The sequence below is a fragment of the Parus major genome, chromosome 9 (genome assembly GCF_001522545.3).
Source record: "Parus major isolate Abel chromosome 9, Parus_major1.1, whole genome shotgun sequence".
Lineage (NCBI taxonomy): Eukaryota > Metazoa > Chordata > Aves > Passeriformes > Paridae > Parus > Parus major.
Genome location: NC_031778.1, coordinates 13,385,602 through 13,449,622, shown reverse-complemented (window position 1 = coordinate 13,449,622; position 64,021 = coordinate 13,385,602). Strand labels below are relative to the sequence as shown.

The 64,021-nt window shown below is 41.1% G+C and overlaps 2 protein-coding genes across 5 annotated transcripts in view; one reads left to right on the top strand and one right to left on the bottom strand.

Annotated features, from left to right (window-relative positions):
- Positions 1-11,704: 11,704 nt before the first annotated feature.
- On the bottom strand, positions 11,705-53,276 carry ATP13A4 (ATPase 13A4). The gene is made up of 30 exons (XM_015638342.2): positions 52,795-53,276; positions 45,215-45,388; positions 42,621-42,755; positions 40,341-40,411; positions 40,168-40,248; positions 39,242-39,311; positions 38,296-38,430; positions 37,819-37,891; positions 37,062-37,193; positions 35,688-35,858; positions 35,098-35,255; positions 33,468-33,656; positions 33,094-33,155; positions 32,276-32,426; positions 31,594-31,680; positions 30,789-30,942; positions 30,084-30,195; positions 28,374-28,498; positions 27,368-27,531; positions 26,243-26,365; positions 25,534-25,613; positions 24,758-24,800; positions 24,053-24,162; positions 23,166-23,262; positions 22,369-22,441; positions 20,933-21,107; positions 20,306-20,514; positions 19,268-19,356; positions 17,126-17,206; positions 11,705-16,629 (listed from the first exon to the last, which is right to left on the bottom strand). Exons 1-30 carry the CDS (start codon positions 52,855-52,857, stop codon positions 16,408-16,410), a joined length of 3,609 nt encoding a protein of 1,202 aa, XP_015493828.1. The 5' UTR covers positions 52,858-53,276; the 3' UTR covers positions 11,705-16,407.
- Positions 53,277-56,578: 3,302 nt separating this feature from the next.
- OPA1 (OPA1 mitochondrial dynamin like GTPase) overlaps positions 56,579-64,021 on the top strand; it is a 49,289-nt gene continuing 41,846 nt past the window's right edge. For 2 of the 4 annotated variants that reach the window (XM_015637789.2, XM_015637787.2), the window contains exons 1-6: positions 56,579-56,706; positions 59,644-59,962; positions 60,266-60,362; positions 61,610-61,717; positions 62,939-62,992; positions 63,856-63,923. In XM_015637789.2, the coding sequence (XP_015493275.1) occupies positions 56,678-56,706; positions 59,644-59,962; positions 60,266-60,362; positions 61,610-61,717; positions 62,939-62,992; positions 63,856-63,923 (675 nt within the window). In that variant the 5' untranslated portion in view covers positions 56,579-56,677. The remainder of the gene's footprint in view (positions 56,707-59,643; positions 59,963-60,265; positions 60,363-61,609; positions 61,718-62,938; positions 62,993-63,855; positions 63,924-64,021) is intronic. The other 2 variants (XM_015637790.2, XM_015637788.2) reach the window with 1 other exon arrangement.

Below are 64,021 nucleotides of genomic sequence, written 5' to 3'. Positions count from 1 at the left end.
CATGTGGGGGTGGAGGTTGAGGGCTGGGTGGTGTAAATATAAGTGCTCCTCATGTTTCCAGCCTGTATTTTGCTTTCCTTTTGCAGGTCAAAGAAGCCAAAGAAGCCGCTAAGGACGGTGCTGCAGCAGCAGCAGTAACTCTTCTTACGGGTGCTGCTGCTGCTGTTGCGGTGGCATTGTTGAAGAGATAATTCTGCTGATGGGCTGTCAGGGAAAGCTCAGAGCAACGCACAGGGAGCTCTTGACAACAGCGTTCACTGATCAGCTTTTGCTACACGTGCCATCAAGGCTGACCAGGAACAGTGTACCCTTGGTGCTAAGGTGAAATAATCCAAAATAAAATTTTTGTAATCCCAACTCATATTGCCTTAAAATTGTCTTTTACCTATTGGAGGATAGCTTTGTGTGCAAGTTCAACCGTTTGGTCTTGCTTCTCCCTGCCATCCCATTAGAAGTAGTCAGTCATGAATGTCTTCATTCAAGGTGACCCCTGGCAGGAATAACCTGTTTGCCATATCTGGTTTTATTTCATTGCCTGTGATGATTTTTGTGGTAGTTCACAAGCACTCGCAAGCAAATTTTCCATTCCTTCCCCCCACCCCACTACTTCCCCTTCAGTTCTTTTCTTCAAGACTGATGAAGGCTTTCTACCCACATCCTGGTTTTATCAGCTACATTCTATGGGCTCTTTCTATGAATCATTGATTTTAACCTTAGCTTTATGGAAAGGGAACATAAAAGTATTTCTGAGGGCCTGAGGAGGTGGAAAAGTCCTGGTTGCCAGGTCTGCTAAACCGTAGGCAAGGCATGTGCGCTTTCTTGGAGTCCCTGCCTTTGGTGTCTAAATTGAGCAGCTCCTGTGAGGGTGTGAGGTAGAAAGAAGGGAGTTGAGCATCCTAAAACTTGCTGGCAAGATGGATCAACAGCTGCCAAGGGCTTCCTGGCAAATTGTTAGCTGTTGGGGAGGGGAGGGGGCAGAGCCTAATGGGTGGTCAAACCAAGGGAATTGCCCTTTGATTTTTCCTACGGGTGGTTGCTAAACAGAGCTAAAACACATAGAAGCATGTGCAGATTTCACAGCTGATAAATCCTCTGTCTCACCTCAGCCAGGCTGCTTGTACCTTCGTTCTGGTCTTACCTGTCTTCTGCATGGGATAAATGCTCTGTGAAATGGTCTTGGTACCAGAATGGCACCAACAAACTGAACCAGGCCCTAAATGATGAGGTGTTCACAGCAAAGGCAGCAGCTGGACCTTCTCTGCTCAAAACACAAAACTAACAATCCTACTTACAGCTACAATACTGTGGGTTTAGTGCTGCAGATGATTTCTGTGTTTAGGATCTACATTTAGTCTCTCTCAGAAGAGCAGAAAACAGTTCAAATTTCATAGACAAATATTTTTGCCTTAAGGTATTGCAGAGCTACTTAACTACCCTTCATCTGCAGCAGTTTGTTTCTTTTGTTTTACTATGCAGCTACAATTTTAATACCCAGATTAAGCTGCTGTTGCTTTTACATTACTAATTTGCTCAACAGTTCTGGGAATCAGTCAATTTCTACACAAACAGGTTATTATCTTCACATATATTTGGTTAAAAGACATTGCTACTGGCTGCTCCATGTCTGTCTGCAGCATATGAATTGAGAGTTTCTTTAATGGCAGATAAATCTATTCTGTGGTTACCGTTATATTTCGCCATTTCACGTGATTCCACTTCAGTACCTGATCCAGAAATATTAGCTACCATGTACAAAGCTCTTCTAATATCACAAAGAAACTCCCAGCACTGAAATTTGAGGGTCAGACCAAATTCAGACTCCTATTATTCTATATTTTTTACAGTTCCTGAGGAATTAAGGTGTTTTATCAACACTTTTGAGAGCTGTGCTCTCCCAGTCACAGCCCCATACACCAAGCTCAGAGCAGGCAGCAGTACCCCATGATCAAACTCACCTGATCAGCTCCAGCAGACACTGGATGTTGGGGACCTGGGAGGTGAAAGATGAGGTCACAGACACCTCCTGTTCTAACAGCGACATCACTGCATGGATCACTTTCAAAGCCTGAAATCCATGGCAGTCACAAGATGGAAAAATATCCTTCCCACCTTGTAATTAATAAATAATTAACTGTTGCTTTTTCAGAAAGGTGTCGTGTCTTGTTTATGCTTAGAATGCAATATCCATAATTAGTGAGAATCATTTCTGGGGGAGAAAGCTATCCTTTGGGGGACCCAGAGAAGCATCTTTGGGGTCAAACCCCCAAAGTATTCCAGGTTGTTTTCAGCTCTGCTAGGCTGCCGGACAGCAGCAGCAACCTTGGAGGATTTGCTGGAATTTGGGCTATTTGTAAATGTGGAGGTCTGCCTTGGGGTTTTTCTCTCAGTCTCATTTGGTGCTGCCTTCTGTGCTGTGCTGGAGAGAGGCAGTGGCTCTGTCTGGGTGAGGGGTGCTGGTACTCCAGATGCAGAGGGATGCCTGTAAGGGACCTGGAAGAAAAGCAGCTGCAAAGGATGCAAAAGGGGATCGCTTGTGAAGAAAGGGAAGGTGGAAATGATCAGCCTGGAGCAGCACTAGATGGGACAATCACACTTCAACAAAATACATTACTGATTTGGTTCCAGCAGAAAAAAAAAGGGACCCTTACTTGAGTTCTGAAACCCTTCAACAAGGCTGGACTTGTGGCCAGGAGACATCCTGCCAAAGATAGGCACATTCACCATTATCTGCAAGAAAAAGCAATGGGCTGTCATAGAAGTATTTGTGCTTCCATTGCTCCACTGAGGCAAGATTAGACCTCCCTGGTGGATCCCTGACACTTGTAAAATGCCCTAATCCCAATTCTAAAACCTTGATTTGGTTTTGCTTCCCTTAGGGTTTAGGTGTGCTGTAACTTGATATTTATCCTGGTGTTTTCTGCCTCTCCTGTTCTGTCAGAGGTCCTGCAAAGCCAGAGATCACCACTGCAGCAGTCTTTAGAGTAGCCAGGAATTGTAAGGGCTTCCCAAGTGCAGAGCAGATGGCTGATGACAGCAGCAATAACACTGCTCACCCTGAGGTTTCTTATACATGAAAATCTGGCTAGAGAGTATAAAATCTGAGAATCTGTCCTAGCACCAGCTATTTTATGGACTGAGTGGTAGGAACTGAAGTTCTCTTCTGCTAGCAGGTGGTTATTTCACATTCCTGGTGGCCCTGCTGAGCAATGCCATTTCTGGCTGTGGAAGTGGCACATGGTTGTGGGGTTGATGTTTTTAATTACACTGGAATTGAGAAGGTGACCATGGAGTAACTCCACTGCACAGCTGCTCACAGCACCACAGCCACCCCTGTCATCTGAGGTGTTACAAGATGCTGAAAGCACGCTGTTCAGGTTAAACCTGAGGCATGGTGGGAGGTTGTTTGGAGTTGTCAAAATGTGAAGTAATGTTATAACTGCTGACAGAAAAACACTTTCTCCCCACAGAACACCACTGACATGAAGTAAAATAGGGGGACAAGTGCATTGCTTTCTCTGAACCTACTTTTGGCAGCAAGCTGTAGAAGTGCTTGACAATAATCTGAGAGGACTTTCCATTCACTGCAAAATGGTTTCAGGCTTCTTCTTCCAAGGTGATCTTACCTTAGTATGAACTTATACCTACTAGAAATAAGACCACCTTTAGCTTCAGGCTGAAACTAAACATGACATAATAACATGCCATTTCACTTTCACCTTGTCAGCCTCCCTCCAGGAAGCCAGGGACTCAGCCTTCTGCAACACCCCTTTGTAAAACTTTGATGTGTCAATACTTGATTCTTTACACATTTTCACACATACCAGCCTGCTGTTAAGCCACAGGCTGCTGGTTCAGACACTGAAATTTGGCCCAGCAAATTGTCACACAAACAAGTATAACTGCTTTAATTCTGTACACTTCAAGCATGACTGAGATGGCCACTGCATCTGCAAAGCCCTGCCAGTTAGTTGTGTAGTAATTGTGTGAGGAAAGAACAACTCTATTAACGATTTCTCCCCAATGGATGCATAGTCCTTTCCACTCTTCCATATACCCTGGGGTAGATATGAACTAGGTTTCCTCTGTTCCCTAGAGCTGCTTCTGAATCCTCAGCAAGGAGACAGTTATTAGGCATTAAAAGCATTAAATTCCCCTTGGCTCAAGAGCAGCCATCCCTGGCTGTGCTTACATAGGGAGCAGCTGGGTTTGCCTTGCATTTTTCTGCTAATCACCAGGCAGTGGAAGCTGGAATAGAACCCTCAAGTTTGTCTACCACAATGAGCCTGACTTTGCTGCCTGTCAATAGTAAATCACATGACAGAAGAAATTGCTTTTATGCTTACGTGTTAATGTAAGAATTCTTCCAAATACTAAATTTTCAATTTTCTGATAATTCCTGTGATTCTAAAAGCAGAGTTCCTTTTAACTCTGCAGCATTTTTCTGCATATACTCACTACTACAGACTGCAATCACAGCTTTACAGTGCAGTACCTAATGATTCATTAAGCTGCAATTAATAGGAAAACAACCTAGAAAGTATAAGAGGAGCTATTGAGAAACCTAGGAAAGTAGAACATAATTCTGGAGACATATCTTTTGCTGCTGTTGGCTTGTTTGGAGGTTTGTGTCATTAGATCATATGTGGTTCTAAACTAAATCTTTCTTATTACCAGTCTGTTAAAACTGTTTTCACAGAATCACAGAACTGTTAGAGTTGGAAGGGACTCTAGAGATCATCCAGACCAACCCCCCTGCCAGGCAGGGTTACCTGGAGCAGGTGACACAGGAACCATCCAAGTGGGTTGGGAACATCTCCAGAGAGGGAGAACTCCATGACCTCTCTGGGCAGCTCTGGGTGCTCTGCTGTCTTCAATAGAAGGTTCTCCCTTGTATTGAGGTGGAACTGTCTGTTGTTTAGTCCATGGCCACTGCTTCTCCTATCACTGGGCACCACTGAAAAGAGTGTGGCACCTTCCTCTTGACACCCACCTTTGAGATATTTATAATATTAATTAATGAAATTTCCTCACTTTTCGCCCAGACTAAACAGGCCCAGCTCCCAAAGTTTCTCCTCATAAGAGATGCTCCAGACCCCAAATCATCTTTGTGGCCTTTTCTGGACCCTCTGAGGTATCTCCTTGTCTTTCTCGCACTTCACCTCTTTGCAGGTCTGTGACACTTGAAGTAACAAACCAGGAGTCACACATCATTGGTTCTGTGTTTGTTTGGGATTGTTTTCAGGTATTCAGTGAATCACAGAAGTGACCTGAGTTTCAAATTTGCAGATAAATTTGAGTACAGGCTTATAATATTCTTGACAGACAAAATAGAAAAGCCTGTGCTTATTTTCAGCAAGAGGACAGAAGCCTTGGCTCAAGTATTAATATCAATTATCCTTAATAACAGTAATTTGCATGTCTACAGTGAGCTTTGCACTGATAAGATTTAAAGCCTTAACAAGCTGGGTCAGTAACTCAATGCTGAATTTACACAGCAATAAATTAGGAGGAAATTCATGAACTTGTACAGCACAACACACTTGATGTGACACACAATTACTGTGATCCTACATCTGCTCTGAATATTTTGACATATCAATATTACTTATGCACTAAATCTTCAGCAGATGCAAGTCAGCTAAGAGATGTACTACAGCTGAACTTGAGGTTGTGCAACCCTCTAGTTGTTGGGCTCTGTGAATTTAACTTACAAGCAATGGAAACTTGTTTGTAGCATTAACTAATGGAATTTATTGAGCCCAAAGCTTGTTTGCAGGAGGAGTCAAAGACATGCAGTTGCAGTGGGGCCAGTGGAAATCCTTTTAGAATTTCAGCCTCAGCATAAGCCCTGATTAAAGTTTTGGTTAAGGTTAAAAACACAATAAAGTTTCTCTTTTTCTATGAGTATAGAAACTCCACATGAGTGTCTTGTCTGCAAAAGCTGGACAGTATTTCTGGTGGTAATTTCATGTACATGTTGTACTGTTCCTCCTCGATCTTCTGTGAAACAATGACTACTCTCCACAGCCCAGAAGAAAATGGGAATTGACAATTTCACATTCTCTGTGTTCTGGCTGTGTAATCAGACCACTGATCTCAAGTTTATGAACCATTGTCTCAAGAACGGTCATCTCAGCACAGTTCCCAGGAATCTTGGTGTTTTTCTTTCTATTTCACTTATTTTCCAGTCTTTGTTCTAGCCTTTCTCTTAATCAACACACATTAACACAATATTCCTGAATCTACAGCCCTGTAAAACTGGAAACTGAAATTTGATGAGTTACATTGTCATGGGAACAGAGCAACCTTTGAAACAAGACAGGTTTCATTGTTGCCATAGCACTGTCTTCCTGGTATTGTTACAAGAAATCCAGCTCCTTCTGCTTGGAAGAAGCTGGTTGGGTCTATGTTTTCAGCTGTCAGAACACAGAGCTTCCCAAGGGCCTTTGAAGATGAAGCCCATAGCGTGGTCTGATCATCTGATTTCAGCAAGCAGCGACCAGGCTCTCCCTCCCCTGCCTTACACTCCAGCGCTTCCAAGTAAAATTAAGAGAGTGAAAGCAGGCAGCCCTGAGTCACTCAAAACCTTTTCATGTCCAGGGGATTTCCCTGAATCTCCTTATCCAAAACCAGTGGATGACAGGTCTCCATGCCTTCACATACAGCTCCCCAGGCAGAGGATGGAAACTTAGGGATTTTCTGAAACTTGAATATTGAAAGCATATTGTTAGTGGGAGTGCTTTTAAGAGGGCCAAAAATTACACAATGATTAATTCTCATAAGTTCAGCTTGATGTGGAGTAACTGAGATGGGAAAACACTCTGATGGGCTGGGACAGAAGTCCTATTTAGGAATTGCTGTTTGAGCAGAAACAGCCCTATTGGAGAGGAAACAACTCACAGCAGGGATCTCCCAAAAAATCCTGGCAATGTGCCCTTGGAGAAGGATTGTGAGGCTGCAGAGAGGGAATGCATCTGCTCAGGCTGCTGCTGCTCACTCAGGGCTGGATAAGCACTGTTAGCCTGCTCCCAGTGACCCTGGGAGCAATTTGAAAGCCATAAGGAGCCCAAATTTCACTTCCAGCTGTAGATTTTACATCTGCATAGCCACAGGCACTTGTTCTTCCCACCCTGGTGTTAAAAATGGGTAAATTGGTTAGCCCCTATTGACACTGTGTCTCATCATAACTCAAAGATTCATGCCCCATTTCTTTCTTTCTGGTTCTTTCTTTTCTCTCTCAGCCCAGCTTTGAGGTTTATTCCCTCCTGGGCATGACTGAAGACATGCAAGGCTGGGCTGGGTGAAGACACTGTAATTTCATCACAGAAGTTATTTAATTTATCAGAGTCCTCTCTTTTCATACACACACATTCCCCCTGAGAAGCTGCTGGCTGATAAGGTGTGTCTGCCAGACCACAACACAGCCATCACCATTTATTCTGGCCTGTTAAGGAGAACTTTAAATAGATACATTTATATTTGGTCACCACTAGCATCCACTATTGCTAGCACAGGCACAGTGAAATGAATCTGGAATTAAGCAGCTCTATTAAAAAGCACAATGAATCCAGGACCTGTTGTGCCTCTGGGCCATCAAAGCCTCTTCTGTTTCCAGCACATTATACCTTGTTCTCAGCCTGATCATAATTGGCTTATTAATTAATTAATACTTCAGAGACACCGTGAAGTTGCTGAACATCACATAAAACCAACAAATATTTATATCTTATTAAACATAAAATAGGATATTTTGAAAGAAGAATTAAATTCCTTTACTGGCTCACAGTTTTGAGCTTAGCTGACAGCTAGATTTATAATACATTTAAAAATGTGAACATTTAGGAAAGAGTAATTATGCAAATAGACTAATGAGATCCATGCACACAACAGTAGCTCCTCCTCGTGTTCTTGGCAAGCGGTCAGCAGCACATTCTGAGTCAGATGCACATTGGACACATCTGCAAAAAGAGCTTTACATTGTGATACCTTACAGGGGATGTTTTTGCACATGAATTTATTCTGACACATGGATCCAGTTTTGTTCTGCTGCTTACGTGAGACACTGCCTGCAAGGGTATCTTGGTGAAAATCACTCTGGTGCTGCCTGAGCTGCCTGCCTTTTGGTGGGCTGTGAGCCTGTTCAACATGCACCTCCTCAGTGGGGCCTCCCTGGAGCACTGGAGGAGGGCCAAGAAGAGATTATACTACATGCCTGCAGTCTGGTCCCACTGGAGGAGTATTTTATTGGTTGACACTTATTAATTTAATCTCATTAATTTACATCAGATAGTAATTTCCTCTCTGCTTTCTTAAGAAGTATTGGGAATGTGATTATTCTCCTCTTGCAATGAATTTCTTCTTTCATTCATTATGGCATAATTATCTTTGTGGTGTTGAAGTATCTGGTACTAATAACTACTAGTGATCCTGGGAGTTGATATGGGGTGTATGATTTCTCCTGGCCACTGGAAAAGATTAACATTTTGAGTTCAGCACCACATGCACTGAAGTGCTGACGTCTGTTATTCTATTTTGCAATATGAATAAAATTTAATTTGAGTACAATTTTGAATATAATCCACTTTCATGTTTATACTGTTATTCCTTTAGGATTTCAATGGTCTTTAGGCTTGGAATTGAGATGTAGCCTGCCAGGGTTTAGGGAAGTCCCTAAAGAAACGTGACCTTTGCAGCTCTGATCTGTGGTCTCATAGATTTTGCAGAAGGTAGGTGATATTTGACAAGCACCAAAATCAGCAAGACTTAATTTCAACAGAAGGAGCATTATCCTAACATTTACAAGATGAAAGGTTTATTGACTAGACTAAGAATATTTATTAACTGTGCTGAGAATGATATAATTGAACAGCCCTGTGCATATTCTCCTAATACCCTCAGGGTAATTAAAAGCACTCAGGATGCTGTTAAATTCTGTTTGCCTTGAATTAGCAGCCTCCTTTGTGGCTACATCTGCCACAGTAGTGCCCAGGTGTATTCCTCAGAGGGAAGGAGCTGAGCAGGAAGCAGGGACACCCATTGCACTCTGCCTCCCCAAACATATCTGGTATCTCTCTTGAGAAAAAGTTGACAAGGAAGGAAGAAAAATGACAAAGTAGTTAACTGTAGAGATCCAGAACCACTCCAGGCCAGGACATGGCAGAGAGAAGAGCAGCTCTTTTCCTTCTCTTGCCTTCTCCCACCCATGGTATGATAGGTTTTTCTGAATATGATGTATGAGGAGGTTGGGTCACATTTTGTCCCTGAACCAAGTTTATGCCTTGCAGTGCCTTGATGTTTAGGGTTAATACTGGCCTCTCTGCTCTGAACTGCTGCAACATCAGAATCCAAAAACTAAAAAAATACATATTCAGTGTATTTGAGTGTTTTCACTTTCTACTCCTAACAGTACATTAATGCTACTTGTTTTTAATGTGGATAAGAAATGCGTATTAGACAATGGCAGCGTCCAAAAGCTTAAGACAGCTGTGAATTATTCAAGCCACCGTTTTTCTCCTCCTGCTGCAAACTACACGAATAAATAGTAAAAAATTTGCTGTCAGAACAGATAGAGACACTTCCCTTTCAGAGAACCTTAGCATTTCTATCTCCAGTGTTGCACCTGAGAACATTCCTTCACTCACAATGTGGCTTCTGTCAATCAGGACAGCACCACAGGGGAGACAGAACTTTTTAACACCTAAATGAAATGTGTCTCCAGGGACAAAGTAACAAGATTCCTGTAGAACAATACAAAAACAAACTTTACTTGTGCACAAGTTTTGGGCAGTTAAGCCTCAAGACACACAGAGTATCAGTAATCTTCTCCACTGTATTATTTTAAAACAGTGCTTCTTAGAAATAATACTGGCTGTAAAACAACAGCTCAAAGATCAGCCCTTTAAGCCTCTCTCTCCAAGTGAGCATCTTCAGCTTCATTTGCCTAGTGTCCTAGTGAAACACCCTGACCAGGAAAACCTACCCAAGGCCTTCACATCTCCCACCACCCTCAATATTGCTCATCTCAATGCCTTTGGGAGGCAAAAATAGCCATAACCCCTATTGTATGAGTAAGGAATTGAGGCTGAGAAAGAAAACACATATCTGGATGGAAGCCATGTGTCTAGACTCACTAAAAAACACTTGCAAACTGCTTGACAAGATTGTGTAAGCAGCCCATAGCAGAGACATAGCATAGGAAGCAGGTCTTGGAAGGCCAGAATTGTTATCTAGTTGCTTGTTTGTGAAATTAAATTTCCAAGCTGTTCTTGACTCTTAACACAAATTATTGGGTTTACTTGTATAATGACAGATGCTGCAGATACAGATGCATCATTACTGCATCATACAGGCTGTGTCCACACTTCTTGCTGCCCTGCCCACCTCACCTCCCTCTGCCCCATTTCTCCTTTGCTGTGCAATTCCAGATACATTTCAACATGTTAGTTCATTATACAGGCTGGTGAGGAAAAAAAGATGGAGGTGACTCACTCCTCTCTTGGTGCAGATGGTAACCTGAACTTTGTTATATTCCTCAATGATGTGATGCAGCTTGGGAGGCTGCTGTGGATGGGAAATCAACTGCACTGTTGAACCACCAGTACTCAACATCAAACAGGAAGTTACAATTTGGTGGCCATGCTCATAGCACAGAAACTGAACTTGGAGTTATCCAGGGAGGTTTCACATCACTCACTAAAAGTCAGGATGTGAGTTAATTAACATAGGACAAGCTGTGGTGGGAACATAAATTTTCTGTCTCATTCCAATTCATGTCCCTATATTTCCCCTGGCCTTCAAGGACCAATTCCTGCTTCATGCCAGAGTCAGCCCCCTTATCTGTAGCATTGCTATTTGCAGTGTCCCTTAGTAGAAGGTTTATTTGTGCTCAACAATTGCAGGATATCAACAGAACCACCAAGCTGTAAAGACTATTACAAAACTGCCATTGCAGGAAGAAATACAGAAATTCTAATTTAGTTGTGTGTCTGAGCTTTGCCAGTTATTGCAATCTAATTCATACAATTGGATCTCCTGAGATAATGATGAAGTTAATTGTCATTGCAAGGCCATTAGAGAGAATGCCTTATTTTGATTTAAGAGTTGCAATTGCAAAATGATGGACAGCAATACTTTAAGTACAAAGGTACGCTGGCATCTCTGAACACTTGTTCAGCGTGGGAGAGCTACTTATCCTACAGATATTGCAGATACAAAAACATGATGTGCAGACAACACACCTGTGCTGGCAAAAGCCCCAGCTCTTCACATGGACTTTGCCAAGATCAGTGAGGGGCAGAAATGAAAGTGCTCCTGGGCAGCACTCCACAGATAGCACTTCACCTTCTCAAGTTACTTCTCAGAAGGCTGAATCTTGCCCTTGCCCAGTAATTCAGCTCAGGAACAATGATTTTAGTGGTGAATTTGGAGGCAACATAAGCTGTGCCTTGCTCTGAGCAGCACGTGATCGTGACAAACAGGTCAGAGCACCTCAGAGCTGCCATCCCATCTTCAGAAATTGCAATGCTCAGTGTTGACCTCTAACCCTTATGTCTTCCTGAAGATAAATAAAACATTAATCAGGAGTCAGGAATCCCCAGTTAATGTTTGCTTTTAAATTTTAACAATACAGGGGAGCAGGATTTCTAATATCCAGACCTGAGAGATTAAACTGTTTTCTTCCAGACTCATATCACTCCTTCCCATACTTCCATTCACATAATTTCTTTTTTCCCTATTATATAGTTTCTTCATGTGTTTTTACCTTCACTGAGTACTTTTAAAGTGGACTCAGAAATCATGGAAATGTTTTCCAAATTCTCCAAAAGCACTCAGACCAAGTGACTTCAGCCACTTCTCATATGGCTTCCCCTCAAGGCCCTTCACCATCTTCTCTGCCCTCCTCTGGATGCTGTCTAATAGTTCAGTGTCTTTCTTAGTGCTGTGATGCCCAAAATTCCCCCAGCACTCGAGGTGAGGCTGCCCCAGCTCAGAGCAGAGCAGGACAATCCCCTCCCTTGCCCAGCTGGTGATGCTGGGCCTGAGGTACCCCAGGACACAGTTGTTCTTGCTGGCTGCCAGGGAAAAGCTTATCAGCTTTCACATGTCTGTAACTAGAAACTGTTGATAGCCAACTCCTCTTTGGCAGTAGAAACTACAAGTGAGACTTTGTCATAACTGTAAGTCATGTGATTTCCCAGCACAGCCATCTAACAGAGGTGACATTTCTGATTGCTATGTAACTGCTACTCAGACAGTACCCAAATATGCAGGAGGGAAAAGACTGAATTAGCACAAAAGTCTTCAATATTTTGGGATTTAAGAAAGTCACTGTGAATATATTTATTTGGAAAAAAGAAAACCTGTCTGTGAGGTCAGCAGTAATCAGCCTCAGACTACTGCTAAGACGATGGTTTGATTTCCTTCCATACTTTTAGCTATGTTACATTCTGTCAGCCTTATAACAACAGTCATCACTCACTTTTATGTGTTATGTCAAAATAGGCCACTAGCCCCACAAACATGTGAAAGCATAATTTTTGTTATTCTGGCAGCTAGCTAACAGCAAAAAGTTTAAATGAAGTTTTTCAGAGATTACTCATCACTCAGATGCAGTGACTTCAGACTATTCTGTAGAGCTAGTGGAACTAAAATAGCCAGTGAAAATGTTTTCCACATAAAGATTGGAACTGAAATGAATTATTCGTCTGACAAATTTGGTCCCTCATTGAAAATTTAATGCATTCTTTGACATTCACTAGAACAAAGAGACAGACACTAAATCAGGGTGCCAGCCCTTGGACACTGAAGCTGCATCTGGCCTGAACTACCAGAAGCTTATGAGGACCAGTCTGCCTCCAGGCACTACCATTAGTATTTCAAACATGAAGTTTCAGTCTTGAATGGAAATACAAAGTTCAAATTAAATAAACTTTTCAGTGTGCCATGCTGGAGTTCTCTTCAAAACCCCTTTCCAGAGGGCACTGCAAGGTTGGTAACATCAAATCTAACCAATTTCAAAAGTCCTGGAACTTTTCATTAATTTTGTAGGGTTTCAAACATACTTCACTAAAAGTTCAGGTATCCATAGGTGTGTCCCATTTTAAGGACACTCGTGTGTAGCATCCATAGCCCAGTAAAGTGAACACAAACAGCATAACAATATCCTGTATGCAGAAACACATGCCTGGTATTTCTATATGCAAACTCAGCAAGTAATTATCTATAACTATTTCCCCTCTTATCCACAATATCTGTTTTGTCCTCTGTAGAGGAAGATCAGTCCTGCAGTGTGTCCTTATTTAGGCAGAAAAAAACAAAAACAAAAACATCCTGTGGCTATGTCAGGAGAAAAGGAAGTTATAAGGTGAAAGAAGCAATTAAAAATAGCAATTCTGCAAATATTTTCCTCTATTCTAAAACATGCTTTTGCTTTACTCTGCTGTTGAGGCCACAGGCAAGTCCAGCAGCAGCATTTCTCTGGTGATTTGTAGTCTCTGGACTACTAAACCAAGTCTGTTAAAGAGGAATGAGTGTGCCTTAGCTATGCTAAAAAATATTCCACTAAAGATCATCAGCAAGAGCCTCCATGAAAGAGCAGCTATGATTTGGCTGCAGTCCCAGCAGCTGCAAAAAGCACGAGCTCTCCAAGTCTGTGTATTTGCTCAGTCAGGAAGCAAAAATGTCCCCGTCCACAGGAAAAGTTCTGTCAGGAATAAGAGCCAACAGCAGAGGAGGAGGAGATCAGTCTTTGACAGTACTGCTCTCCAAGAAGGGACACAGTCAACACAAGGAAAATATTTAGCTGTTACAAGTATGCAGCACCTCCTTAGCTTCCTATTAGTCCCTGCACCCTTCTGCTAGGAATGTGTGCTAACAGCCAAAAAAGAGGTTCACTACCATGGTTCACTTCCACCATGGATTGTGTCTATGAAGTATCAGTCACCCCATCCCAAAGCACCCAGGTGAAATCTTCATTTCTGTCCCCCCAAGTGCTGTGCTCAGAGTGGCAGAGGTTAATCATTACCTACCATCTGAATTCTGTTCTCCTGCAGGTAAGGCTGTATTTCAGCAGCAGGCAAGCAGGTCTTTATCTCCCCAACCTAATTATCACAGGTTTACCAAGACTTGATACTTTCATATTGTCAGTGGTTTCTATGAGTCACATGCCCGGTCTGCAATACTACTGCTGCTGTCACTGAAGCACATGCAGCAACATTTCATTTTGTGGGGGAGTTCATTGTAAGACAGTGAATTTTGTCATCAAGAAAAATGTTACTGTATCTAAAAAGGCAGGATGTCAGGAGTAACTCCATTAACCTGCTCTTTGGTGCCTCAAGCTGTAAAGAATGCAGAGAGCATCTAGCCTTCCCCTTCCAGTGGATTTTGCTGTGAACTGAGAACTCATGAAAACTTTGGAGTCACTTCTAGGAATTAATACAAAATATTTCTAGTTTGTTTCAGGCTGTGTGGCTTTGTGACAGACATTTACCATTAGGTAAACTACTGTAGATAGGAAAACATTTACTCCATTTGCTTATATCAAACTTGTCAAAAACAGATGATAAAATTGCTTTGAGTCAAATAAATGTTTTGTTCAAGTTTTGAAATATTGTTTGATTGAGTTTGTTGGGGTTTTGTCTTTTTTTTCTTTTTTCTTAGCTATTATTTCTTTATTTTCTTGGTTATTTTTAGATTCAGGCTACATTATTTTCAGACTCTACTTTGGTGCAGATATGTTGACTCAAAACAATTAAGAATTTCTTCTGATTTGCTCTTTGTTTCCCAAGCTGCTTTTTAAGTCTAAAAACCAAAGAAGTCTTTCCCATGATTTCCAGCTTGCCTGATTCCTGGCTTTCTGTGACAGCACAAGAGTGCTTTAGCACACAATGGTGGGAAAATACAGTTTCCAGTAATAAAGTGCTTCTCAGCCCCACCCAGTAAAAACATGGAAAACAACCTGTGAAGTCAATTCAGAAGGCACAGCTCCCCTGCACACCTTATCCACAGAAGGAAGTGTTCCTCTTGGTCCAAAGCCCTTGTGATTGACTATCTTGTTGTTTTATGCAGCTGGGGACCAAGATTGCAAAATGCAGTGAGGAAAAAGGCAGATTAACATCAGTGGGCTAAGACAGTATGTGCAGGTAGAAGCTGCATTTTCTTTTTTTTTTTTGTGTAGGTAACACTTGCAGGAATGTAAGTGTTGTTGCATTTATGTATGGCAAACATAGCACAGTAAATTGGGTAAAATTCTCCATCAAAGATTAACAGATGAGGGGTATGAGCTGATGAATGAATTGCACCTGCAATTATGGAGAAACCAGAGACTAAACCTCAGATGGTTCAACTTAAGAACGTTCCACAGAATTTAAAAAAGTTATTTTGAGATCTGGCTGGCTTCACATCTTTTATTTCAGGCCTTAGGTCTTTGTGGTTAATAACCCCTTCAATGTTTGCTTCTTTTGGCACTGGTAAAGCTGATGCCAGGAGGCAGCCCAGCTATGCTGCACCTGCCCTAATAAAGCAAGCTCACCCCATAAGGGACACAAGTGTGTCCTTGAACATCCACAGGACGAGATCATAATTTGTAATTAATATGTTCTATTCTAATTTTTTTTATGGATATCCTGAACAATACCTCCCACCAAAAGGAAAAAAAAAGGTTAAATAGTGAAATCATTCTGCTTTGCAGGTAAAAAAAATTTAGCCATAAAATACAAGTATCACTTGCTAAAACCTAAGAGGGCAAACAGGTTTCCTGGTAGCAGTGAGCTACCAAGAGAGCTCTTTTTGTTCCCATCATGGGAAGAGCACAGAGTGGTGCTGGGAGTGGACACTTCTAGAAAGCTTTGGCTGTTTGCAGCTCTCAGCTCTGGAAGCCAGTTATTGCCAGAAGGGTTAAAACCTCCAAAAAAAAAAAAAAAAAAAAAAAGCAAGACACTGAATAGCAGTATCTGAAACTCCATGAAGAATCCCAGGAATGCCTGTGCTCAGCAGCCTCTATCAGGAGTAAGTTCTACTTGTTTTCTCCAAGTGGAACTGCTCAGAGGAATGCTGCTATTGCAATTAGCTACTTTTCATCCGGAGCATCCCCCACCCTTAGGGACTACACAATGCAGTTCAACAGAGGGAAGCAGCAATGGGGTGTTTCAACCACAAATATTTACCAACATTCAGCAAGGTGTTCGATTTACAGCTGGCAGCCATTTGTGTATGGGCAAGGGAACAGAGAAAACATCATTGTGTCTTTATGTTCTGCAGATTTCATGCTTCCAGTTAATTTAGATGTAAGCAAGAGAGCTGGTTATTCCTAGAATGGGAGAGCAGTAATGAGTCAGACCTTCTTTTTAAGTCAGATTACTTTTAAGGTGAAATGCAACTGTCTTGGGCGTGTGCCCACTGCAGTTTCCTTCAGAGTGAGTCCTCACTGCTGTCAAACGTTGGATTGCTATGGCCTCCCATATTTCCTTCTACTGTTACTGCCACAGAATCTGAGAAGAAGGTTTCATTCAGAGGTGGCCAGGCTGAGTCCTGCTCCAACACGTGCTGCAGTCTCTTGTAGTGGCTCTTTGAGCGGTACCGGAATGTCTTTTTCAGAAGCAGCCACAGGGCTCTGTTCTCAATAACAGCTTCCTGTACAGGTAAAAGCAAAATGAAGGTTTAAGAGGATGTGGACAGCAGTTTACTCTTCATCCAGAGTACACACATACGGCAAATAGTGAAAACCCAGATCTCACACTTGCCCTGCTCATCCACGTCCCTTAAACAGCCTTTTATTGATAACATTTCATACCAGCTCCTCCAGAGTTCTCCACCAGAAAACTGTGACCAGCTCCTCCTGAGAACCTTCAGGATCTGAGCAGAAAACAACACACACCACCCATATTTTTCTAGCCTGGGGCAGGGCTTGATAGATCCCACTCACCAGAGGAAAGAAAAGGTGGCCAGGCCTTGCATTCCCTTATCATTGAGGGCTTTAACAAAAGGGAGCAAGGGTGAAGTAGCAGCAATTACTCCTGCTTTACTAGATATTCCAAAACTGGGCTGTGGAGGAGGGAGAAAGAGCAAGACTTGACCATTTTGCCTCTCCAATTAGTGCTGACCAGCACATCCAAGGAAACACACTCACCTCAACAAGGAAGGACACAGCAAGTGTGACTGCAAGCATTATCACCATGGAGACTCGCCACATGGTAGGGGTGCAAACAAGCTGGGAAAAAAGCAGGAGAAGGTATTCAGCAATGTGTCCAAAGTAAACGCTGGTGGGTACTTGTGCAAAAAACACAGAATCATTTAGGTTGGGAAAATCCCTAAAGGTCATTGAGCCCAACCATAAACCTGGCACTGCTAAGTCCACCATGTCCCTAAGTGCCACAACACTTGTTTCAAGTACTTCCAGGGATGATGGCTCAACCACTTCTCTGAGCAGTCTGTTCCAGTCTGTAACACTTCCAGTTTAATTTTTTTCTTAATCTCCAGTCTAAACTGTGCTTGGCAGAACCTGAGGCCATTCCCTTCTCTATCACTTGTTACATGGGAGAAAAAAAGTGTCACCCACCTTGCTACAACCTTCTGTCAAGTAACTGTAGACAGAGCTGAGGTCTCCCCCGAACTTCCTTTTCCCAAGATTAAACAAACACAGCTCCCTCAGCCACTCCTTACATGACTTGTGCTTCAGACCTTCACCAGCTTCATGTTATAAAAAGCCAGACTCCAAACTGGCTTACCCTGCTGATGAGCTAATACTGCTATTTGTCTTGAGGAATTACTGATAAAGAGATTTTAAAATCTACAATGCCGTAGAGAAAACAAAGGAAAACATTCTTTAGAACTGAAAGAGGAATTCTAACTGCCTTTTTACTTTCTAATATTAAGAAATAGTTTGAAGTGAGTATTTCAGCTCCAAACTCAGTTCCAGCTTCCTAGAGATGGGACTGACTTTCTGTCTGTAGCTAAACTGATCAACAGTTTCTCCAGGGCTAGGCTATTGCACAGGTTTTGATTGCTACTTCCTCCTTTTCTCTTCTCAGCAGTTTCAGTGAATTCCCTGCAGACTGCTTGGCCTGGGAGTTTTTAGTTCTCCCCAAAAGCATTTTATCCCCTTGCAGCTGCAGTGCTGAAAAATGTCCTGCGCCACCGCAGTCCACAAGAGGACGATGACTTGCTTTAAAGTGCCATCTCGTGGCAGGCTTTCTAACTGGGTCTGTACGCTGAGCCGGGCTCTGCAAATAGTTACAGGCAACAGTGAGGCAACTTTAGGTGGGCTGTTTGACATTTAAAATCGAGACCCGGACCCTTTGACTCTCTTTCCATATTTCATTAATTCCATTTCTAAACCGACTTGCTATCTGACATGCAAACATACTGGACTGGGAACTGCATTGTGTTCAGCACTTGTGGCTCAAAGCCACTGTTCTGATTGCAAATGCACAAAAAAACCCAAACAAAAAATAGCTGTGTGGTGCTTTTATTGTTTTGTTCTGTGACTCCTACTCTGTGAAAGTGTCACAGCAGAGAAGGTTAACATCTCCCAGTCTTAACATACTAATTGTCAGGTCCACTGACAACCCTGTCCTTCAGCTGATGTAGATATTATCCTTCCCTCACATTTCCCTTGGGACAGATTTACACAAGACAACTCCCAGCTTGCATTCTGCCAGACTACATAAGTCAAGCCTTACTGGTATTTATTAATCAAAGATCAAGATAGAGCCTCTCTTGCCATGGCAAGTCTTTCTCTTCTAGAACAGCTGTTCTAAACACAAATCCTGCTTTGGGAAACTTCAGGCTCTCTGAAATTTAAACAGGGAGCCTGAAAATATTTGGGACTGGAACTGAGAGCCGCTCTGAGTGCTAACTGGCAGATTTTGGCATGAGGGCCTTTGTTCAGAGTAGCTCAGCTTGAGAAACTGAACATGGTGCTTTATTGTAAACTCAGAGAACTCAGCCCTGTTCTGCTCCTGGCTTCACAAGCCATCAACATACCACACATAAGCTTAGCGATGTTATCTTCTGTTGCTTGGACAATATGTTGAAACAATCAAAATTACATGTGCAGCTGTCCTGCTGAATGCACAGATACTTGTTTGGAGCCACCGTATTTCCAGAAGTTCCTACAATCCCATCATCTAAAATCCACCTCTTTAAATATGATTTGTCTTTAGAGATTCCATGTCTCCCTGCAAAAGTCTGTGCCTTTTGTAAAAACAATCCCAGTGTGCTTATAATGGACTGGTAGCAGGAAGGAAATGCTCTTTGGAACAATACTCACATCCATCTTGGAGTAGAGATCATCAATGTCAGCAAACATCAAGAAGAGGCAAATGCCCAGCTGCCCTGTGAGCACCAATATGAAGACATCTGAAGGGGCAAGAGCAAAGAAAAAAACCCACAGGTTTATGAGTAATTTCAGCTGCTTGCCTTTCCTGTAGAAGATTGTAATAATTTCCTGTGTTACACAAAAATCAAAGAATATGTGGGATAGAAAGGAATTTTCAGCAAAAGAGAAATGAACAGAGGAAAATCCCAGGTTTACTCAGTCAAGTAGCTATACACAAGTGTGGGACAAGCATTGTAGCCACAGATTTAAAACAACAAATGGGTATTCTGAATATTTGGTTTGACCTTTCACATCTGAGAAGCTTTACAGCCTTCCAGTGAGTCTCTCTCTGATCACAGTATAGCCTGTGATTCAGAAAAACATCCAGGATGTAGTCTTGATCTTGTTAATATGGTTAGGAGCGCTGCCTTCAACTTCAGTGATGTCAAGATTTTGCTCTTGATGGGGATCTAGAGTCTAAGTAATGGAGAACCTATTACCTTCTCTATCTGTAGGCAAAGGTTCCAATGATGAGTAAATTAAATTTCTCTTCAGTTGGCATGCACTGAACTTCATCCTCCACGCACTCATTTGTGTTCTGGGAGACTGATGACCAATTTTTCTGCTCTCTACAAGGAATGCCCCCTCCTCACTATTACTATACCTAAATATCAAAGCCATTAAATCTGCAGCATTATGTTAACTCTTCAGTAAAGGAAAAAAAAAAAGAAAAGAAAAAAAAAAAAAGAGCTTTCTCTAAGAGCATGCTGCAGGATTTTTCCCAATGAGAAAAAGGTCTTCCATGACTCACTTCATCTTCTGGAACCATCACAAACATATGTGCTCATCCTCCCTTCACATGACGGTCTTTCTCTTGATTTTTTGGCTGACGTAATTTTGGTCAAGTTTAATTTTTCCCTATTAAATTTGACTATTAAACTTGACTATTAAAATTGACTTATATGTCCCTTCTTCTCTCCCCATACTTACAGTTGGTGTAGATAGGTTGCCTGAAAGGCTTTCCCTTGGAAAACACTAGTGCTACAATGAGGCAATTGATGGTACTTAGCAGCCACACTGTGGTGTTTTCATAGCTCTTGAAGCCATTGTCTCTTTGCTCATGGGCTCCATCTTCCACCCCGTGGAGCCCCAGGCTGGAGGATGAATTCCTCTCATGGTTGTTCACTGACAGGCAGGCACTGAAAAAGAGTGTCACACTGGTCAGGGAATGATCCTGGCTATTTCCCCCATCTTCCACTATTAACTCTCAGGAATCCTCCCTCACAGCCATGATATAGGTTATTGGCGATGCCCTCAATCTCACCACTGGTTGAGCTTGCTGAACTTGTCAGAGCTTGAGCTCACACCTGGTTTCTCTTGCAATCAAACTCTCTCTGTGCTCAGCAGAAGCATTCTCACCATATGAACAGTGCATGAAGGGTTGCTGGAGAGCTTAGGGAGCCCAGACAACACTGGTTAAAGTTTGCACCCTGTGGGCAGCACAGGGTCTGCTGCAGCTGCTCATCAGGCCTGCAGTTACACTGATCAATAGTTTCACACAGACCTGCACCACTAGGTCAACCCTGTGGTATCCAGAGTCCCAGAAAGGGGTCCTACCTGTGTATATTGGTCTTGGAATACCAAGGCTGCTCCTGGACCATCACAAACCCGAAGATCTGCATGCCGAGGCTGAAGAGGATGTTAAGTACAACAGAGAGCAGCAATGGGGGTGAGATGAGCTGGCTTGGAGGCCTGTAGGGGACCAGCTTTGGATAGGCACCCGTGAAACTCACTGAAACATGCACAGATGTGTTTACTAGTGTGTCCAAAATACAAGCAATGATGCTGTGTAGTACTGACTGTATCAATGACACCTTTTGCAGTCTGTAATATTCTTAATAAACCATACAAAGATTTTATAAAGTGCAAAACAGAGTTTGTTTTCTTACAAAATTGTATTGACAAAGAAGAGGTTAACTAATGTCATCTCACTACCATGAGGCATTTTTGAAAAGTAAGATGTTGGCTTTTTATTTTATTTGGCTGCTGTCAGGGCCAAGGATATAACATACTCTCTTCTGTTCTCTTTCTGTCACTTGTCAGCTGTGGCTTGGGATTTTTTCTGCCCAAGTTCTGTTCATCCTCCTGCACTAAACACACAGTGGCTAGTTATCTGAGCTGGAGGACAGCATTACCTGACACAACAGGTTTCCTTCTGTTCTTGGGTTTAATAAAGTTATCCAGATTTTGAGTAAAAGAGCTATGTACAAAGCTTTGATGCAATTCCAGATAAACTACTTACAGCAATGTAGCTTTTGGCACACAGTGTTTTTGTGGCTGACCTTTTTAGGCTTGATTTCATCAAAGTCTTTTCCTGTTGTCTGTGTTCCAGCAAGGATGGAACATACCAGGATGTGGTTTTGATATATGCTTTTCATGGCCCTGACCTTGCCATTCCTGCTTCTAAAACTCTCCCTGCACTTATTCTGTCTCAATAACATTGTCTTTCTCTTTCTGCCTCAGCACCAGTTTCCCTTGTTATTCTTGGCTACAACTCCCTGCTCTGTAGTGTCTGACATCTCTCATTTTTTCTACTCCATTTTCACCTCTCTCTCCTTTCGGGGCTCTGGCCTACACAGCTTCAAATGTGAGCTGGACTCAAAAAAGTTAATTCCTACTTTTTCATTTGGGCATGGAATATATATCTTAATCTGCCTTCCAAGGTCAACCGGAAAATAAATGCCTGGATAGACTTTCCACTGCACTAGGTGTGGGCTTACTCACTTGGTCCTAAAGATAGCACCCCAGTTAGCAACAACCTACATGTTCAGCAAAAGCACTACTAAGCACTTCCCATCTTCAGGGCTTTTCTCAAACAAGACCCCTCTTCTACTAATTTAAACATCTTCTATTCTACATAGAGGATGTTTAGTCTGCAGAAAGCTTGGCCTTCATTCTCTCTCTTTCTGTATGTAGAATTATGCATTTCCAAGGAGGAGAAAAATATTTGAGATCATTCTCTCATTAATACATAGGATGACTAAGGGGCTTACTTGTCACACCAATTATGGTGGTAATAGCGAGATCTTGGAACAAAAATTGGTAATTCCCAAAGGAGTTTAGTTGCTGAAAAGAGGAAAACAAAGAAAAAAAATCACAAATCAGACATTTGCCTTGGGCACGTTTGTATCATCTCCAGAAAGCCGTGTTATATCCATGCAGCTACTGCTCTGTTTGTTCTGAAATGCTGCTCTGCAGATAAAGAAACCACACATTCCACCACCCTGCCAATAGGTTCCTCACCATTGGGCCTGTGGTGAATATTCTCATTTTGCACACTATTTGGACTAACTACACTTTCAGTTCACTCCAGGCAATAAAAGAGAAGAATATTTCAAGAGACTGTTTCCTCACTGCTGCATTACTTCTGAACACAAAGCCCTCTCTCCATCTGGGAAAAAGCTATGCAAAAGTGGTTTAAGGCACTCCAGGGGATTTGCTTACTGTCAAGTTAATTCATGCTTTAAATGCTGAATAAATTGTAACAGCATATGCTTACACCAGATTCTTCCTTTTCACAGACATATGCCCTCATCCAAAACACCATTCAGTATCTCAGCTTTCTTTCTGCCCAGCTTGGATCTTGAGCCCTCTGGCTGAAGTTCATGGGAAGAATCTTGTCAGTTTTCTGCTAAGGGTACAGGAGGACCATTTGATCACACCACAGAAGTTTGCAGCTGGGGTAAAGGTAAAGCTCCATCTCCTAGTTTCATGTGGCTTTTATGCCCTATTTCTCCTACAAGGAAATAGTAGCTTATCCAGTTCCAGCCAATGAGTTCCCAATACATACCCAGTAAAGCAGGAGAACACCAAGGTACTGAATTGTGCTGTACAGTGCCATGTACTTGAACATGCAGAAGGAAGTGACAAGTGCAGCACGGCCTTCCCTGTGTGAAGGCATAAATAAAGTACAGTAATTAGGTGATGGGTCTACTCCTGGGGCCAGTTCTTTCAAAAGGCTGTTGAAAAACAAGGCATGTGTCACAGAGAGGCCTCTACCAGTATCTTGCTGGGAGGTGAAATAAATGTAAATGTAAATGAAAGTAAAATCTTTACTTGCAGATATCTTGTTCAATGAAATGGGCTTGATTCCAGTAGCCTGTGTTCTGTAGACTACAGTTTACCTCAGCAACTTTTTCAGCTGATATTAATAGTGTAGTTAACAACTCCGTATAAGGAAAAACTTACAAAGCCAAGCAGCTGCTCAGTGAGTTCAGAACTAAAAAATCCTCTTCTCCTACAGTGAACATACAATATCCAATCAGGATAATGCTCTCTCCCTGGTGGCTCAAGTGCCCCAGAGTAAGCAAAATCAGGATCCTGGCATAACAGATGCCATGTTTTTCTAGCATAGGGTATCAGAGGTAGGATCTAAAATTCATGTACAGGTTGGCTGGTGGACATTTGATTCAGCTTTATGGAGCTGTTCATTTTGTTATTTCTTTTGCATTTAAAATATTTTTGTTGCCATAAAGCTCAACTGTAAATCTCCTCCTCTTGTGATAATGAATCTTAAAGGAATTCCTCCCAGATAGAGACTAGGCAAATGGCAATTTCAAGGTCAAAGACATTTATTTTTCTCTAGATACTGTGACTTGATGGAAGCACCTAGCCTAATGCTTGAGAGGAATGGCAACTTTCTTCTTTATGAAATAAGAAACAAAACCCCATGCTTACCTGATTAGCTCTGGAACACAGGCTATGCTGGGCATTTGTGATGTGAAAGGTGAAGCCACAGATGCCTCCTGCTCCGACAGTGATATCCCTGCATGTGCCACTTTCAAAGCCTGAAAGTCACATTCCTCCTCAGTGCTCACCAGGACATACAGCAACTTACATGTCAGCCAAGCAGTGTCCCCTTATTACAGGATGTGTTCTGTGACAGCAGTCCCCCTTAGCTCCCAGGGTGTGCTCCACCCTCAGGGTTCTTCCAGCGAGATGCCAAGTTCAGGGAAAGAATGGGGATGCAAGCATGGGAAAGTTCATTTTCCACAGACCACACAGCCATCCACTACCAGCTGCAGAAGACAGGTTTGGCTCTGCCACCTTTTTTAGGAGGAGAGGAGGGAGCACTTGTTTGCTCCCACACTTTATGCAGGCTAGGTTTTCTGCTTGCTTCCCCAAGGAGAATCTTCTGATGGTTTTTGCAAGGAAAATGAATCAGTCTTTGAGATCACAAACTGCAAAAATCTCTGCCTGGGAATAGCTCTTGCATGGTAAAATGCACAGTGGGATCAAGTCTAGATCAGTACTGGTGGTAGTACAGCTGCTCTGTGAATAAGTGGTACACTCCATCTCCAGCATGTGCTCAGTTTGGAATATTCTACTGGCATTGCATTTATTCCTCATTTTTAAAATATACTGTTAAAAAATTTCACTTACCCCACAGTCATTGGCTCCATCTCCACACATGCCCACAAAATAACTAAAAAATAAAGTGATAAGGCAAGTGAAGAATCTGAGCCTGCTCCAGGCAAGTAATTTATGCAAGTCATACAAGATTTTTGTTAAAAACCTTCCTGGAAAGTTAAAGCCTGTCTGGCCAGACAGCAGTTTAGGTGCACACACCAGGTTGATAATCTGAAATGGCCCAAAGTTCACCTTGCTCTAGGACAAGGCCTGGGGCTAGCTAGGTAAAGTAAGGGTGAGAGTCTTCAAAAGACTTGGGAAACAGTTAACAACAGGCAACAAGATGCCTGTGACTCATATATATATATATATATATATGTATCACTGTGACTGTGAACAATCCAGACTGCCCTGCCACATTTTCTAACCCATCACATTGAGCCAGCAGTAGCACAGTAAAAAGACAGCAAGCTCAGAGAAGCTGCAGTGCTGGGAGAGCTTCTTAAGACTCTTGGGGAGAAAAGTGTCAATCCTTCAGGCCCAGAGAGAAGTAAAAATGAAGGATGGTATGAACAAACAAAAGCCAGACCATGGAAGTATTTGATCTTTGACAAGTTGCCAAAGCAGCATGGAGTTCAGTGTCTCTATTTTAATAGACTTCTGGAATTTAATTGCCAGCTTGCAGATGTGTGGAAGTTTCAGTTTTGTGCAGTTCCATGAAACTCTATGCTAGACAAAAGTTAGCTCTTACTAGACTCTTTTCAAACCTGGGAATTCAACAAACACTTTCAAATTCATTAGGAACTTACTCCAGCTTTTGAAACTCTTCTACAAGGCTGGATTTCTGACTAGGAGACATTCTAGCAAAAACTGTTCCATTCAGCAAGAGCTATAAGGAGAAAAATAGGAAATTATTTTTAAAACACTTGTAGTAAGTGATTTCACTAATAATCTCAATTAAAATTGCCAAATATCACACTTATAAACAACTGATTCTAGAGTGAAGCAGGAAAGGCTGATAACCAAAGATAAAGGGAGCCTAATGAATATTTTGAGAAAGTAGCAATGACAATAAGGACAAGAAGCCTGGTATGCCATTTGAGTTTCCTAATGAACACAGATTTCCAGGCAGGGAGTTATAAGAAGAGAATTCATGAGACTATCCTGTCCATGGAACAGACAAGCTATGCTGAATTTCCCCATGTGTAATATTGTGTTTTCTCTTGATCTCCAGAACAAGTCAGAGTCAGTGCTGTGCAAGGGGTAGGAATATCGACACAAATGTTTTAAATCACACCTTAAGGCATGCCTGCTCCTCTCATGTGCAGAGAAAAATACAGGGATTTTCAGATCCTTCACCGTACAATAATATCAGAGATTCATCCAGCCTATAAGTATTTCAGGGTTATAATTGTTCCCAGAAGATATCCTGATACAGGTCTCTTCAGCCAATTGTACCAGGACAATTCATATCTCCTGAATGGCAAGGCTACTCCAGTCAAATAATCCAGATCTTACCTTTGGAAGTAAGTGCCTGAAATGCTGTACTACAATTTGGTAAGACTTTCCACTCATGGCAAAATGATACTGGCTTGATCCCAATGCCAGCCTGACTCCTGGCTCAGTCTGACTGTCATCTTCCTATAAAATAAGAATAAATAAAAAGAATGAGTACTGTGCCCAGGCCCTCAAAAGTTACTCTGCATTTACACAGACACTACTACAGATAAAGTAAAGGACATACCATGAAGAAGTTGCTTTTGAAGGCTCTGGGAGACTTGGATTCAAGGCCCATTGCCTTCGCTTGGATTTGTAAAAGGATTGAGGTGTGTAATACAAATAATTTCAGTGTTAACTGGGTGTTCATTGCATAAGTTCTATCTAATGGATTGTTGCATTTGCAACAGTGCCAGTCTGGTGGGCTGAGCTGGAAATGAAAGGGACTAGGGACAGCAGATGGACACCACATCTAAGCAGTCTTTGTGCAGTGAAACACAGGGCAGAAGTTGCTCAGGCTGAGGAGCCACTCAAGAGCCTCTGCAGATATTCCCTACCATCTGCCTGACTCTGTACTTCCCAGAGAACGGTCAGCACCTTCAGACTAACTCTTCAGGGAGAAAGTAACTGGTCTTCATCCCAGCTTCTCTGTGAAGATGCTTTATAAAAAAAAATTTAGCCCAGCTTGCCTATGATTCAGTGTGTTTATGCAGTTTCTCAACAGTGGATCCGTGTTTTAATTCTGCAGGTGTGGGAAAGTGCCAACACTACCTGCTTGAAGTGGGCTGGTTTGTTCAATGCAGCTCCACAGATTTTTAAGTCTACATCTATACCATCAAATTTATCTTGCAGGGAAAGGAAGCATTTAAACTGGCATCAGCTAAGCTTGAGGGCTAGAGACAAATCTTTCTGGGATCTCTGCAAATCAGCTAGGCAGTTAGCAAAAAAGTGTTCACAGCATAATATGCTAAGAATTAAGCTCTAGGGGAGTGCATTTTTATGTCCCTCTTCCTAAACACTCTTCTACCACATATTCTCAGGGTAAATTGCATTTCTCTGTTATACTAGCATAACCTCACTCCTTTTTAAAGCATTTCATCTTAGTTTGTTTTCCTGCTGCACAAAACCTGCTTCTGATATGCTCACCATGCTTCTGTAATCTTCAATTTTGTTTTCTTCTAGGGATTTCCAGGTTATAGATGCTGAAAAAGATCCAGGCACTTTGTTTGCTTCCACAAGGATCACTCTATGTGTTGGAGGAATCATGCCAGCATTTTTGGCAACTGTTACAGCTGTCTGAATATTGTCCCCTACAAAAATCAAAGGAAGTGTTACCTAAAAGTTTCTGCAGTGAGGAATTGTTTATTCATTAGCCTGAATTCTGAGTTTTCAAATATAACCAGAAGAATCAGTAAGATTTCAGTGCCTGTGCATAAGAAAGTTTTTTATAAAGATTAAAACTTTGCATATAAGGTTTCTCTCAATCATTAAACATACTTCCATTTGGAAAAGAAACATTTTGATCTGGACATGAAGTATTTTCATATTCAGCTTGAAGAAACCCCTATGGGAAATCCATAGATTATTTGTTTTAGACAAAAAACAATAAGGGATTCAGTGCTAAGTTGCTGCTGGTATCCCTGATTCTCATTGATTTGCTTTGGTGTATGTAGGCTGAAAGGGGTGAGGCCCAAGTCTTTGGACAATGGTAAAACTTGGGGTTATTTTATCCAAACCCTGATTTGGATTTGGATAGAATAGCCCTTCAAGGAAAAAAAATCCAAACCCCCCCCCCCCAAAAAAAAAAAAACATAGACAGGCACTGGTAATCATGAGTTATAGATATCAAAAGGTTTGGAGATTTGTCCTGAGCATGCATGCTCCATTTCTGCTCACTTCAGGAGGCCCTACAAAAACGGGATCTTGCATGACATGCCTTTATTAGAATCAGACACCTAGAATCAGAAGCCTGGGGAAGTTGCCAGGGACGACATGGTCCACCTTATGTCATTATTAAAACACAGATGCTCTTTGCATTAAACATCTATGCCTTCCTACCAGTGGTGTAGGTACAGCAGACTTTTCATATAAACATTGGTTGACTCCCTATCTGGGCCAGTGACCACAAAAATAATCCACCTTTTTTAGATACCTGTGACCATAACACTCCTGATGCAGGCAGCACTGAGCTCTTCCAGAACAGGTTTTGTCTCCCTCTTTAATCGATTTTCCATTATCAGCAGACCCAGGAATGTCAGATCAGATTCTACCTCCTCCCTAACAGTAAAAAAGATACAGTTAATTACTTATTTTACCTTTATCACATTGGATTTGATGACAGCCAGTTATAACTATCAACTGTCCCATCTAACTTAAAAAAAATTTAAATAATTTGTCAATTTTATGCAGTCCCAGGATTTCTGCTTTTTGTGGTGCTATTTCAAAATCAGCAGTGCTAATTCAGTACCAGAACCTCGAATTTCCTGCAGGACTCCCAAACTGTGGTGGTCTGATTTGGAAAGTTCCTGCACACTAGACTTTCTCATTTGAGGACTGTATAAAAAAGAAACACACCTTATTTAATGTGTCTGCTCCTCTTAACAGCTGGACCTAAGCAAACAGCCTGTGGCAGCTCCAGTTCTGTTTTCCCCTATATTTTTCTTGCCACCTGCGCTATTGTTTTTGTACAGTTAAACACATGCAGTTGAGAAGAGAAATTATTAGACACCCCATCCCTGAGGCAAGAGCTAGAGGTGTCTCAGGAACAAAGGTCAACTCTGAAGAATCTGAAAAGAAGAAAAGCTCTCAAGCACTTTTTTTAGACACCGAGGAGATGCCAAACACTTGCATTGCAGTCAGAGTAGCTGAGTCAGGTGGTGCCTGAATGGTCACTGCTTTCACAGCAGATCTTGTGTTTGACCAGCAGCTTTCTCCTTTCTCCTGGCAGCATAAACATCACACATGCTGTAACTGCATGCACAACTGAAAAATCTGTGCCATTTCACACACATTTACTCATTGGGTTGGATAGGTCTGTTATGATACCTGCCACAGGAGTTATGTAACCACTTGCACTCTGCCTCAGTGCCATCAGCCCTATCAGCAAAGAAAAAAGCCCTGTGAAAAAGCAAGTGAGCCTCACCTGGATTAGGACCTGCAGCTAGTAAAGAGAGAACAGCAGATGCTGAGTAACTGCAGATATTTCAGAAGTGGTGTTTCTGGAGTATCACAAGCAAAAGGGAAAGGGATTTGGGGAAAAATACTATAGGGATTCGTGTGTAAGTGTTCTTTTGTGAGGCTTGTAAAAAAATAATTCCATGACCATAATAGAGCAGTTTGCTGCCTTCTGTAGAAACTGAACAGGGCTAAAGGTAGAAAACTAAATGATTGGACCAACACAACAGCAGCAGGTAGTTTGCTGACTTTGACTGGGCTGGAGAACAGTAATGGGGGCCATCTACTGCCTTTGCTTAATGGAAGAGTGTGGATAATAAAAAAAAATTGAAAAAACTTCTCTTCAACTGAAAGCATGGGTAAATCTGCAAGGAGACTAGTGTAAATGATGGAATGAATGGGGAGCATGTGCTAGTCTTCAGAGTGTAATAGGATTATGCTTCTTATGTTGATCCAGAGTTGAGAAAGTTAAGAAATGTGCAAGGATTCTGTATATGGTCTATAGGACTGCCCTCTATCTATTCCCAGACATAAATGCAGATTTAAATCCGATTCCATCTGGCCTGAATCTAACAAAACTCTGTACTCAGACCGTGCTCCTGGCAGGGGTGATGCGGTGATTGTGATTTGTGAGGCACCCCTGGCCCATGGCTGAACATGGCCAGCAGCAGTGCTTTTTATGGCTTACCTTGTTAGAGCAGCAGGAGGCTTCCCTGCCTGCAGAGATTTACAGGCCAGTCCAATGACCCGAAAGCCCTGTGCTGTGTAGAGCAGGAGCTTGCTTTCAAAGTTTGATGGGACTGTGCAAAAGACAAAAAGACAGTTTATCAAAGCATTTAACTGCTTTCTAATAAAAGGAAGCCTTGGAGCAGGGGAGGTTTATGTCCCAGAGGGCCTGTAGACCTAGAGTCAACCGATAGGTCAAGCACATCAAAGAAAGGAACTGAACTTAATTTTGTTCAATATGAAAATCTTTGCCTCTCCTTTATCATTTTGAACTTAGGTCCTAAACTGCAAAGACTTACCTTCTCCCAGGGTGTGATGAAGGATCTGTGCTTCTCTAGCTGTCCTCCCAAGGTTTGGAGGAAAAAAACCCAGCCTTTTTGAGATGGGACAAACCTGTAGACAACTTTTGCAAATATCTATTTTGCTAGAGACTGTACATCTTGTCTAGGAGTTGATAGTTACTTTTATCTCTTACCTCTCTCAAAATCCTTCTTTGCTGAGAAGAGCTGTGTGAGAGCTTAGCCTTAGACTTGGAATACAACAGAGACACTTTTCAGGCTTTTTTAAGTCTTAGACAGAAATCTCATTTGTGCCTTCCATTTCATTGCACCATCCAAAGTCACTTATACATATCTATTTCTAGGATGCATTTATAAATATTTGTTACCTGTTTCTGCTCTACACAGCATGGCTACGATTTCAGGGGCCCCTTTTACGAAGGCTTGTGGATCCCCACCAATTTCCTGGGCAATGACAGACATTCTTTGCAAGGCTGAGGAAAATGGGAACTGATGTAAAATGATAATTCCTTCCACAGGGGCCTAGGAGAAAAGTAAGTGGATTACACACTCCAGCAAGGATTTTAGACTCAGACTGAAGGATTTTAGGTCTGTCCTTTGGGCCATAGTAAGAAGCTAACCATGTATAATGGCTAATTTATCACACTTGGACAGAAATGACTGTCTCATAAAGATGAGATTAAATTTGTGCAGAAATATTTAGCTTAAGCAGTAGGAAAAGTTCATTGACAATTTTAGCAGACTACTAAATGTAATTTACTGAAAGTAATTTACTAGTCCTTTAGTAAGACTTAGGTTTTACACTGGTCTTGAAAAGGGAAAATGGTTGTCAGAAAGTGTCTCACCAGTGTATGTTACCAGTATGGGTCTGACATCAGCCACCAGACTCTACTGCATTCCCTACTCAGCTGAGTTAGGACTGAGTATCAAGCCACAAGGACAGGCAAATCCCTGAGCTGGGCAGTCTCTAATCCAGCATCCTCCTGTTTCTGGTGTGAGCAGCAAGCTCTCCAAGGCATCTATAATAGACAGAGCAAGGCAATCTCTCTGCAGACAGTACAAAGTGGGGAAGAGCTCACTTGGACAAGACACCCAAGCTTTCCTACACTGAAAGGTAACCCTTACACTGACAGTCTAACTTGATCATGAATGTAAGTCTTGCAAATAACTTACAGAGGTTGCTTTAAGTCCAGGTCTAACAACTGTGGCACGTGTGGACCCTTGACCTTCAATCTGGTGTCTGCTGGAATCATCTATTACCTGTATTGAAAGACAAAAATATTTCAGACTGCAACACCAGTATAGCTGAAAGGAACCTCAAGGATCCATTTTGAGCTTTTCCTTGCCTCTAAACAAAGATTCTAATTCATTCCTGGGAGGGGTCTGTCTGATGTCAAACTAAACATTTCCAATAATGGAAAATCCACTGCCTCTCTTTGCAGTCGAGTAGAAGGCCTCACCAGGTTCATTATGACAATGTTGTACCCTTGCACAGCAAACAGACTATATCCTCTCACTGACAAGAAATCCTTCATTCATTACAACACAAATAAAGAAAAATCTTTATAGATATAACATAGACTCAATGAGAAAATAATACACAAGAATTTGTATTCATGTAGAAAGCTCTGCTCTTGAAGTATTCCACAAATAATCTGGATTTTTTTTTATCATCACAACATGATTGTGAGGAACAAAAATACTGAGTTTTCAAAAGAAACTCAATTATTCCTGTTTCACAGGAGTTATTTAACAGAATTCCTGAGTTTTTCATGACTTTGATAGGTATCTGGCTAAACCTGAGATGACAAAGTGATCTTCCCACTGTTTGCATAACAACAAATCACAGCTTTACCCAGTTAGTGGCCTCGAACATTTTCACATCCAATGGGTCTCCTTGGATCTTGCCCTCCCAAACAATCAATGAATGACAAACTGCCAGTGCTTTGAACACTGGGCCCCAAGGCAGGCTGTGGTCTGCAGGGAAACTGTGAATATCCTGAAAGCTAAAGCAAAAGAGAACATAAAAGTTACTCTCAGAGAGCACCAAACAACATAATTCTAACAGAAAAAAAAATCCTAAATTAGAGGCAGTTAAAGACCCATCCTGGGACCAGACCACATGTATGTTCTGGGGACTTGTCCTCCCCCATGAACTTCTTTTCATGCACCTATTAAGGCATGCTCAAACCGGGTGTGTTATACCTAGTTAGGGAGTTCAGTGGGATGGAGATAGGAACAGATTATTATAAAATATCTTCCTTGAGGTGTATGCAAAAATTCTTTGAGTTCTGAAGCTGATGTAAGTTTGAGCAACTCTATGTATGAATATTTCTGGAAATGTAAATGGGCAAAATCAAGGCCACTGAAAGAACAGAGTTTCAGTTTTGTGGGTATGAATGACTTCCTCTCATAAAGGCTGGGGTTACACTGCAGCCTTGAGACCAAACTCAGCCTGTCTGCTGAACACTGTCTGCCCAGACATGCTGTGCCAAATGCTGGCAACAGTGGCTGCATCTTTTCATGCAGAGCAGGACCCCTGGAATAAGGCAAACAATTAATTTTCCATAGGATATAGAAATCTGTGTTTCAGATTTGGTCCTTTGTCTAGTAGAAAAATCTAATCACTACCCCACCAAATTTAGATGCCATTGGTGTGTCAGGGAGCCTTACCAGCTTCTTTCAGAGGGCAGGAAGCCCCAAAGATCCAGGCCATCTTCTGTTAAGGTGCCAGTCTAAGTGAAAACGTACATTTAAATTAACTTCCCACATGAGAGCTCCAAGAGGAATAAAAATCAAGACTTATTTTAAGAAGTTCCTGTCCAGAAAATACCAGCATGGTGCAGAGCGAAAAGGCTACCAGACAATTCCTAGATTCCAAGAAAAACAAGAATTTGCCACAGCTTCTGTTCAGACAACAAGAACTTAAGTACACAGCACTGGTCATTGTGTTTCTAAAATAAAATGGAAATGCTCAATCAAACCCCAGCCTCCCACCCCCCAGGCTCCCTTTACCAATGAGGGCATAGCCACCATGCAGCCATTACTTTGTCAAAGCAGACAAGGTTCAGTTGTCCACACATGTTGATCCTCTGTGGGCTGATGCAAAAGATGCCCTTTTTCTTCAACCTCTGTTGAGTATAAATGATTCCTGTTGTCAAGGCAGCTGGCAGAGCTGGTGGGACAGCAATAGTGATAACATCCAAAGCCTTCTTCACCACTTCTCCTGTCTCCTCCTGACATAATAACAAGGACAGTTTTCAGGAAGAGAGTGGCAAGGAGTGCTGCTTGCACTGGGTGTAGACCTCTCCATCCCTCCTCCCCTCCACTGCAGGTGCTTCAGGCTGTACTGTTTTCTGCCTGTGGTCCATCACCATGTATTCATCTCCATATGAAATGAATAGGCTTGATTTAACCAGAGGCTTTAAAGCCTCATCACTGCTAAAGAGCAGCCTCCAGGCCTTCATCCATTCTCCACGCAAACAAACCTGCCAGGTAGAGTTCAGAGCCTCCTCCAAAACACATGTGTTCAAACATGCCAGCTAGATCATTGCACCCTCAGTCAAACCCATTTTCCCATGACACAGCACACAGGAATCTGCTATTTATATGGGCATTCATCCAAATACCCAGAGGCATAGGTCTGGACTTCATGCTAAGGTGACAAGTGAGACATATGGGATGGTTATAAAAACGAGGGCAGAATGTATGAGCTAATGATTTCTTCTGACCTTATGTTCTAGGAGTTGTGAAAGAAAAATTTTTTCACCTGCAGGAAGAGATATGGAAGTAACAGTTACATTTGTAAAAGCAATGTATAATTTGGGAGCTTAGAGGTCAGTGCAAAACTGACTGCCAGGATGCTGAGCGTGGGCACCATTATTCTGGACAGTTGATATGAAAGCTAAAGAATTGAATGCTTTTCCAATTGGGGTCCCAGGACTGAGACACTGCAAACTAAAGCAAATTTGAAAACCATCATAGAGATTTACTGTTATTACCTCTGAGCTTGGGACTTTGACCACAAATCATGCTGCACTTGATGTGCTGAATTTCCATCAGGTTCTAGTTCTCCCTTCATTGATATTGTCTCAGAACACAGAACACACCAGTTTGATAGTATTTTGTATCTATTTTATGTTAGAATGAAGTGCTAACCACCCAACTTTAAATAAACCCTCACAGAAGAGGAAGCATTTAGTACATCCTGTGATTTGATCTTAAAAGATTGACAAGACAATTTCAGCGATTGAGATAGCATCACATGTATTTTGCATATTACAATGGGGAAATTAAATTTAAAAAAAGAGGAAAAGCTTCAAAGCAGACACATGAATATGTTCTTAAACACACTTTCTTTGACATCCTAAGGGGAAATAATCTTCTGAGCCAACTGATTGTAGATTATTCCCCAGGAGAAAAATGATTCAAAAGCTGAATTACAGAATCAACCTTACAACTCATGACTTGGACTTTACATTGGCAGATAATTATTATGGGATGAAATTATTTTTTTGTAAGTTTCTAAAAAAGTTCTAAATAAATAAGGCTTTAAAATTTGTAGAGCTGCTGTTTACAGTGTATAATTCTTCTCACATTGACCTTCGTGCATGAGAATGAGTGAACCATTTTAAAAGGGTTTCAGGTAAACCATTTCTCTCGCATTTAGTAACTCACCCCATTAAGTGCAAATACACACACTGTGTAGATCATTCCAATGGCTGCAAATGCTATGAGGCACATCAGGAACCGGAGGGCATCTCTGTACAGCTTGAAGTTCATGGGTTTAGGGTAAAGGATGGACCTCACCAGATCCCCCTTGGCTGTGCTGAAACCTGGAAAGACAAATTAAAATCATTCCAAGGGGAAAATATTTCAAATTCTCTGAAAAGAATGGGGGGCTTCAAAATAATTCATAATTTCTGCAACTTATGAAAGAAGGCACAGGTGTTTAATTTTAGTGTATGTGACCTAATCTGCAGAACATAGAAAAGAGTTATTTTTGTATTAAGGGGAAGGATTTTTTCAATGCCTTAGAAGGAGAGCAAAATTCTTCTTCATAATAATATGCTGGCAGTTGTTGTAGAAGTTACACCAAGCAAAAAGAAACAACACATAATAACTTACCCCAGCCCAGGATAATGATTTTCCATCTGTCTGCTGTAAATATGGATTAGTGCTTTTAACTTAATGTGATCTGATACATTGTCAGACTGTTCCAGTGAGAAAAATCATGGAAGGAAAAGTGAATTCAAATGTTGACTGACCAGTCCGCAGCACCACAGCTTTCACTACTCCTCTGTCATCTGCCTTGGTCTGGATGACCTCTGTTCCACAGAAGAGGACATGTTTTTTGTAATCTTCTGCACAGTACTCTCTCCAGGCCTTGAAATTATCAGCTTGGGGTAGGTGGATCTTTGTTACAGGAATACTTTCTCCTAGGGAAGATTAGCTCAGATGAAGAAAACTGCAGTACACTTAATAATGGCCTGCTGACTTTCAAATAAGTACCTAGACATCTAGGCAGTAAGTTAAAGGGTATTTACTAGAGAAACCAATTTACAGAAATTTTACTTTTATATTTTGACATCTTTGTAATGAATAGAGCTTAAAGCCTAGCAAACAAACAGACTGCCAGAGAAGAGTTTTCCTTTGCATCAGTACAGCAGCTTCATGTAAGTCTGAGAACTGAAAGCAGTCCAAGGACTCCAAACCCTGTTGATGTAGAGACTTGAAAAGGGGCCTGAACTGGTGTTGCATGACTGCTGCTGAATGGTCACAAGTTGTTTACCTAATTTGAACCTCATGTGCAGGTCACTTCACTACACATTCCCCCAAGCAGATGGGAACATGATATTCCCTGCTTTCCCTCTAGTAAAAACGAGGGCTTTTAGGTCAATGCTTGACAGGTGACAAATACCCTATTTATGTCAAAGCAGACACTAAGGTGAAGAAGAAATATTTTATGACAGCTGAAGTTTTCTAAATGAAAGGTGTTTCTGGATTTTCTCATTTATATGAAATTTCAGAACTGTCAGTTTCAGTTTGATTCAGATCAAGACCAAATTTAAAGAATAGAAATAGAAAAATAAATAGAACTGTGACCTCCTCCTGCACCAAAAATCCTGCTTTCCAGTGACTTCTCCCATCTGGTGTGTCCTCCACTGCTATCACAGGAACAGGAGGCTAAGTGTCTGGAGGGCTAGGCAGACACTCCACAGGTTGGAGATGTTGCAGGAATGAGACATCCAGCAAGTGACAGAAACCCCTGCAGCCAGAGTGGACTGTGGGCCCTTTGTAGGAACAACTTTGCTTCATATCCATTTTCTTCTCCTGTCCTGCTCACTCCTCTCCCCTATCCACTCTTTCCCTTCTAATCAGATCATCTCTTCCTAAATGCTGCACCCCAGGAAGGTAGAAAAGGATAAATTGTTCTTCCTAAAGTCCATAATGTCTGTTTAGACAACTAACAACAATTCAATCTCTTTTATATTGAACCAAAAGAATCCCCTTCTTGGCCAGCTATGGACTGTCTCACAGAAAGGGATGCACATGATAACACTGCCTGTCCTGTGTCACTGGCTGAAGCCATGGGGCAATGATGGTGTTCAGGTGACAAACCTGGGAGGGATGGGCTGTACCTGTCAGCATGCTTTCATTTACAGTGCATTGCCCGCTGACCAGGATGGCATCACAAGGCAAAAGGGTTTTGCCCTCTTTCAAAATCAGCATATCTCCAGGAACAAGATGGTGTGATTCCAGCTCTTGGAACCCTGAAAGAGACAAGAATGCAAACTTTGTGCTTCATATATTTCTCTGTATCAAGAGGACAAAATACAAGGAACCACTTGCTGAATATAATTCTTTATAATGGCTGGTAAACAAAGGCCCACAGTAGGACCTAAGTATACAACCTGCAATATTTAAGAAAAGCCTAGGTATCAGTTCCAACTGAAGAATTCCTCCTTATTTACCAATGGTTACTGTTCCAATGCACTGAGCTAACTGAAGAGCCTTGGATCTACATTCTTTTCCTTGACTTCATCTCTTTGGCTTGTGCTCTAGATACCTTGATAATGAACAGACTTTGCATGGAGCAATTAGGTGGTCTCTGCCATTTAATGGGTACGCTGTTGACTATGTCAGCACTGCTTTAAGAAAAATTACTTAGTTTTCCTGATAATTTTCTGCTAAGGCTGCACTCAATTATTAATAAGTTTGATGTGCCACAACATATTTTTAAGTTAAATTAACTCTATGTGCAAAAGTGAGTTAACTGAGCTGAGAAAGAGAAGCGGAAAGCCACTTTAGAATAAATCTCTTACTGTACATGCTTGGGCTTGATATAAATTGCTATAGAAACAAAACACATTGAAAAAAAAAGCATAGAGGAGTCACCTTCCTTATTTCTGCAGACAGTGACCATGATGTTGTTATGAGACTCAACCAGTCTGTGCAGTTTAATGGATTGCTATAAATTAAAGAAGAACACACAAAAGTGTCACATCTTACTTACATTATGCAATTTGTCCACTAACAATTATTACTTTTTGTTGTTTGTGGTTATGAGAGCCTTCAGAAACTGGGTTCCGGCTCTACCAGGAACTATACAACCACTCAGAGAAAGAAATTCCCCACCCTAATTACTGAGAGCGTAACAAAATGTTACAAAGTGAAGCACTGGAATGGGGAAGGGAGGATGTGGGCAAGGTACCACACAGAGATTACCATGACTAGGAGGCCAGGCCATTGCACCTGCTACTGCACAATGTCACAAGACTAAACCTCTGAGTAAGTCTTGTAGCATTGTAACATGCTGGCCTTTCCCAGACATTAGAAACAAATCTGCCTTGTGGCAAATCTGAGGTGTCTCACCTTTCTAAGATCATATACAGTCAAAAATATTGAGAGGAGAGACATGAATATGATGGCAGTGGCATACTCCATGTAATCTTCAGCAAACCACAGACACACACTGAACAGCTGGAACACGTAAAATGGATTTAGGACCTGTTTGGAGAGACAGCAATAGTAAAGAGGTGGCCACATTTAAGTGGCCCCAATATACCTAGACAGTATAACCTGTTAGAAAAGGTCTGGAATAAGAGACATTAAGTATTGTGACTTCTGAGCCCTGTTGTAATTTTCTTAGCAATCACTTTAGTCTAATCAGATCAGACCATCTTCATCTGACCAAGGGGCCAAATAATATGGACCAGTAGGATATTATTTGGGATGTGAATGACTCAGCCAAATCCTTGGTTTTTTTGCTTCTTACAAGAAATGTAACAAAGGTGAGAGAAGAACAGATTGTGCTGTGAGCATGGAGCTCACATACCACAAGCACACCACCACAAACACCCTGTTTAGGCTACATACAGGCTGTTCCTGTCTGAAAGAGGTATTGGTGCTTCATGTGATGCTGTGCCCAAAATCATGAGCTAAATGGATCTCTCTGCAGCTCTAGGCATGTACCAGGTACTGCTGTTCACTTAACCTCTGCTGATTAACAGACAGCCCTTGTCTGGAAGGTTTGATTCCTAGAGTAGCTTGGAAACCTTCAATGGCCCTCAGAAGGCAAACAGAATGAGCTCCCAGGACTCAGATACATACAGAGGAATACCAAGCAGACACACAGGCATGGGGATGGAGAATATGGAACAAGGGAAAATTAATGAATTTATGATGATTTCATGGAACAGCTTTCAACAGGATTTGAAAAAGAAATGTGCTTGAAGAGTAAGTAGTGGGAAGTTAAATCAATTGTAGAATCAATTATATGCACATATGGCCTCCCAAGCAGCTTAGAATAATGCTTAACCTCTTTGATGAGTAGTTTCCAAATAGGGATCACTGGAACATCGATAGTGTTTGGCCCACATATAACTCTCCTGTACGGGATAAAAAACATCACTCACATATGAAATATGTGACAATGTCACTTGGTCAAGAAAATGAAGATTTCAGTAGTCCTGAGAGCTTCTTTTGATCCCAGTTTAAAGGCTGGGAGGATATTTCTTAAAAAAAAAAAAAAAAAAAAAATTAAATGTCCCTACAGTGCTTATGTCAGAAAAGATGGCTGTACCAGTGGCATTTACTTATGCAGACAAGAGGTGCAACAGAACCTATTAGGCAAATGTTTCCATCATACAAAAATTACTTTGAGACACCATAAACAAAGGAATTCTGCATCTAAATAAAACTTAATTATCCAACCCCAAATAATTCTGCAAAAAAGCTAAGAGTGATTGGAATGCAAGATTTGACATCTGAGGATGCTGGATTTTCAATATTCAATCAACTGAAGATTATTTCTGTATTTAGCAGTTTCATAAATACATGTTCTGTAACTTGCTAATGATACAGTAGTTTATGAGAATAAGTTCAAAGACCAGTATTAGTCAATTTGGAGCCCCACTGAAGAAGCAAACATACCTTATTTGCACTCTTTTACAGAGACTTTCTCTTACTCCAAATAAGAATTGCTAAAAGTTAGTTACAGGACATAGTTATTTCCTGATTGAGAAGAATAACAGAGATGAATACTGAGACACTTCAAAAACTTTGACAAGGACTAAAATTCATTCTCTAGCCCTTTTCATTCAATATTTCCATGCATGGCTGTTTCATCTAAAATTATGTGCATATTAATAAATACACAAAAAACTCCTGGGAAGTGCAACAACAGAAGGAATTTACATATCTTTGAAATCCATATGTTGAGTGCTCATGTTTTAAAATGCGTACCTGACATTCTGTTCATTGCAGGTGAGACCAGAACCAAATTTATCATGTATAGCTGAGCAAGTGTAGTGGTCTTCTAGGACTCTAAAATAGAAAGGGAGTGTTCTCCTTAGGACATTATTGACAAAGATGCTTGACTTCCTCAGAGACTTCTGCAACCAGTGCAGTGAACTCACCCAACTCTCTGGAACTGTTTTGCATAGATATTCCAGACATAGCAGATTTTTTGTACTTGGATAGCTCTCACCTGGTAAACAAAACAGGGACAATAATTCATGCAACACAGCAAACAAAAATACTCAGACTTGCTCAAAGAGCTCACCTAGGCATCCTCACTGGGATCAAGTACAGATAAAGGAAATTTTATGGGGGCAAAGAGGGAGAGAAGACAGGATTGCATACACTGACTCCCTAGTTGAATTATAGATTGGGATCCTCAGCTCAGTGCAGGTTCCAGTTTACAGATCTTTAGGTCAAGCAAATACAAAACAGTGTTCTTTGTGAAGAAAGGAATAAGCTTCACTCTGATCTCACAGAATGAACCTAAGAGATCACTGGTGCCATGGTGGGTACACAGGCAGTTGTCTTCAGCCAACAGCTCCCTTGTCTTCCGTCTGGCTTCATGGAAAGCAGGGGGCTTTGGGCCATTTCCAGTCATGGTGCTGAGTCCTTCAGCTAAACAGATGTGCCAACAGACAAGAAAGGCCATCCCAGGATACTGAGTCACTGCTAATGCTAAGTCCTCGCAGAGCAGTTATCCATTAGGAACACATGTTGTCATTTATAACTTGCAAGAGGAGTCTGTCCTGTCCTGAGCAACAATAATGAAGCCTATTAGAGATAATGGCACTTCCTATCTAGCTGGCAGAGGGCAGGGCTATACACCTGTACACACGAGTGATAAAGAAATCAGCTTCAGGGAACTCTCCCTACCCAGTGCAATAAGCATTGTTATAGGCCAATGAAATCTAGACTCACCTCATCCACTGACTCAAAATGGAGCTATAACCACAGTCATTAACTTAACAAGAGGTCTGAAGTCAGGATTTCATGCAATAGGAGCTGTAACATCTGCAATGCTAAAAACTGGAGTGGTAAGAGAGGGACTCAGCTCCCTGTTGGAAGAGGTCCTTAGACAGCTCTTGGGCACCGCACACAACTCTGTGGATTTAGGTAGCTTAAATGGCAAAAACACTTTATAACTGACTTATAAGTAGGGGTTTCTGAATTGCTAAGGAAGGATTAAACTGTTCTCTCTTTGCTGATTTGAAATCTGGTATTTTCTATCTAGATGTTTTGATTGATATGAAAGTGGTGTTCAAAGGGCCTATTATTTGAGTTTATATTTGGCTTTTTTATGTTACTACTTTGATCCTCAAAAGAATGTTACAGAGCTGTCTCCACTTTCTTCATATTGTGCCAGCTGATTAAACTAGTTGGCACTATACTTTCCTGGTCACATTCATGTATGTCCACAGCAGAAATAGCAACAGCTTTGCTCAGCTAAAGTTAGGTTTATATTGAAAATATTTACTAAAAATGTTGTAAATATAAAAATAAATTTTAGTAAGTTAGAAATTATTTCCTGAAAGGGAAAATAGCTCTTTTCTGGATTCCTTGGTGCAGTGCTCTAGTATCTATAATTAAGAGCCAGATATTAGCAAATGTATCATTTTGCATTCCTATTGCTCACACAAACTTAACATGTAATGCTAAACAAGGCACCTAACTGAACTGTCTGGTACATGTTTTAGATCTGGGATAATTACATTCACTCAGCTCAGGAGGGACATTGAGATCTGCTTGGATCAATCCATCACCTACCTTCTCCCCAGTGTCTCATCAGGATCTCAAATCTATGGAACTGGCAGAGACCAGGATACATTTTTGCAACCGTTAACAATGACTCCTGTAAACCTGACTCCAGCAAACGCACTTGAAAGAACAAAATGGTGCATACAGAGGCAAGGAAGCAAAATGCGTTGATGAAACATTTCTGGAAAGACTGATGTCGCCCAGGCACTTTTCTGTTCTATTCTGCATCAGCTGCATTCATCCCTGTTTTGATGTTACTGGGGCAGCAGTGTTCAGTTCTGCACAGTCTCCTTTTAGACACACAGTCACCCCTAAATTCCCTGATTCCTATGTCAGGAATGATTTTTTTATTTGGAACTCTGATTCTTCACTGCCAACCCCAGTCTCCTGAAGCCCTCCTACTTAGAGGTTTTCTATCAGAAATAGTGAGAATTCTCATTTCATAACCCCTCTCAGAAAAAGAGAGGATTTTTATAGAGGCAAGAACCATTGAGTACAGTTCTCTTCTTTTTCCACAGCTCACTGTGTTCCTCAAGCTGTAAGATTCTTAGCTGGATGTGTTCACAGGTCACTTTCACTCCATGAAGCGTGACTGAGATTTGCCATCATCTCCCAGATGCTACAGGGAATACTTCACTTACTTGCAAACTTGGCTTCATTATGGCTTTACTGAAGATTGAGTCTTCCTCAGTGGCTGGATAATCTGATTTACTTTTGATAAATGCAGACACAGAGATCCATGTCACAGTCTTACGAGAATAAGTCCGAAAATCATCCTAAGTGAGTATAGAAGAGAAGAGTCACAACTTGCCCCAAACACCAACCAAACTCATTTTCACCTTGGAGTCAATGATTACAGTAGCCTTTCTAGAGCACTGCTCTGGCTTTTTTTAAGGATTAACCAACAGAAGCCTGTCAACACTTGTGACTGAGAGAAAAACCATTAGAATAAGAACAGAACCACTGTCCTGTCAAAATGCAAGTACTGCAAATACTTCAGTGACCACAGGTCCAGTGTTTGGCTAATAAGGATGTAATGTGATCACCCAGGTCAAGATCTAGGACAGGCAAACAGCACAGGACAATCTGAGATGCAGTGACCATGCTGTAAAGGGAAGATCAAAGGGAACACAGCCCTGTGCTGCAAAATGGATGTTTAGTGCCAGTAAAGGTTTACAGTCACTCCTGAGTAAACACTTCATTGGAAGAAGTGTGTCAGCACTTATGGCACCTTACACAAGCTTTTGCCACAAAATGAGTTCATGACCTTCCCACTTTTTATGAAGTAAGTTGAACATTAGAACTGCCTGATAACAAGTGTTGGTAGTACAGTCTGAGAGATTAGAGCATACCATAGTGAGTAGCCTCATGCTAAATTTCAGTCCCAAACACTGAACTACATGCATTAAGGCCAGCTATGAGACTGACTTACATTCTGTGTGTGAGCAGTTTTGCAGTTACAAAACTTTAATTAGAAAAGGGAACAGTAAAAAAAAAAATCTGTACCAAATATGAGTCCTTTGGAATAATTTAAGTGTGAAAAAAAGAACTTCAATAATATTTATATATCTTATTTGCCCGCTTTTCTTCTAAAATCAATCTTTTGTGTGGAATAGCATTTATTTTCTGATATTTATCTTTAATTTAGATTTCAGAATGAGTAGACATTGGCATGCAGATTGAGATGGGAACCAGTGAATAACACAGGTTCTCATCATTTGAACTAAAGTGAATTAAAATTCAATAACAAAAGTAAGCAAATAAGCTCTTATATTGCAAATGCAGAGATAATGATAACTTAAGAATTAAGGTTTTATGTGAAGTAAAAGATAATTACAAGGATCAAGCTGATGAAATTACTTGTATCCTCATCAGCAGTAGCCATCATCACATTTGAGGACCGATATAATCAGAATGTAGCAAAACAAAACAAAACTGTCATTTTAACACAAAGAATCATGAAGGAAATCTCAAATTTTCAAACACCCAGAGCATATTTGAGAAATCTTCTTGATAACAAGAACATACAATATGATTCAATTCCTGCTTAATTACACAAAGGATCATTTAAAAACTCATTTATTTGAAAAGTGTTCGGCATGGCACATCTTTTTAAAATTACACACAAGAATAGGTAATTAAAAATGCAAACTGAATTGAAGATTTAAAAGGGATATTAAGCCTAATATGATGTTTTTAATGAAAGAAAAAACATACCCCCAGACTATTAGGCTGCAGATTGTTTCATTAGGAAGTATTCAACAGGCAGATCTGTGGTTTTCAAAATGTGGGATTTTAACTGCATGCTGCTGTTCTCACTTAAGAAGGCAGTTCAAACACAAAGGCAGTAAGTGATCCATTTTGCAGTTGCAAACATTGAAAATGCCATTGTTCAGGAATCTTTGAAGCAGAACAAATCAAATTTTTGGAAGTCAACCAACCCTGCCAGGTCCTGGAGTACTCAGGCTCAGATGGGATTCAGACCCAAGTCTCAGTTTGCTTCTTTAGTGTTGTGGTGGCTTCCATGAAATAAAACCAGGGTTTGCATATATTGCAGTGCTTCAGTATAGTCCTCAACAGACAGAGACCAGTATCAGGAAACTACTTGCAAAATGTACCAGCTCTGAAAGCATTAACTGCATGATTGCAAGCTTGGGGAAGTGCGGATGGAAAATGGAAACAGAGCCAAGAAAATAAGCAGCGTAGGCTTGGCCTCTTCTGTGTACTGATCCCTCATGACACACTTGGACACTGCTGGGGACCCTGCTAGACAAATCTTTAATTTGGTCCAGTGGATAAATTTTGGCAGAGAGGGACATCTTCACCAGAATAGCCAAGCGAGGGAAACAGGATCTGCTGGATATTGCCAAACAAACAGGTGATTTAGAACCTGAAGCACACAGCTACAATGTAGAAAGCACAGGGATTGTAGAAGGGAGGAGGAAGGACTGAGAACAAATGACAGTCTTGAAACCACAGATATTGCAGGTTTTATCATCCCAATGTCTTTCATGAACCTTGTCTGATCAGCTGTTACCCTCCATTCCCACCATCATCATGCACATAATTTGTGGAATACTTTGAAGTTCTTTAGATCAACAGTGGTACACTTAAGATATTATTGCAGGAAACCAGCAATGTAAGAGATTTCAGCTAACTGGACACCTTACAGTTAACTCACCTTTCAAATAGCTACCTACTAGGGACTAATTAAAAGATTAAAGTAGGCACCTACTGTTGTTCTAAGCAGAACAATATCAGCTTCCTCCAAGCTGCATCGGATGCAGTTTACCCACACATCCCACTCTGGCTTCCAGTAAAACAGCAGCCTCAGAGCACCACAGGACAAGATGTATCCAGCAATGCACAAAGCCTTTCGGCAGCTTTGAGTTTTGTAGCCAAATATGTCCTGTACAGCAAAGAGAAGAGGAAAATCATTATATTTCTCCTAAAGAAATGCCTGCAATACTATACCTTCCTGTCATTCACTGCTCTCCTGTAGGTAGTGTTAGGTATGGTACTGTGAAAAACAAGCCATAGAACTTGCATTTGGCTGCTTTACATGTCTTACACATGATTACCAAAAATTTGCATCTTCAACTTTTCATCCATGTTCACAAAATCCAGATCCAATTGCTATTTTTCTATAGCTGTGAAACCCCACGAGACACTGTTTTGTGTGTGCATGAGCAGGAATGATAACATTCTACGGTTCAAACCTTTACTCCAAGTAAGGAATTCAGATTTGACTGTCAACTTTTTTAAGGGTCAGATAGCTGCAAAATTTAAGTACATCTGCACCAGGGGCTGGTAAGTGATCAGTGTAGAGCTGCTGCATTAGAAGGGCTGCTCCCCTGCTCTAGCAGTGATCTGCACTAATGCACCTATACTTCAGACACTCAGCCAGTGCCTCTGCTTGGTGCTGAATGACACTGTGTGCCTGTATGAGCTGGAGCTGCTGTGAACAAATTGTCACAGACACAGCTTTTGTAGCTGCTGCCACCCTCCATGACAGCTCCAATATGGGAATTTTTAAGCTTGCCCATGTGCCATTGGTCTAACATAATAATAATAATAATAATAATAATAATAATAATAATAATAATAATAGTTAGTAAGAACATCTAATGAACACTTGCAGAATGCTTTACATGTTCAGAGGACCAAAGAAGCTACTCATTTTAGTTGTATGAGTAGGAGTTATTATTCCATTTTAAAAGCTGGGGAAATTGTTACAGTGAGGCAGGGTGACTTGCTCAAAACATCAAAGAGATGTCTGTCAGCATTACATTTCAAGAGCTGCAGGTCTTGGTATCATGGCCAAATTTCCTTACAGTACTGCTAGCAAGGACTTAGAAAACATGAAATGAGATGTATAGTGAATTTATAGAGGAGATGCAGCCAAAGCTAAGATGGGAGATTCCATGGCTGCAATAACATCAGGTGACCAGGAGGATTTGCTAACATAAGGGTTAAGGTTCTTCAATTCCTTTCTTCCGAGTACATTTCCAGCAACTGTGCAATCTGCTTCTGAGGATCAGATGTCTGCAGCCACAGATATTGCAAGATAAGGTGAGAAGAAAAGGCAATGTAATTGTAAGGATGACTAATGCATAATTCCTGGTTGTGTGCTGGTGTCTGCTTGTTATGTGAAATGCAGGCCCTGCCCAGTGGTTCCACATGCTGCCTCGGCACACCTGCTCTGTGGCATTCCCCATAAGACAGACTCTGTCATCCTAAGCAATCTCCAAGAGGTTTCTAAGGGGAAGAAGTTGGCAACCATGAGGAAAAAGTATGGTAAACAATGAAGGGAAGTGGCCTGCACTGCACAGGACCTGGTTATACCACATGTGAGATGCATACACAGCATTTTCAAAAGCTTCTATAATCTCTGAGCAGACCAAGAGAATAAGGCAACTCTACAGCAGATAGAAGGAAGCCCATGGAGGGCAGCAGACAGGCAAGCTTGCTAGGAGGTAGTTGGTGTGGCAGTCATGTGCAATTAATATTCACATGCTCCTATAAACAGGTAAAGGATCTCCATTCAACTCTCTCTTGCTGTAACCTTAACAAAAAGGTTAAAGAAAGTGTCAGCACCAGCATACAGAATAATGCATAGGACAATGTGAATTTACTCTTCACAGCAATTGCTTACTAGCAGGATCCAGATGTTTGGATCCAGACTTCACAGCTTGTCAACAAGGCAAAGGATCTCCCAAGAAGAGAGAGATGCCAAAGGGAAGAACTGCTAAAAGAACACGCCTTTGGACTTCCTTCAATATATGGCTGGACCTGGAATAACTGGAATAGTATTTTGGGATGGGCATGAATATCAGGGTGGGGAAGACCAGGATTGCTGCCATGTGCATCTTGCTTCTGCCCATGAATCACTCCTTCAATTTCCAGTTTTTGTGTCTTACACCCAATGCCTGAGAAGTCAGTAAGGCTGTACTAATAGAATTAAGAAGAGAGAGGGTGAATGCTCTGATTGGCAGTCATTTGGGATCATCTTCTGTTGGCAGTGTTCTCCACTGAAATGGTCAATGGTTTCCCAAGCCTGATACATAACATAACCACAAAACTAGAGTAAACTCTGTATTTCTCTGTATTTTTGCCTAGGAAACCATGCACCAATATTTGAAAATATTGAAAATATCTGAGTCCCCCTATGCCAGCGTATGTTTTAAGGCCTTTTTTTTTCAGAATAATTTCAATTCAAAAAGTGATTTGAAGCATGTATCAGTATTCCTCATCCTGAAATACAGGAGATACAAACAAGGAAAACAGATCATCTTGGAAGAAAAGATCATGCTCCTTAAGATATCCATTATGCGGTGTGCTGGATCTTGAGCTTCTCACAAGGGACTTTCTTGAGACAGACAGGGAGACAGATTGACAGAGGGATACCATTTAAACTGTTCTGACCCTTCAAGAGCATGATTTGCCATATGAACAGAGATGTTGGTTCAGGTTTGTTGGTTCATGTCTTGATGAGTGCAACATTTCTTAACGCAGCTGTTCAGGAGTTCTACAAGGAGTAAACTGGGAAAGAATAAACATCAGATGTTTACTGATGTATCTAGATGTCCATGAAGGAATCTATTGCCAAAGCAAATAATTTCCCACGGTTTGGAAATGTCTGGAGTGGATCACCTGGGCCACGTCACTGAGAAGTAAAGCTAGGCAGGGAAATAGACTGAGTTCCAAATTTGACTTGTGCCAAAGCCCCTGAGCCAGAACCTTTCAAGCTTAACTTCAGTACTGAATGTTCCTTAGGTTGAGGAGTTTTTTCTGGCCCTGTGCTTTCAGCTGGAAGGATTATAGCAATGAATGTTGCATTCATAAAAAAAAAGGAATTAATACATGAATAACTCCTTGTTGAAGCAGAAACTTGTCACTCATCAGATAAGTCAAAACACAATTCTTTAGAAGAATTCTCAAAACCATTATCTTCCACAAAGCAGATGAATATTAGACCAGTAACAGAGGTATTCAAAATGTGCATGAAGAAGGGAGGAACAGGCACACACATGGTGCAGGTTTGTTCAGCCACATTAACAACATATAGTAATTAGGGTTTAGAAATTCTTGAAGATATTTAGGATTCTCTTGGCCTCTGCTACAAAGGTCTCCAAGCAAATGCATGTTCACTAGGGCAAACAATACTTTCAAGGCTGGCAGAAGTCCTGGTGGGAGAACTGCAGTGAGTGCACGTCTGTCACATTAGTTTTATGCTGTTAAGGAAATAACTTTTGCTGTGTTTCATTTTGTTGTGCTGTTGCAGACATGCTTCTTTTGAAGAAGGTCTGATGAATACAGATTTGCACCTTGACAACTTTTCTAATGCATGAACAGGTTTTTAGAATTCCATCAGTGCATTGGCATATAAAATAGTTCACAGTCAAATAATATGGGTTCTTGAGTGCACCAGACTAGGAAATGGTGGAAAATAAAGTGAAGATTAGCTGTCTTTAAGACTCCAAAGGGCTTATTATTATCTCATAGGAGGTAACACCATCTACAAAATAGGCTGGTGTACAGTGTTCATCTCATCTCTATAGAGTAATTTTTAATTAATTGTAGAGTATAGTAAAATTTTATTCCCTCATCTGTTAACATTCCTTTTCTCTCGAGACTCGCAACAGAGAAGTGACTGTAACAAAATGGTTTGACTTGTGAGTGAAGGGTCTAAGAAGGAGCCAGGATTATTGGACAGAAAAAGCTGCCAGACCTGCTCAGTTGGCAAGTAAGGTTCTTAGCTGCTTTTACAATCACACAAAGCCAGCATTCAAGAGCTTATCACTCTAGTGTCCAGCAAGTCTTTGTTACTTATGTTTAAAAGAAATATTGCTTCTAACTGCCAGGTCATCTGCACAGCAGAATTTAAATGCAAAAGTCAAACAAATTCAGGCACCTTTTTCTTTGGTGAAAACAAAGCTTATAGCTACAATCAGGGAGCCTAAGCAGTGGCTGTGAATGGTCATATTTCTGGCAACCCCAACACCAGGTACCCTATTATGTACAACCTGTTGCTATAACAACAGGTAATAGGATTAGACTTGAAAAACTGGCTAAGTTTCACAAGCAATTTAATAACTGAATCTCATTCTTACCAACCAGAGCCTGTTTCATAGAGGTTTGTTCCTGTTCACTCTGAAACCAGTAGTGACATTCACTATTGTTCATTTAGCAACAAGATTGTACCTTTCAGATTTTATTTCAATTTTAAAAGTTGCATTATTCAAATTCAAAGTATATAAAATTCCTGTATCAGATTCCCTTCAGAACTGTGGCATCTCACAGGAGGTAGACAGCTGCCAAGATGCAGCAATAAACTGGGGTTCACCAGCTGACTGACTGCAGTTCTCCCATTCCTTCAGCCAAAGCAATAGGAGAATACATGCTCAAGACAGGCTGCTGGCAAATCCTTCCCAAGGCAGTATCCTGTCAAAGTCTATCACAATCTTTTGCACTGCAAGACTTAAGCTTCACACTTTAGGTTTTGTGCTAAGGGAATGATTATTCCCAAGCTGTGCAGAGAAGAACATCAAATTGGCAGAGAGCATAAAGCTGTGTTTTAACTTCCTCTTCATACTCCACATTAAATGTACTTCTCAAAATCTTCAAACAGAAGAAGGGAAGTATACTATTAGCCCTCTCTGAGGCAAGCTCCGGAGCTCTGGAGTGTCCAGAGTTCTCTCACACTACTAAGATCTTTCTGGTACTACAAATGGTTATGGAGAGAGAGTTTATCTCATGCTCTGAATATACTTTGCTAAGTTTTAGCTGCATAGTGGAAGAGTGAACTTTCATTCAAGCAAATGTTCTGCAGCAATTGTAAAGTAAACCCAAAGCCATACACAAGGATATACAGGTTATTTTTTGTAAATCACAGTTATTATTCTTAAATCCAGTACTATCTAGCACCTCAGCTGTACCAAAAAATTGAAATACAGAAGAAAACTTCAAAGCATTTCTTCTTATTATTAGAGTTTCTGAACTTTCCACAACAAATTGGACATCTGGTTCAACACAGGGAAGCATTGCATATCCAGAGTTCAAATTAATTCCTTGCATGCTTTCAGATTACTTGAACTATTCCACTCCGGAAGAACTGGCACTTGCACAGTGTCGGCTGTTACGTTATTAGACCAAAAGATCTGATCTTGTTTGAGAAGAATTGCTTGTTAATAATTTGGTTCAGGTAGATGAAACTGGCTGTTGAAAACAACATCAAAAAATATTTTACATTGCTTTGAATCTAAAAAAAGTCTTTCTCTTTACTTCATGTATTCTTCTTCACTTCTCTACTTAAAGACAGCGTTTTCTCTTTCTTCACAACTACTCTCATTGACATACTACTTTCTTTTTTCCTTTCACACAAATACACACATTAGTTGTTCTCTTTTTCTACACACATGTTGCTTTTTTTCTCATCCTCCTACAGTACCTCATACATCCTCAGGGATATCTTCCACTATCTCATACTTTTTTTTCTCTCTTACATCTATGTAACAAATACACATGCATTCCTGCCTATTTTAGCATAATTTGGCTACAGTTTTAATTGCATTTTCTACTCAAGTGCTTAACAAGCCTTTTTTCTTCAATTTCCATTTGGGAACCCCAGGTGAATGAGCACTGACCATACTCATGGAGAACATGGCAACCGCCAGACACTCTGGATTCATAGTGAAGACTGACTCAGCACTGAGCTCACAGAGCAGCTGTGCATGGAAAATTCACAGTGCAAATCCCTGAGCACCAGATTCAGGACACATGGGCTCAGTATGATACTGGTGAGATGCTGATATGATACTGGATACTGGCTCCATACAAGCACGGCTTGTGTGTCCCAGCAGTGCAGAGCTGGAAGTGAACATTCAGGGTACAACAGTGACTGTACACAGCACCAGACAATCCACTTAAACCTAATTAGCTCCAGCTCAATTCTGGCATTGCTAGAGACAGCACTAATAGTGGTGAGAGCACAACAGGGTGTTTATAGTCCTAGAAGGACAAGGCAGGGTGGAGCAGAGGCACAAACCCAGCAGCTGTTTGGAGCTGGGGAGCAGTGGCACATCAGCACCAGGGCTAGAGCCAGGAGTGGGGTGCTGCCAGCCGGTTTAGTAACTGGGTGGCAGAGCCAGTCGGGTTCTGCATTGCACGGAGATAATTAGTCCCCACCCTCGGAGCAAGTGCCTTGTGCTTCCTGCACTGCTCAGTTGATGCAGCTGGGTGACTCTCTACTGCATTCCCCAGGTTTGCATTAGACAAAATGTGGCATCTCCCTTTTCCTGAATGGCTGAGACAGCTGTCTGAAAATCTACATTTTTCTTTGCAAAATAACAGGTATCCATGTTTGCAAAGACACAGTCTCTTTCACTAGAACAGCAATCTCAGTGAGATTTCGAAGACTTCTCCAGGATTTCTGAAAGTGAACAGCTATGTCAACTTGTAACTGTGTTTCAGTAGCTTTGCTGTTGAAATCCTGCAGGCATTCACATCAGTGCTCCAGTGGCTCTGCAGCACAGGAATTTTGAGAAGCACTGCATTTACCAGATATGCCTAAGAACTGTTGTTGTACAGCTGTATCGTGGATCTGACATCTCCAACAGAATCTATTAGAGGGACAGAATCCATGTGAATAGCTGACTCAGAACACACAGTAATGAATGCCAAAGCAGCTCAGAAGCACCGAATTCACTTCAATCGTGCACTGGTGTTACTACTAAAGAGCAATGCCATGCAGGAGACCAGAGATTTTGTGTAAACATAGAATGTTACAAAATGCATGCAGATACATTTCTCCCTGGAAAACTCTGGAAAGAAATACAGCAGTTCTGTATTTAGGAATCCCAGCTTCTGAGATAGTGTTGGTAATTCAACAGACTGCATTTGCCAGTAATTTGTGAAAACGTAACAGGTGTTTTTATGTTTTGGAAAAAGCCAGGGTTTGTAGTTCTCTAACTAGAGCTTATCCTGGAGATCCAGCTGTCAAGTGGTTGGGGATGCTGGTTTGGCCCATCCTTCAAACTCATATTAAAGCACCTCCATCTAGATCTGTAACACCACATGAATAATCTGTTGAGCCATCATCCCTTATTGGAGGGGATAACCGGTTAAAACCCATGAACACAACCAACCTTCTTTTTTTTCTGCTAAAAAAGATTACATTCCTTTCTAACTGTATGTTTCTGCCAAGGAAACACCCCAACTACCAATAACTCAATTACAGTCTGTAGCATTTTATTGCAGAACACATGCCACCTTCTGCTTCAAGCTGAGAAAGACCTAGACAGAGATACAACTCACCATCTCATTCTCTTCTCCCTGGTTAAGTTGTGCATAATGGTTCTTGGCAGGATTTTCCCCCATGAAATGACCCTCTGGAGACTTTCTACAGCACCCTCAGGACAGGTCTTCAGCATAGTGTGCTTCAACTTCTACATTGAGGAAGTGCTCTAAGTACACACCTTCCTTATAATTCTGATGATGTTTGAAGTAGGGAGCTCCTCCCTCTCTGGGGTTAGCAGGTAACACTTTATCCCTCCTCCCTTCATTCTGTTGTTGGAGTTTTGCAATTGTGAGGGTTCATGCAGAATTCACTCAAAAACCATGCAAGAAAGAAAAAGTTCAATGTTACAAGTGTTTGCCACAATATGATTCCAGAGCGTAACTCTGCTAGGTGCAAGCAAGCGCTGTTGGCACAAAACTTTAAGGGGAGGGCAAGAGTGGAGTATTTTTCTTCAGGAGATTATGGAATCACTGGAGACCAGGAGTGTGTCCAAATAAGAAACAAAATAGGCATTGCTACTGTTAACACTCTTAGCAACCAGTCTGAAATAATTGTCCAGCAGTGATCCCCACATATGCCATGGAAAATAAATCAAGCTCTGGCACTGTAAAAAGAGGCCCCAGTTCATGCAGGGGGATTTATGCACTAACTGTATGTCAGGATTCCACCAGGTAGGATCTGTAACCAGGACCTTTATTCATTAATAAGAATATCCTCATAGACTGTCTTCTGACCTCACCATATAGCTTTGGGAGACATCAATTAGGTTATTTACTCACTCCTGGGGAAAACTGGAGTTCCCCACTGATGTCAGTAAGATGGATAAGATGTCTGTGACCTTTAAATCAGAGCCAAAAGGAAGCTGGCAGGGAAACAACACTGAATGTTTTACCACCTCTTTTTTTTTTTTTTTTTGGCTGCATTTGCTGATTAGTCTCGTGATTTATTCTTATTTCACTACTATTTCCTTGTACTTTGCTACTTTTTAAGAAGTTACACAAGAAATATTTTAGGAGTGAGGTCAGGAAAGGCAAACCTGTTCTTCCAGCAAGTATGTCAAGAAAAGCAAAACATTACTTCTAGGGTGGTTGAAACAGATCAAGAGGTATTAAGTTAGTTCCTATTCTTCAGCATTTTGTTGCCATGAGGCATGGACTTGTACAAGTCCATATCTCAAGCAACAGGAAAGACCACTGCCTATCCTGCATTGGGCAGGCTCAGAGAAACTGAAAGGGAGAAATTCAGGAAACAGAGAAGAGAAAATGAAGGAATTAGGTCAGTTAATACAAGCAGATGTCCACCTATGCACAGCACAGAGACAGATTCATTTGAAAATGCTGGTGATAAGCACTGGAGCAGAGTTGTTCCACCCTGACACCACATTTCCAAAAGGAGCCCAGACCAGAGGCTGGACTGACAAAGATACATCTGTACTAAGCTGTGTAGAGGGTGATTTATTGCACAAGATCAAGTGGGAACAAGGCTCTCTCCAGATACAACTTCAGTGCCACCCTCTCCTTCCTCCCATTGCAACTTGCTCTGAACTTCTCAACATACCATTTTATTCCTCTGAGACCGAGCAAAGGGAACTCCAATTATATGACAGTCACAGTATAAACTAAAACTTCAAAAGAAAGAACATATTAGATTCCATTTCTGATAAACCTGACTACATGGGCAATATGAGCATTGCTATCTAGAAGCTGCAACAGACAGGAAACAACTGCAAAGGTACCTTTTCTAAGGCAGGCTGATGATTTTGGGAAATAATTCATTATTTTGGGAGGTGCCAGGGATGAAAAACAGGACTGTCACACAGGATTCTTCTGCCTGGTCAGCTTTTGCCACTTTCCCAAATATCACCCTTGCTCTTTCAGTGTCTGTAGCAGACTAGGGTGCAGCAGGGGTCCTTGGTTTCTCTGGCACAGAGATGAGAGATGCAGAGATCCCACAAAAGCAGGGTCTCCAGGGAAGAATAAAGGCTCATACAATCTCTTCACTATTTGTAGTTTTATTCCAGCTCCAAGGTGTTCTGCCCTCCTGGAGAACACCCCTATAGAAGTATTTATACTGTCACTGAAAATTAACTAAAACCAGGTTAAAGGTGCAAAAAGTTCCTAATTTCCATAGTCTGACATCCTGTCATAATAATTCATCACAGTATTAATCCAGAACCAAAAACGATGGTAAACATTTGATCATTTTCTTAATCATATTCACCATTGCCTGGAGAAAAAGCAGCCTGAAATGGAACCTTGTTATATGATGCTCTCTACTGTTTGGAGTAAGAATTACATAGTATTTATTGATAAAATATTACTTGTTAGCATCATCATTCATATTTTTAAGATGAAACCTGCCTTTAAAAGTTATACATAAATTACAAAAACAACTGGTCAAGCTAAAATATAAAAGCGAAGTAGGATTTAAAATATTGTCCCCTAAACTTTTAAATAAATTAGTCACAAAGTAGGCAAGCAAGAGACAAAATCACTTGCCTCACCTCATTACAACTTTTATCTCCGTCCTGAAGATCCATGTATGTATTATGTCATCCTTATGCAATTTATTTTTTTAAAAAAAAATCTCACTGTATAAACAGAAGCCTGACCTCTAAAACACCCCAATTCTGTCTCTGTTTCTCAGCCTGTGACACCCAGTTCTGGCTACATTACAGAAAGGGAGCTGCGATTCAACTGGTGACAGTTCACAGGAGAGTGAACCAAGAAGAACGACAAAGGAGTCATAAAATATGAAAGAGGTACTTAGTGTTCTTCCATATAAAGAAAAGGAAACCAAGAGGAGCCATGGCAACGGTCTTCAAACACATAACTGGAGAATGCATTATTATCCATGTCCACTGTGGACGTGTTAGAAGATTCAGATCAGGAACAAGGGAATACTTTCTGTTAAAGTCAGCAAGCACTGGCACTGCCAGGTGAACACTCCAATGTCTGTGGTATTTAGGGACAGGTGTGGCATGCACTGCTCAGAAACTTCCTAACCAGAGGTGAACCTGCGTGAGGATGGATGGAACTGATGAACTCTTCTGGTGCCTCCAAAGCAACCCAACAATTCGCAAAAGCCCACTGGGAAACACCTTGTGTTTTACAGCTTTCGAGGCAGCGCTGCCTTACTCTGCACTCCCCAGCCACAACAACAGCTGGGGACTCACCAGAATCTTACCCGTACGAGAGTGGAAGACCCTGGTACCACCACCGGGGCTGGCTTTCACCTCCCCACCCTCTCCAGCCCTGCCCTGCCGGGTGCCCGAGAGGAGCCAGGGGCACAGGGACGAGGCCCCGAGGCCATCACTGGGGTGTGAGGGGGGCCCAGAGGCCGCTGTGAAGGATCCAGGACTCCGGTGCGGAGATCCAGGACCGCGGTGTGAGGGATCCGTGCTCCCCGTGCCCGGATCCGTGATCCAAGTGCGAGGGATCCGTGCTCCCGGATCCCTGATCCAAGTGTGAGGGATCCGTGCTCCCGGATCCGTGATCCAAGTGTGAGGGATCCGTGCTCCCGGATCCGTGATCCAAGTGTGAGGGATCCGTGCTCCCGGTGCCCGGATCCCTGATCCAAGTGTGAGGGATCCGTGCTCCCGGTGCGCGGATCCGTGATCCAAGTGTGAGGGATCCGTGCTCCCGGATCCCTTATCCAAGTGTACCAGCCCCAGCACCCCCCGGCACTCCGCTCCTGCCCGGCCAGCCCCCGCGGTGCCTCCTCTAAACCCGCCCTCCTTCTTCGCCGCCGAGCCCGGAACCTTCGCTCGGTGAGGCGCGGTTTCCGGCGGGGCCGGGCGGGCGGACCGCGGTGCCCGGAAGCGGTGCCGCTGCCCTTGCCCTCAGCCCGGCCGCGCTCCTGCGGCTCCCGGGCCGCTCCCGCTCCCTCCCGGCCCTTACGATGTGGCGGACGCGGGCGGCGGCGGCTTGGTAAGCGGGACGGGCCCCGGCGGGCTGCAGGCGGGCCGGGCACGCGCGGGGATGGCGGTGCAGCACAGCGGGTTGGGGTGTGAGTGGCGCAGGGCTGGGCCTGAGGCTGCTGCAGAAGGCAGCCTGGTACCCCCGGGCTGGGCAGTTTCCCATTCTCCAGCTCGCCTGGGACTTGAGGGAGGTGGTGCATGTAGGAAGAAACTGCTTCTCCCGCGTTCTCGCCCTGGGGAGCTCGGGCCGCTTTCGTGCTCAGGCGTTGTCCCTCCCAACAGCTTGTTTTCCGCCGTTCTACTACACCATTCCAGGCCGGAGCAGTGACAGTGAATGGTGAATAATAGCACGGTGTTCCTTGGCAAATTTCACGGAGTCTTTAAATGGTTTGGCTCTGAAGGAGAAGATCGTCTAGTTCCACCCCCTGTTTGGGATCGGCAGTAGGAAAATAAGCGATGTCTAGTGCTGAATGAGAAAGAAAATGCTACGTGCTTTTTGTTGGGTTCCATACGCTTCGTAGTCACAGGCATAGCAGGGCGCTTTTTTGTGTTTTACAAGACATTATTTATAATCTCAGTGCAGTGTTGCAGCCTGTAGTCAGGCAGAGCTACTCGTGTCTGGAAGGATTGTTTTTGTTAAAACCAACGTTGCAGAGGCTTGACATTTGGAACTCATTAAGTACTTAATTTAATAGTATTTTTCTGCCATCCTTTTCAATCTAGCTGTACTTTTCATTGAAGATCTCAAGGTGATTTTTTGGTCAGTATTCATCAGGAGACTTAGCAGCAGGAGGATAGGAAAATGGAAGTTTTGGTATAGTGGAGGAGTAGTGGGGGTCTTAATGGATTGTAAGATTTTAGATATGCAAGTAAAGCAGTTGAGTTCAGACTATGCAAGAACACTCAAAAGGAAGTTGTAGATCAAGGTTTTGCCAGAAGAGTGTAATGGAATTCAATTTTTCCTTCAGTTTAAACACACAGTCTGAATGCTGTAAAACACAATGTGTTCTAAAAGAAAAATCACAGAGAAGAAAGTTATGTAATATTAGACAAAATGCCTTTAGTCCAGGTGAAGATGAATAATGAGGAGTGACTGCTACAGTATGTGCTACCCCATGGTCTCTGCTGAAAATAATATCTGTGAAATGGTAACATCTGCAAAACAAAATAATGAACAGCCATTGCAACACTTCATATAGGCTTATCACACCTTGATTTGAAACCTTGGCTTCAAAAATGGGAAATAAAACATTTCAAGTGTGGAGGCATTTTTGTAATGTTTCTACTTGTCGTTAATTTCTGAGCCTCTTATAATTCCATGTCCAAGAGGAGAAATGCTTTACTGTTTTAGGGATTGTTCTAGTCCTGCTTATTAATCTCTTTCTAGGTTCTAAGTTTCTTACTGCCAAAGCCCAGCCTTGCAGAGATGGTTTTCTATGACCTGTGATCTATAGCAGCAAAGGGTGTCCTTCACAGCAAAAGTGACTTAGGAATGGGAACTTGCAGATCAGTCCCTGGAGTTCCTTTGCTGAGCTTTCCATTGCACTGAAGGAAATTTCTAAACTTAGATCATCGGCAAAAGTGGTCTTTAAGAAAGAAAAATGTCTGAGTTCTGTTTTTTAACTTCTCTCTCCATTTCTGGATTAAAAGTCCTTTTTATGACAAAGTCTTTCACTTTGGATGTTGAGAATATGCGTGTCATCTCTAGTACACTGAAAATCTTGAGGCAAAGAATTGTATAGATCATAGGGCATGTTATTATAAAGTGCTGCAATGTTTTCTGCTAAGTATGGTTCACTTGTTCTTGTTAAGATCTGTTCATTTTAAATGTTTTAGGATTATGGGATTAATAATTTGGCATTTCAGTGATATGAATAACTTTTTTTTTTTTTTTTAACTTGTCCCATTTGGAAGTAAATGCACTTGATAATATTGAAAACCCTGAAGAAAGCATCAGAAGACAAGCTTTCATTTCAACTTTTAAAATTTCAAGCCTGTAACTTCACACATATTTTGCATTCACTTAATGATTTAATATTAACCATTCTGATATGATGGTACATCCAATAAATTACAGAAGAAAGCAGTTGTCATTTCCTTAAACTAACAAAATTACCTCAAACTTTTGCAGTGTGCAGATAGTGTAATCAAAAGTACGCAAGTTTTATTCCATGCCATGTGTTTGCATAACATAGGCAGGATTGATAAGGCTCCTGTGTTTTAACATGTCTTTTTCATGGCTGAGCTCTGCTTTCAGAGTCAATTCTTCCACGCTTTTCCCTCTTTAGTCTGAATTCCTTCATGAAAGCATCAGCGCCCATGGTGCAGCCATCTCCAAAACTAAGCTTGTCTATGCATGACCCGAGACAAAACCATAGTCCTGTAATCCTAGAACCACAGCAAATGAAAGGAACTGAAAGATGTCATTTAGCACATGCCTCGACTCCAAAGGAGAATCTGCTTGGCCAAATAGGACAAGTGTATTCTACAAAGGATTTTCTTCTGTGTATTGGGTTTTTTTAAAGTTTGGAAATCCTGTACTAATTTAGTGTTCTCTAAAAGTTCCAATAGACAATAAGACAGGCCAAACTGCTAAGTTTTCTTGTATGTTACAAGTCTTCTGTGGACTCTTAGCCCAAACGATACTTTTCCATGTACATGTTGCTTGCCTTATTACAGTGTGAAAATTAAATGTAATTCATAACAGACTTCAGAACTTGTAGTTAAGGTTTTGTGTCTGTAATCACTAAGAATACTGTACCCGTTAACAATGTTTGCAGCTTTTTATTTTCCTCATAAGCATAGCAGTAGTAGCTAAAATTGTGCCTTCAGGGTGGTGTAATAAGGTTATCTGTAACCAGCTAAAATATAATGTGGATTGCTTCTGTGCATTTGAGGTAATGGTGCGTTGAAGAAATCAGTTAAAGTTTTTATGTCTTTCTTTCAGTGTCATCTGCCGGAGTCTAACCAGTAGCAGCTATGGAATAAAGAGAAAATCACCGCTTCAAAACCTACATCTTGTTTCCCGAAGTATACATCATCCCTACTATCCAAGTTCAAAGTTCCAGAGACCTCCCTTAAGGATATCCATTCAGCAGTTCTCTTCTCTGAATCGTCTTCCCCTTCACAAAACAAAACTTTTAAATGTAAAACATGGATACCAGTCCCACAGGAACTTTTGGCTGGCCAGATTAGCTTCCAGGCTTCTCAAAGTTCGCTATCTTATCTTAGGATCTGCAGTAGGAGGTGGCTACACAGCTAAGAAGGTATTTATCTCTGGAAGCTACTTCATGCATTTTGTCTTTTTTATTACATACTTCAAAACAGAAGTTCTTGTTATAGTCACAAAAATAGAAGATGCCATTGCTTGGTTAACTTGGATAATAAAGATGAGTGAATATGGAAAACATTGGTTAGAAAACTGCTATAGATCTTAAAAGATCAAAGTACTACTCCTGTCTTAAGATGGTGGGTTAGTATGTTTTATGTGTAGGTAGTAGTTCTCATGCACTTGTCTATGTACATTTCCTTTTCTATTTCTACCATGATTTTTTTCCTTTCTCTGTTAGACATATGAGCAGTGGAAGGACATGATACCAGATCTCGAGGAATATAAGTGGATTGTTCCTGACTTCATTTGGGAGCTTGATGAACTTGTTGACTTCGGTATCACAAAACCATGATGTTACTCTGTCTGTGTAAAACTTGAACATAGGAGTGTAGGTCCTCAGGGCCTCACTCCAGGAGTAGTTTTTCCACTGTTACTTGACTGGAATTTTATTTTTGGAGTTTGGTGTGTTTCTCACCAAGGCATTTGTATCAGTGTGTTTGTAAGAAAAATTTAAGCTCTGTTTAGCATGGATATTCCCTAATGCATCCTTTAATTTGAGAGTGTTCTTGGTCCTTTCATAAAGCCATATAATTTCATTAGTGAAAGGAAAGTTGCAGCATGATCAAGGGGATTCACACAGGTGTTGGTAGTATTATGCATAAAGTTCTTTATTTCTGTATTAATTACTTAAAAGTGAAGAGTTAAGTAGATCAGTAAAAAATATGTGTGAGTAAAAGACCAGTTGAAAATGCAATATAGTGAACCTGCCCATCTACAAAATTATCTTGAAGATACAGAAGAAAATAAATTAGAGACTTGCTTTCCTGAGCATTCAGGTTGCAACAGAGGCTTTTGTGTATTTTTAGATGAAAGACAGAAATCTGAAAATCAAGCACTGACATATATTTTATATGCAGGGTAGAAACGTAGTGTTCTTTTTTTTTTAAAAACAATCATCTCTATGAAGATTTTAGACTCATAGAATGGTTTGGATTGGGGGGGACCTTATATATGTATTTAGATCCAACCTCCATGCCATGTGTGAGTATTATATAGATAAATGCAGAGATTGAAAACTGATTAAAGTTTTTCTTGTTCTTACTGCAAGTGGACACTACATTTTTATAGTACTGTAAAGCTAATGACTTTTACTTTTAATGATGACAAAATTGACTTGTTTATGAAATTGAAAACTAAGCTTTTCTTAAAAAGATTCAAAACATGAGCACAGTTATAATTTCAGGTAATTTTAAAACATCCTCTATGAAGTATGTGAAAGAATAATGTATGAAATGTGGTAAAATGCAGCAATAAGTTTTCAGCAGTTTTAAAGTACCTGAGGCAGCCAACTTTATCAGGAAGTTCAAAGTCTAAAAAAGCAAATGGTTTTTCAGATCTCATAGTCTTTCCCAACAGTAGTGGGGGGAGGTGCATGTGGAAAGAAACTTCTTCATCCTCTTTTTAAAAAAGATTTAAAAGCCATATCCTGAAACAGTTGCTAGGTTTTATAGCCTAAGCCATTTTTGTTCACAAAAATAATAGGAAAAAGCCTGACTCACTGACTGTTGTACTGTTTTCCTAGAAAAACTTCTCAAAGCCCTCCCTGATGCAGATGACCTTGCCAAACTTCTGCCTGACTTTGACAAGATTGGAGAGAGCCTTGCTTCACTGAAAGGATTTCTTTCTCCTGGTGAGAGCAAATTTTCAGCTAAGTTTTAATTTCAAATGCTGTACCTGTTTCATTATGAGGGTATAGGTATATCCTTAGACGATAAAACAAAGCACATCCTGAAAATGTTTGTGTTTGCATTGAATATCTCTTCTGAAAGTATTGTGGACATAGGTAAGTGTAATGTATTTTTAAAACTGAGAATTCTAGTAGCAAGTGCAGAGAACTAAAATATGAAATTTAATATGAAACTAGAATTCTTGTACAACTCTAAATGAACAGCCTGAAAGTTCAATTCTTCAGTGAGTCAGAGAAGCTGGATATGTCCAGTTAGAACTTGGTGAGAGTGTCACTGGACAGTAACAATATCACAGCTGTTACAGGAGAAAAGAGTTGGATTATTAAGAGCGAAGGTTCTTAATGTTGTGAGCATGTGAAATAGGGGATTTCAATACAAAGGTATTCTTCTGGGTTGAATGATGTTTTCCATCTCGTCATGGACCCGGGAAAACGTGCTTGGAGATTCAGGATAGGTGGGGCAGTGTTTCAAAGGAGCAGGTAAATGTTTTAAATCCTTCATAAAAGGCACAGGGGTGGTTTGTCTATTCAGCCTGTGCAGGCAGTAGCAGGCTTAATGGTTTTCAGGTTTTGGCAGACTTAAATGAGACATTTCTATCACTGGCCTTTTTAAAACTGGGAACAATTAGATTTGATCATCATATCTGACTTGTTAATGAACATAGCTCAAAACTTCATTCATTCTTACAATAAACTGCAAGATTATTTGTATTACATGCCTTACTAATTATCAAACCACACAAATTTTTATTCATGAAAGAGTCTATTTGTGAGGGGTTATATTATTGTTCTAAGAATGTTTGAAAATATTTTCATACCAGTGTTCATAAGAAGTTTTTGTTTCTTTCACATCCTGTCAATGGCAGAACTAATTTATTAATCTTACAAACACAGTAAGAATCTAAGTAGGGGCCAAGTTCAGCAGAGTGACATGTAGATTACAGTCTCCTATGTATTTTGGCTGTTAAAAATTTTAACAGTTTAAAATCGTGTCGTTATTGACTGAGAGTGAGATGTCGCCTGTAACTTATCATACTCACACTGGCATAGTGGCCATTTATGATTGTGTAATCCTCCAAATGAAACAAAGATCCCTCATCTTTATTTTGCATTTTGTTTTGTGTTTATAATTTTTATTTCCCCTCTTCTGCTGATTTTTCACAGGTTACAATTTGGTTAGTGAAGTCATAGGAGCTTCTGAACTACTTCTGTTGTTAGGTGTGTAAAAGCCCTTTTTCCTGCCCTTAACTGCTTTTTTACAGCAAGCTGTTAAAACACTACTATACTAAGAGGAGTGAATAGCAAAATAAATACAACTATTTACAGTATAACTTAATATGGATTTATAAATACTTTCCAACTATTTTAAAAATACTTCATAGAATCAGAGAATTGCAGAATATGCTGAGTTGGAAGGGACCTATCAGGATCATCAAGTCCAACTCCTGGCCCTTTTCAGGGGTATCCTAAAAATCCCACCATGTGCCTGAGAGTCATGTCCAAAAGTTTCTTCTGCTCTTCCAGGCTTGGTGCTGTGACCATTTCCCTGGGGAGCCTGTTCTAGTGCCCAGCCACCCTCTGGGTCAGGAAACTTCTCCTGACCTAGGTCCTCCCCTGTGAGAATGAACATGAACAGAGATAATATATCTCTGCCACAGTCCTTAGCAGATGCTTTTTATTTCAGGCTTGTTCCAGAAGCTTCTTTTGAAAACCTGTCATTACAATAGAAAGGATTTTTTTTTTCCTCATTACAGTTCCATCAGTGGATTTTGTATTATCCTTCTGTCTTTCTCAAAAATTAATTCTGCGATATTTTGAGAATTTTTAATAGTCTAAATGAAGCTGCCTGCTCCCTTGTGATATAAGTAATCTGAGTCATAAACTAGATAAAAAAAATTTAGATGAGTTTTAAACTGATTTTCTTCTTCAGTTTCTTAAGATGAATTTTTTTTATACGAATTGCAAAGACTATTGAATTACTAACTCATAGAGGTTGAAGCTTTAATTTTCTGGTAGATGTAGTTTGAGAATTTTTAAATGTCTTTTGCATCTTATTATTAGTTTCTGTAATTGTGTCCTAGGTTCTCCAGGAGAAACAGCATTCCGGGCTACTGACCAGGGATACGACAATGATAAACAGTTCAAGAAGGTAATTACTCACTTGCAAACCTGAAAAAGTCTTTATAAACAGATATTTATTGCTTGAAAGTGCATCAGTAGCCCATTGCAGAAGTTCATTTGAAGCAA

Excerpts from the sequence above, each read along its gene's own strand:
- ATP13A4 (XM_015638342.2), bottom strand. The coding sequence starts at position 52,857 with ATGGGGGAAAATCCTGCCAAGAACCATTATGCACAACTTAACCAGGGA. Across the intron at positions 32,427-33,093 it reads CTGCCCTCTGAAAGAAGCTG|CTTTCAGGATATTCACAGTT; the intron begins GTAAGGCTCCCT and ends CTTTTGCTTTAG. Across the intron at positions 25,614-26,242 it reads TCAGGCACTTACTTCCAAAG|CTCTTGCTGAATGGAACAGT; the intron begins GTAAGATCTGGA and ends TTCTCCTTATAG.